The 72089-nt window shown below is 35.1% G+C and overlaps 5 protein-coding genes and 1 long non-coding RNA gene across 7 annotated transcripts in view; 3 read left to right on the plus strand and 3 right to left on the minus strand.

Moving 5' to 3' along the window:
- The first annotated feature begins 429 nt into the window (after window positions 1-429).
- On the plus strand, window positions 430-2270 carry LOC129870439 (uncharacterized). The gene is made up of 2 exons (XM_055945234.1): window positions 430-981; window positions 1423-2270. The coding sequence occupies exons 1-2, from the start codon at window positions 832-834 to the stop codon at window positions 1945-1947; spliced, it is 675 nt and encodes a 224-aa protein (XP_055801209.1). The 5' UTR covers window positions 430-831; the 3' UTR covers window positions 1948-2270.
- Window positions 2271-13207: 10937 nt separating this feature from the next.
- On the minus strand, window positions 13208-14584 carry LOC129870695 (uncharacterized). Its single transcript, XM_055945540.1, has one exon. The coding sequence runs from the start codon at window positions 14354-14356 to the stop codon at window positions 13553-13555; it is 804 nt and encodes a 267-aa protein (XP_055801515.1). The 5' UTR covers window positions 14357-14584; the 3' UTR covers window positions 13208-13552.
- Window positions 14585-16177: 1593 nt separating this feature from the next.
- On the minus strand, window positions 16178-23597 carry LOC129870726 (acyl-acyl carrier protein thioesterase TE3, chloroplastic-like). Its single transcript, XM_055945574.1, has 5 exons — window positions 23256-23597; window positions 22268-22368; window positions 18198-18307; window positions 16781-16876; window positions 16178-16671 (listed from the first exon to the last, which is right to left on the minus strand). Exons 1-5 carry the CDS (start codon window positions 23453-23455, stop codon window positions 16552-16554), a joined length of 627 nt encoding a protein of 208 aa, XP_055801549.1. The 5' UTR covers window positions 23456-23597; the 3' UTR covers window positions 16178-16551.
- Window positions 23598-27022: 3425 nt separating this feature from the next.
- Window positions 27023-29203, minus strand: LOC129871299 (uncharacterized). Its single transcript, XR_008762233.1, has 3 exons — window positions 28998-29203; window positions 28092-28133; window positions 27023-27252 (listed from the first exon to the last, which is right to left on the minus strand). It is a non-coding gene; the product is annotated as an uncharacterized LOC129871299 (long non-coding RNA).
- Window positions 29204-41090: 11887 nt separating this feature from the next.
- On the plus strand, window positions 41091-46052 carry LOC129870157 (PHD finger protein At1g33420). Of its 2 annotated transcripts, none has more exons than XM_055944790.1 (7): window positions 41091-41754; window positions 42664-42790; window positions 43103-43318; window positions 43458-44075; window positions 44197-45049; window positions 45263-45341; window positions 45404-46052. In XM_055944790.1, the coding sequence occupies exons 1-5, from the start codon at window positions 41430-41432 to the stop codon at window positions 45014-45016; spliced, it is 2106 nt and encodes a 701-aa protein (XP_055800765.1). In that variant the 5' UTR covers window positions 41091-41429; the 3' UTR covers window positions 45017-45049; window positions 45263-45341; window positions 45404-46052. The 2 variants fall into 2 exon arrangements, with proteins under 2 accessions (XP_055800765.1, XP_055800764.1); XM_055944789.1 differs by having other exon boundaries at window positions 45419-46052.
- Window positions 46053-61525: 15473 nt separating this feature from the next.
- The window catches only part of LOC129871604 (nuclear pore complex protein NUP98A), a 15569-nt gene continuing 5005 nt past the window's right edge, over window positions 61526-72089 (plus strand). Inside the window, exons 1-11 of the mRNA XM_055946561.1 lie at window positions 61526-61726; window positions 62550-62620; window positions 63221-63514; window positions 65213-65734; window positions 66126-66350; window positions 66426-67063; window positions 67761-67845; window positions 67929-67974; window positions 68570-68708; window positions 68929-69045; window positions 69159-69336. Of these exons, the coding sequence (XP_055802536.1) occupies window positions 62602-62620; window positions 63221-63514; window positions 65213-65734; window positions 66126-66350; window positions 66426-67063; window positions 67761-67845; window positions 67929-67974; window positions 68570-68708; window positions 68929-69045; window positions 69159-69336 (2263 nt within the window). The 5' untranslated portion in view covers window positions 61526-61726; window positions 62550-62601. The remainder of the gene's footprint in view (window positions 61727-62549; window positions 62621-63220; window positions 63515-65212; window positions 65735-66125; window positions 66351-66425; window positions 67064-67760; window positions 67846-67928; window positions 67975-68569; window positions 68709-68928; window positions 69046-69158; window positions 69337-72089) is intronic.

Below are 72089 nucleotides of genomic sequence, written 5' to 3' on the forward strand. Positions count from 1 at the left end.
TATGACAAATAGTTTGATCGATTTTAATTTACAAATATTCATATAATCAAGAATTATGACTTTCAACATTTTAAGAAACGTCTTAATTATATCATACTCAATATTGAATACAGTACCTAAGTTTACAATTATATACAAAATTTATATTTATTATTATAATATTAGCAAATATATATATATATATATATATATATATATATATATATATATATATATATATATATATATATATATATATATAAAACTAATTATTCAGACGTTGGGATTTGACTATTATATCTTGATTGATATATCTTTTTTGTGTAACTGACTAATGAACAAAATTGCTAGTATTTTCGTTTGAATATTTCTACATGTATAAAGTGTTAGTATGATATAATTGAGACGTTTCTTAAATGATTGAAATCATAATTTTCGATTACATAAATATATGGAAATTGAAATCGATCAAACTATAACTATCAATTTACCATGCCACAAAATATCAAAATCAAATTTTAAAATATTGAATCATATCAAATTAATTTCTTACGATAATTGATAACGGTGTAATATCTTTAAAAAACAAAAAACAAAATTATTGAACCGAAATTTACGATATCTTATCATGTCCACATCCCTAGGTAATAGTAAAGTGCAAAAATTTTCAGAGAGCTCATCAAATTCCCTCCTCCCAAAAAAAAAACACCCAAAAAATCTTCAAATTTCTCAATAAAACCGCCTAAAAACTCCTCCAAACAGGGAATACTAGCAGTTATGGACAATTCTAACACATCAAAAGGCTTGCGAAAACCCTAAGTTGCAGCAGCAGCAGCAGAAGAAGAAGAAGTAATGGAAAAGTTGAGAGAAACAATCCTGAAAATGTCCAACAAAGAACCCAATGTGCCATTGTCAAAGACCCAAAACTCCATTCTTCAACAGCATCTTAACCGTTTTCTATCTGGTCTTCATACTACCCCTGTTCATCCTCCTTATACTTGTGTAACTCTTCTTTTCATCTCAATTTTCTATCTTTCATTACAATTTTAATCTCAATTTGTATCAAGTTTTACTTCACCCCATTTACTGATTTTGGAAAAAAAAATGAATTTTTGGGTTATAGTTTTCATTTTTGAGTGTTTGGAAATGGTCCATTCTTGATTACCCATTTACTCTCTTGTCTTCATCATCCTTTTTATGCTTTGAAAACTGTTCTGTTCATGTAAAGTTTGTATCTTTCATTATAATTAGTTATATTAAGTGATTTGTAGGAAGTTTTACTTCAATGTTAAATCTTTTTTCGAAAATAAAATAAAATTGGGAGTAACAGTGAATAGTTTTGAAATCTCTGTATTTGGATTTTACTTCTTCCCATTAACTGATTGTTGGGGAAAAAATGAATTATTGGGTTATAGTTTAATCCAATATTTTGTTTTGTTATAGATGATTGAAAAGGCCTTGCAGGAATTGGATGAAGAAGGTGGTTCCAATGAAGACTCAATATCTGAGTTTATCAAGAAAGAATATGACAGTTTACCAAGAGCTCATACGACCCTGCTCAAACATCATCTAAAGAAGATATCTGAAAAGGGAGAAATCCTTATGATTGATGGAGGACGGTTTTTGCTTCCTGGTGACAGCAAAAACTTGAATTCAAAGAGAAAAATGAATAGGAAGAGAAGGAGGAATTCATCAATTAAACAAAAGAAGCCGCAGCAAAAGAAAAAGAAAGAGGAGGATCCTCGACATGAGGTGCATTTTGAGCAATGTCATAGGAGGCCTGCTAAGTATAAGGAGGACGGGGCTAAAATAGATGATAATACAATTTCAGCAGCGGCAACAAACAAGGAGGTGTTATGTTTGGATGCTCCTCAGGATGAGGTACGTGTGAAGGAACCAAAAGATAAGCGTCGTGGAAGGGCTCTCAAGGGCAAGGAGGACGGGATGATCCAGATTCTACACTTTTGAAGGACTTGAGATTATCCAAGAAGCTAACGAAGAAACAAAATGATCAAGGACTAAGAAGGCGTAGGAAGGCACAGTAAAGTAAGCATTGCAGTTCCTTGAGATATCTCCCAGAAGTTCAAATGTTAGTGGATGCATTTTAGTTGCTTGTATTTCTCTTTATTCAATTTAGTAATTCGAACTAAGAGTTTCACTTATTTGAAAGAAGCTATAACATTAGTTACTAATCACCTGTAGTTCTCTTTTCTTTAAGTTTTGCTCTATACAATAGAATTTGTAAACTCTCTACAGGCTTAGCTTGTTTAGTGCTGTGAATATTTATAAAATGCTTTCTTTTATTTATCGAAAATCAATTTTGTATACCTCTCTGTCATCATGTAGTTAGTGTGAATATTCTGAGCTCCAATTTGAGGAGCACGGTATGACTTCAAGTTTGCTGAAGCCTTATCTCCCTCGCACCACCTACAAATCCACATGCCCCTTCTGGAGTACTTTTGTGGATCCCTCTTTGAATTTTGCTGGTGCTGTAGAAGTAGTGAATGGTCATGGAAGTAAGAGGAAGGTGGAGCTCATGCACAGGTTGGATAACTTGATAGAAGGAAAAATCAGTAATGACGTTTTCAAAAGGAAAAAATTAGAAATGATTTCTTGAAAACGGTTTCCACAAAAGGCAAAATAATATGTATCATGTGTTTATTGATTTTGATTCATAAGAAGATAGGAACTTCCTATCTATATGTAATACGCAAATGAAGCTACTGAAATGGAAAGCTGATTTTAAGCCAGAGGTAGAAACAATTTTAGCCCTGTATTGGGTTAATCTACAAGATTTAAGGCAGCACTTTTTCGAATGGGATGCATTATGCATGATCGTAGCTCCAATTAGCATTCCAATCATTTCGGATAATGAGAATGAAGAAGAAGAGAGATCTTCTTTTTAACAATAATGAGAATGAAGAAGAAGAGAGATCTTCTTTTTAACAGGAAAGTTTGGTCACGTAGATCTTCAATTTCGCCGCCGCTGCATGGTGGAATTTAGCAAGTTGCTGAAAACCGGCACCACCTACCCGAGCAAGAGTTGTGCTCGATTTCGAGTCAAGAAAAAAATGGATCAAATGGTACGATCCCTCCATCACCCCAGAATGAAAGGGGTCGCCGACTCCAACTACCGTCCATGTACGATCCATTCTAGATCTGACCAACTGCCCATCCTACCTCCTCTGCGTTCTTGACAGCCCATCTTTTGGAATCTATCACTCAAAAGGGTTGAATATGAGAGTGTCACGCCCCGGGAGGGTACCCTAGACGTAACCGGCACTCAGAAACCATTTCTGGCTCCCAAGCGAACCACATAGCCTGATCACACATCCGTTCCTTCATTCAATCAGCGGAAGATAAAAAAAAATATAAAGAGGATATTCGGCGGGCAACTCAAAACATCACTCTAACTCAAAGAATAAAGGCCGTGGGCCAACATTCAACTAAAATATTTGTCATTTAAAAATAGTTTGACAAGAATAACTCGAGGATAGAAATACTCAATCGACCCGTCACTATCTAGTCTATGAAGCCTCTATCACTACTATCTAATTGGTGACAATGACATGTTCATGGCTACCTCAACTCAAAATGTAAAGGGCTAACTCGATGCAAGAATACACAAACGGTGTCCTCCGAATGTAGGGGAGGACTCACCAATACGCTGAGAGTGGGTGTGGATCTTCAACGGAGCACCGGTTGATGATCTCTAGTACCTGTCTCTGCATCATGAAACGATGCAGGCCAAATGGCGTCAGTACGTGGAATGTACTGGTATGTAAAATGGCCGAATGAAACATACCTCAAGGAAGAATAACATCGATCCAAATATTTCAAATTAGAAAGATAAGAGAAACTCAAATAAGGCGTATAAGTCTAAAGTAAGAATACATTTTTAGACAAAGACCAATCACATATCATACAATCCATTCCAATCATACACAATACAGTTCAATCAAATCATATATCATTCGATTCAATCCAATCATATACCCTTCCATCCAACCCAATCATACACTATCCCATCACATATCATGTAATCCAATCCATCACACATCACCTAATCTGATCATATAAAATCAACTCAACAATCAACTCAACAGTCAACTCAAAGGACTCAACTCAATACATATGTAACAACTCACTCAAGTGTCCTAAGTCTAACAAGAAATAGTTTAGACAGGACTAACTCATAAGCATATAGCAACTCACTCAAATTCCCTAAGTCTAACAAGAAATAGTATAGATAGGACCAACTCATAACCCACTCAACTCAACTGACTCGGAGCACTATCAAGACCTAAATGGGAGTTTCTCTTATCCGACAACCATCACTTATGAGCCAGTGACAGTACAACAAAAAGACGTTGTTGCCGCGCCCGTTCATACTTTGCCAGGGTATGAACGAATCAAACACTCATGGATCCAATCCAACCAAGTCCTATAATGTCAGGACAAAACTCTCGGGGAAGCATCCGACTTTAACGGTTCAATCCTCCCTACGTTTGGCAACACAGGTATTGGGTTCGAGTATGGACTGTACTCTTGCCCAATTCGGTGCTCGATACTCCTCCCATGACTCCATGCTCATAAAACTCCTCCAATCATCTCAAACAAGCCCTCACGGCTAGTTTCATGTGGAACATTGCCACCTCATCAACTATGTTCTCATTTCAACTCAATTAACTCATAATGACAAGTCTCATTGGACCTTCTTTCAAATCGACTCATCTCAAATCATCAAACTCTTCTCTTTAAAAATTTATACAATCTCAACTCAATGAATGTAGAAAATATTATGTACATAAAAATATAATTTCAACTCCTCAACTCAAACTCAAAATAGATACTTTAATGTAAAAATACTCAACTCATTTAAAGGCTCCTCATACTCAACTCATACTTAAACTCCTTTCTAAATCAAAGATGAAACTAATAATTCTTTAGACTCAAAGTAGTGTATAAATAGTTTATGCAAAAAGGTTCATAAATAATTTATTTAAAGCTCCTCCTCAAAAGATCATTTATTTTCAAAATATTCCTAAGACTCCAATCAACTCAAATTATTCACATCATATACCACAAAATCACATTAGACTCCAATCCACTTCATCATACAACATCCTCATCAACATAACCTCTTCATTTACATCATCGTCAAATAGCATCATTCACATCGTCATCAAACATCATCATCATATATCATCATTCACATCGTCATCAAACATCATCATCATATATCATCATTCACATCATCATCAAACATTATCATCAGATCATCATCAAATATCATCATCACATCAATCGTCAAACATCCACTTCGAAATCCTTATTTTAGTCATATGTTCATTTTATAGAAGCAAAGGGACATTCTTAACTAACCAATTCATTCTTTTTCATTCCAATCAATACATATATACACACAACTATCCATCTCAACCTCAAGACATTTATGACAAGAAATTTCATCTTGGGTTCATGTGAATGAAATATGAATCCATACTCTCAACAAGACTCAACTCAAGAATATCGTCAACATCTATAAATCTATATACAAAGGTACATTTGAAATCAATAATATAAAAGATAACTATTTAGTAACTCAAGTCATTAAAAACATCAATCAACTAATAGTACTTAAAACATTCTATAGTTTAGGAAAACTTTCAAGAAAACCTTTTTAGAAGGTTCAACTCTTTCACAACTCCTATCCAACACATCTATGGGCATATGGAAGAACTAAATTCATATTTTAGGTTAGCCTTATATACCTTGTTTGAAGACTTTGAAGGAACTTGATGTTAGGTCTTCAATGGAAGGCTTGAATTCTTGAAGCTCTTGAAGGCACCCTTTGTTGGATATGGATTTGGGGAAGAAGAAGAGAGGGAAAATTTCTAGGGCTTTTTAGAGAGAGAGAGAAGAAGAAAATAATGGTCCAAAATGCTCAAGGATGGTGTAAATATAATTTGGAAAAAGTCCAAGTTGCCCCTCTTCCAAAAATCTGGAAATTTGGGCAAACGTCTTGCTGGCGCTATAGTGGCGCGTCGCGCCACTGCAGCGCCAATCCAAAATAGGCTTAAAACCCTGCATATCTAATAGTGGCGCGTCACGCCAAGCCCCAAACTACTGAGGCTGTTTTCTGGCGCTATAGTGGTGTGGGGCGCCACTGGAGCGCCAAGCCTGAATTTCGCCCAGGTCTGAAATTCCTGCAGTACTAGTCTGTAGTAAAATGGCCATAACTTTTGACTCCGAACTCCAAAAATTGCAATCTTGGTGGAGTTGGAAAGAAGACTCAAAGACCTTTAATTTGGTAGGTCGTGGGCCACCCAGTTCTTTATATCTTAGGAGATATGGTCGTTTGAAGTTGACTCTTATACTAACTCGTCCGAAAACTTAATCGATTGGAGTTCTTTGGACTCGACTTGGTGTTAGAGATCTCTTATGACCCCTAAACACATCTAACACACTTCAAATACTTAGTAATTAATCCTAACTCATGTGTAGAATTACAAGTCCTCCGGTCCGAGTCTACCCACACGTGAAGAAATGTTCGAGTCTTTGCGAAAAAATTTCTGGGGTGTCACAAAGAGTGTCCCAGAATATTGCTTTCACTGTAAAGCTCAGGGACACAGTGATGATAAGTGTAGAATCTTGTAAAGGAATTCTTTAATCACAATGATACAGGGAACAACTTGGATCCTCAGCAAGCAATAACGGAGAATGAAAATACATGGGACCAAACTAGAGTACTGAGTTAGCTTTAGCTTTCAGGTAAATGATCAATATATCATGCTCGATAAATTTCATGCATTTATGCAGTTGGCTGGCTGTTTCTATTTATGTTTCCTTACCCCTCCTCTTCTCTAAGAGAGACTTGCATATGGTATTCATCGACTTAGAAAAGGCTTACGATAAAGTCCCACGAGAGATACTATGAAGATGTTTGGAGGCTAAAGGTGTACCGGTAGCGTACATAAGGGTGATCAAGGACATGTACGAAAGTGCCAAAACCAGGGTAAGGACAGTAGGAGGGGACTCAGAACACTTCCCAGTTGTGATGGGGTTGCATCAAGGATCAGCTCTTAGTCCGTTTCTATTTGCCTTGGTGATGGATGTATTGACGCGACAAATTCAAGGTGAGGTGCCATGGTGTATGCTTTTTGCGGACGATATAGTCCTCATCGATGAGACTCGTAGCGGAGTTAACGCTAAGCTAGAGGATTGGAGACGCACCTTAGAGTCTAAAGGGTTTAAGCTGAGTAGGACCAAGACAGAGTACCTAGAGTGTCAGTTCAGTAAGACACCTCAAGAGGTTGGCGCGGAAGTTAGGCTCGGGGACCAAGCCATCCAAAAGAAAAGTAGTTTTAAGTACTTTGGTTCTATAATGCAAGGCAGTGGGGAGATCGACGAAGATGTCACCCATCGTATTAGGGCAGGATGGATGAAATGGAGGCTCTCCTCTGGTGTGTTGTGTGACAAGAAGGTGCCACCACAACTTAAGGGCAAGTTCTACAAAGTGGTGGTTAGACCAGCTATGTTATACGGGGCAGAGTGTTGGCCAGTTAAGGTCTCCCACGTGCAAAAGATAAAAGTTGCCGAGATGAGAATTTTGAGATGGATGTGTGGGTATACCAGGAGCGACAGGATTAGAAATGAGGCTATTCGAGACAAGGTAGGAGTGACCTCGGTGGAAGACAAGTTGCGGGAGACGCGACTGAGATGGTTTGGGCATGTGAAGAGGAGAGTCCCAGATGCACCAGTGCGGAGATGTGAGAGGTTAGCCATGGATGGTTTCAGAAGAGGTAGGAGTAGGCCGAAGAAATATTGGGGAGAGGTGATCAGACAGGACATGGCGCATTTACGACTTACCGAAGACATGACCTTAGATAGGAGGGTGTGGAGGACACACATTAGGGTAGAAGGCTAGTACATTAGTGGCATTATTCTCCCTTATCCGTAGACATATTAATGCACTATGATTTCTTGTACTCTGATTTATGGTATTTATGTTATTATCTAATAATACCTACTGTTTTTTGTGCTTTGATTATTTCGTTATCTACTTATCTACTTTTAATATTCTTGTCTGACCTTTTTCTATGCTTCTATTGAGCCGAGAGTCTTTCGGAAACAGTCGTCCTACATTGGTAGGAGTCAGGTCTGCGTACACTTTACCCTCCCCAGACCCCACGATGTGGGATTTCACTGGGTTGTTGTTGTTGTACCCCTCCTCTTCTCTCAGGCATTCAAATTGCACAAACATGAGAAAACAGGGTGGAGGTTAATTTTAATTTTTTAAAATTAAAAAGAAGTATAGGGTGGAGGAGGGAAGTGCAACTTACCACACTGGTGAATATTTGGATCCAGTAGCTGTTGCTGAAGCAAAGAAGTTAGCTGGGATTTCAAGTCCTCCATTACAAAAAGATGGTGTAAATGGCGATTGGTGTGACTGTTGGAAATTCATCTCTTGAGGGAATTTCAAGTGTGGTTGATGTGATTATGGTAATTGATAGCGTTGATCGATTAATTAAACATGAGAAAAACAGAAGGAATCATTTAGTATGCATTTCTGCATCATTTGCTAATCACTTGTAGTTCTCTTTTCTTTAAGTTTTGCTCTAGAGGTTATGATAGAGTAATCCAACAATGAAGTTGGTGCTTGATTCTTAATCAGTTAAGAAGCTATTGTGTACGTTTCTTTAAAGATAGTCGATTTATCTCTTTCACTTTGTTTGGGATTGACGTGTAGTCACAATTATTCATCTTTTTTAGAAAAAAGAAAACTTTAAAGCAATCATGAAGTAGTTTTAAATTGGTGGTACTGGACAATGATCCATTACTTATATTATTGCAATATTATGAGAAAGCCAACTCTCGACTCTTTCATTGAAATATTCCTTCAATTATAATACAAATTAGATTAACAAAATTACTACTTAATTCGAAATAAAATCTTGAAAGAATTCTTAGAATCTAATCAATAAAATAGTAGGTACAATCACCCCATTAACTGATTTTTGGAAAACAAAATGAATATTTGGGTTATAATTTTCATTTTTAGTGTGTGGAAATGGTCCATTCTTGATTACCCATTTACTCTCTTGTCTTTATCATCCTTTTTATGCTTTGAAAACTGTTCTGTTCATGTAAACTTTGTAAGTGATTTGTAGGACGTTTTACTTCAATGTTAAATTTTAAAATAAAATTGGGAGTAACAGTGAATAGTCTTGTTATAGATGATTGAAAAGGCCTTGCAGGAATTGGATGAAGAAGGGGGTTCCAATGAATCCTCAATATTCGAGTTTATCAAGAAAGAATATGATAGTTTGCCAAGGGCTCATACGACCCTGCTGAAACATCATCTAAAGAAGATGTTTGAAAAGGGAGAAATCCTTATGAGTGATGGAGGACGGTTTTTGCTTCTTGGTGACAGCAAAAACTTGAATTCAAAGAGAAAAATAAATAGGAAGAGAAGGAGGAATTCATCAATTAAACAAAAGAAGCCGCAGCAAAAGGAAAAGAAAGAGGAGGATCCTCGACATGAGGTGCATTTTGAGTCGTAGGAGGCCTGCTAAGTACAAGGAGGATGGGGCGAAAATAGATGATAGTACAATTTCAGCAGTGGCAACAAACAAGGAGGTGTTTGTTTGGATGATCCTCAGGATGAGGTACGTGTGAAGGAACCAAAAGATAAGCATCGTGGGAGGGATCTCAAGGGCAAGGAGGACGGGGCTGATCCAGATTCTATACTTTTGAAGGACTTGAGATTATCTAAGAAGCTAACGAAGAAACAAAACAATCAAGGACTAGGAAGGCGTAGGAAGGCACAGTAAAGTAAGCATTGCAGTTCCTTGAGGTATATATCTCCCAGAAGTTCAAATGTTAGTGGATACATTTTAGTTGCTTGTATTTCTCTATATACAATATAATAATTCGAACTAATAGTTTCACTGATTTGAAAGAAGCTATAACATTAGTTACTAATCGCCTGTAGTTCTCTTTTCTTTAAGTTTTGCTCTATACAATAGAATTTGTAAACTCTCTACAGGCTTAGCTTTTTAAGTGTTGTGAATATTGATAAAATGCTTTCTTTTATTGATCGGAAATCAATTCTGCATACCTCTCTGTCATCATGTAGTTAGTGTGAATATTCAGAGCTCCAATTGGAGGAGCACGGTATGGCTTCAAGTTTGCTGAAGCCGTATCTCCCTCGCACCACCTACAAATCCACAAACCCCCCTTTGAGTAATCTCAAGACAAATGCCCCTTCTGGAGTACTTTTGTGGATCCCTCAGGAACTTCCTGTCAATATTATGTAATATGCAAATGAAGCTACTGAAATGGAAAGCTGATTTTAAGCAAGAGGTAGAAACAACTTTAGCCCTTAATCTACAAGATTCAAGGCAGCACTTGTTCGAATGGGACGCATTATGCATAATATTAACTCCAATTCCAATCATTTCGGGTAAAGCAACTCTGTCTAAAATGAGACCTACTATGACAAAGATTAAAGATGAAACTGATATCATGAAAGAGCCCTAGAGTCAGAAATTCAGATTGTTGTTAGAAATGAAGATGCAGATTCTTGGAATCTATCACTCAAAGGGTTGAATATGAGTGTGTCCCAGAATATTGCTTTCACTGTAAAGCTCAGTGACACAGTGATGATACGTGTAGAATCTTGTAAGGGAAGTCTTTAATCACAATGATACAGGGAACAACTTGGATCCTCAGCAAGCAATAACGGAGAATGAAAATACATGGGACCAAACTAGAGTATTGAGTTAGCTTTAGCTTTCAGGTAAATGATCAATATATCATGCTCGATAAATTTCATGCATTTATGCAGTTGGCTGGCTGTTTCTATTTATGTTTCCTTACCCCTCCTCTTCTCTCAGGCATTCAAATTGCACAAACATGAGAAAACAAGGTGGAGGTTAATTTTAATTTTTTAAAATAAAAAAGAAGTATAGGGTGGAGGAGGGAAATGTGATCCATTTGAAATTCCTCTACTTTGGGCTTCAACTTACCACACTGGTAAATATTTGGATACAGTAGCTGTTGCTGAATCAAAGAAGTTAGCTGGGATTTCAAGTCCTCCACTACAAAAAGAAGATGGTGTAAATGGCGATTGGCGTGACTGTTGGAAATTCATCTCTTGAGGGAATTTCAAGTGTGATTGATCATTGATTTGATTAGTTCCAAACAGATAGCGTTGATCGATTAATTACAACATGGGAAAAGCAGAAAGAATCATTTAGTATGTATTTCTGCATCATTTACTAATCGCTTGTAGTTCTCTTTTTCTTTAAGTTTTGCTGTATACATGTAGAGGTTATGATAGAGTAATCCAACAATGAAGTTGGTGCTTGATTCTGAAGCAGTTAAGAAGCTATTGTGTACATTTCTTTAAAGATGGTCGATTTATCTCTATTCACTTTGTTTGAGATTGACGTATAGTTGATTGATTGATATATTTACTTGTCTAGTTCCATGTCTATTCAAGGAATATAACTAATTTCTCCATGAACTTCATTGAATTCTACCTCCACAACCATTTTCATGTATCATTTAAACATAAAAAACATTATTCAGTGTAAACTATTCAGTGCGTGTTGATAAACACTTTTTCAAAAGTACAAAAGTTCCAATTAAATTACTCCACGTGTATTATTATTTTTATGTTATTCGGGTCAGCTGGGTTTAACTCAAATACCCACTTCCTAATTTTTAACTCAGCTCCAATATAGTTAAAAATAATTCATCTTCACTACGAATTAAAATAAATGACAATGGTTCATTGCTAATAACACTATAAAAAAATGTTAAAACCTGACAAACTCCATTGGATTATCAATAATTTCTTTTAAAAAGAGAATCATCTGATTTTAAGAAAATTAACGTATATTTATCGGTTATTTTTTACGCATGATATATAGAGACTATAGATAAAGTAAAACATAATTAAATAGTTTTCAACCATAAGATTTTTCTATTTTATGACACACTTATTCATCATTTTTTAGAAAAAAAGAAAACTTTAAAGCAAGCATGAAGTAGTTTTAAATTGGTGGAATTGGACAATGATCCATTACTTATATTATTGCAATATTTTGAGAAAGCTAACTCTCGACTCTTTCGTCAAAATGGAGGGGAAGTGTGGAAACACTATAAATCCTCCAAAATGGGGGTAAAAAATAATTAAAAAAAAATATTCCTTCAATTATAGTACAAATTAGATTAAAAAATTACTAATTAATTCGAAATAAAATCTTAAAAGAATCTAATTAATAAAATGGTAGGTTCAATCACCAGCTAAGCAAACCAATACACACTCCTTAAGTAAACCTTATATTATACTAAAATTTATGTAGAAAAAAGATTAAAATACTTATGTATAGACAACCAGTTAATTTTAAAAATTGGAAAGTCAGCTCAATCAAATTAACATAGGATGTGGTGCATCAGATGGTGTTGCTTTTCCATTTTTGTTAAAGGTCTCGAGATCGAATTTTGAATATGAAAAAAAAATTAGTAGGATCCATTTTCCCCTAAATGAAAAAAAGGGCAGCCCGGTGCACTAAAGCTCCCGCTATGTGCGGGGTCCGGGGAAGGGCCTGACCACAAGGGTCTATTGTACGCAGCCTTGCCTTGCATTTCTGCCAGAGGCTGTTTCCAAGGCTTGAACCCGTGACCTCCTGGTCACATGGCAGCAACTTTACCAGTTACTCCAAGGCTCCCCTTCTTTCCCCTAAATGAATGAGACGAAATTTAAATTAGTCAAATTTTAATACGAATATCGAACACCGAATGAAAAAAATAAAAGTAACATCAATGGAAATTTCATCTAATTTTCATACTACTAAATAATTATGTACAGACCATAGAGAGGAAGGGTATTCTTCCATCAATTATCAATACAATTTTTTCAATAATACTCCCTCTATTTCATATTAAGTGAATTTTTGAGAGATATTTATTGTTCAAAATAATTAAATTGTTCAAAGTTCAAGATAGATTTTTGAAACTTTTTCCATATTTTCTCTTTCATTTATTGAAGTTCTATATTATTTAGAAGATAAATCACACTACTTGCAAAATTATATTTATGATTTTACAAAAGGCAATAGTGGAGCTGGAGAGGGAGGGTGGGTTAATAAAAGTTGTTAATTTTTCTTTTTAAAAAAAAATTATTATTTAAATTTTAAAAATGACACATGTCAATAAGTTATTGGCCATTTTTCTCTACTCAAAGATGATTATTTGAGAATTATTTTTGATATGCATATGACATGTGTTTTCGTTTAATTCGTCACTTTATCGGCGAGTGCATTACACACACTTTAAATATTTGGGTGATTGTAAAAAAAGTGTGAAAATGATACATCGGGACCTTAGTCTTAGTGAAAATTGATACCAATTTTAGGAACCCCGATGAATTCCGCTAATTAAGAAATTTTTGGCAAGTAAAAAAGAACAAAGAATTAAAAAAATATATTAAATTAATTACAAATTTCGTCAATTGTTAAATTAAACGCCAAATAAATTAGTATAATGGCATCAATTCCCTTTAGCAAATAAGTTTATGTCCAACGAAGTAATCGTCAATGATAACGGCGCCGGCGTCCCACCGCATGTCACCGTCAAGCTCCGTCACCATCTCCACCGGCGTTTTCGCTTTTCTCATATCACCGATCTTTACAACTCCGGCGACTTCATCTCTCACGTAGACTTTCTCAACGCCGCCGATACCCACCACTTTTCCTGTACTCCAATCGGCGCATATCGCCGGCCACTGACGCCTCATTCTCGCGTCATAAGCAGCTGAAACGACGCCGTCTTTCTCATCCTTCAAATCGGACCAAAAAACCATCGCCGGCGACGGCGACGGCATCGTCCGAAATTTGCTCATCTTCTCTTCATTGTTCAAATCCCAGAGCTTTACAACACTTTTTCCGGCGACAAATTCGGTTAGCGGAAGCAGTTCGTAGCTGCTCCGTCGCCGTCTAAGTTTTAAATTACTTTTTTTACCCGCTACAGAAAAATCTCGATCACCTGTGGGTGTAATTAGCTCTTCATCATTCGAAGAAACCGACGAACATTCATCGTCATCATCATCGGAAAAGTCATAATCTTCGCTGAGATACTGAAGAATAGGCTCAGCAGAAGGCTCTATTCTACGTAAGTAAATGAATGTAAACTTAATTCTTCTGAATAAGCTGCTAAAAGTAGCAAATATGGCAAAAAACAGAGCACCCCATTTCCAGAAACTGTAAACTTCAGGAACCTTTTCGATGTTCGAAAGAGAAAAGAATTGAGAAATCAAAGATGGGTTCTGTAGATATTTAACATCAGCTTCAAAATTGCTGATCATACTTTTGAATCTTCAGCCAATGAAGAGTAAGAAGATGGAGAATAAAGGTGTAGAGAAACTGTTTGATAAAATGCTTCAAAGAAAACTAGAATAGAAAAAAAGGGTGATTGGTTGTACAGAAACTGTTTGAAATTATGCTTGAAAGACCACTAGAATAGAAAAGATAGATTGGTTTGGTAAAGTGAAAGGAATGGGTTGTGTATATATAGAGGAGAAGTGGACAATCCCAATTTTTATGGATTTGGAATAATAATTCAGAGTTAAAGTAGCAATTCTAAATTGTTTAAGATTTGTTATTTGGTATAGATTAATAAATCGTCATTTTCGGCCAACCATGCAAAATCAGTGGTTTTTTTGTCACGATTAGCTAAAGCTAAAGTTTCATTAAAGAGCGTTTCCACATGGTAGAACCTCCTCTTGAGCCGTCATCCAAATGTGAATACCTTTTTCGAGCTAAATCGACTACTCCAAGAGTATTCATTTGTTCAATTCATGTCTAGTTGTAATTTGTTTGTTCTAATTCATATTGAAATAGGTTTTCTAAGTTAAAATTTAAGAACTTTTGGATCTATGAATAAAATATTTTTCTTTAAATATTAATAAATTAATGATAAAATTATTTTTGTGTAATTTATAAATTACAAATTTAAATCATGAAGACAGTCATTAATATTTGTATTAAAATAGATGGTATATATCATATTCCTTAAGATACCGTCTTTTCTAAAATCCTATTAACACGGAAATACTTGTTGCATCAAACTTTTCTTTCTTATCCTAAAAAGGACAAGGTGGTGGTTAAGAGATAAAATAAGAAGTTTGGTTTGATGTAATTGACGTGGAGGATCATATTTGGTGAAGAAGTAAAACATGGTAGGCCATATGTGAAGAATATGGATATTCAAGAGATTCCCAGATATAATGAGAAATCATAGAGTTAATTGTTAAGTCATTCGTGACTCAGCAGATGATTAGACTTATCGCCTGCGGGACAGTTGAATTTTCCTTGACAGGGTTCAATCTCTAAGTTTTATATATGGTAAGAGTGAAAAGGTTAAAAAAAATTAAAAAGATGTTTTTAAATGAGTTTCATAGAATTATTAAGTGTGTATATAATTTTTTAAAATTATTATGAATTTATATTAAAGTATCTTACGAAAGAATATGACAAGCTATGTGAACATCACGTACCAAAATTTCTTCTAAAGAATTTCAAGTGTTCGGCAATACACATGGAAAAGAATTCCAGAGGATAAGTTAAAACTCCACTTAGAGCCTGTTTGGATGGGCTTAAAAAAAATAACTTTTATGTATGAAGTGCTTTTAGAACTTTAAAGTGCTGAAAGTTATTTTTATAAATAAACAGTTGAGTGTTTGGATAAAAGTGCTTAAATGAGAAAAATTATGTGAATTTTAGGGTTAAAAGAATAAAAAGGGTAGTTTGAAAATTTAGTTAAAATATAAGGGATATAAAAGTAATTTCCATGGTCAAAGAAATTCCACCACATCTGATTATTTATGTCAAATGAATAGATACATATATCTATTTGTACATACCCTTATATCATTTAATCGTATTAATTAATACATATTTTACTTTGAACTTTTGTTGAAAAAGAACAAATAGACTAGAATAATTTGTAAGCCAAGAAAGTATAATTCTTGACTTTAACATTAAAATCTGGAAGAGTTGATTTGGAAATATAGAGGGGAACTTCATTATCGATCTTTTCCCTTATCTATAAGTCAAAACAAATAAATAAGTAAATGACTAAATGGTGAGCAATTGATAATCATGGTAAATTAGTAAATACTGACAAGTAAGGGGATTAAAAGTGCACATTTCAATCAATCGAAGATCAAATGTACTTAGGTATTACAAGGACTAAATTTAGGAGAAAAAACAAAATCTCACTATAATTTCACAAGTGGAGTATGGAGAGGGTATTGTGTATGCAAACTTACCTCTGCCTTGTGAAGGTAGAAAAACAAGGACTAATTCAGAATTTATTAAAAATTGAGGGACAAGAAGTGATATTGACTGAGGAAAGTATATACATTGCTAGATCTTTTGGGCCAGTATATAAATAGAGTAAACTTTCACCTCAAAGAAAAATGTTTGATCAAAAGAACTCTTATGGATTTTTTGATAAGCAGTAACTTAAGAACTCTTCTGGATTTAGTTGAGAAGCACATTAGTTAGATGCCTTGTGGCGAAGGAACTGAACAAATTTTGATCTGAACTCTGACGGGATTCGGACAGGACGGTAACTTTTATTAAGCCACACTGCTGTTCCTTTTGCCTCCAAGATGGGCTGGAAAAAAGTAGTAGAAGAATACATTAAGATATGCAAGTGGTTATGCTCCCTCCTCCCAAAAACAATTTGTAGGGTAGGTAACAGGACGGTAATAGGCGCAACTGACCTCTTTATCTGGAAGCTTGAAGATCAAGTGTTCGAAAAACAAACGAACAGATGAAGAGTCAGATATTCGCACCTTCACAATGAATCTATCTCCACTCTGAACCAGTGATGAAAACAATGACAACATGCAGGATAACATAACGCAAATTTTAAGCAGCTTTGTTCACAGTTGAAGTCACAAGAGATTAAACAGTTTTGTTTTCCCAGATTAAGTCACACTAGATGTACTAAGGTAGTATTTTTTATCTGAAGAACTGTATTCAGTTGACAACACTAACAAATACATGAACCATTAACAGGATAAAATTCCTAATCGGATAGAATTCCAGTCCGCGACGAGGTAAATACTGAGATGTAGTACCACTATGCCAAATGTCAAAAGTACTCCCCTCCGATCCTCTGTTTTTTCTTGTTCTTATGGTAACATTTGGAGTTAAGTGTTTGAATTCGGCAAAAAGAATATCGTACCAGGTCAAGATAACCAAGGGACCAGTAGAAAGGCAAGTCAAATAAATTGGAGTAGCATCACCAAGTAGGCAGCTGCAAATGTTCCATGGTGTGTTTCACAAGAAATACTAGAGGCAGTTGTTCGCTGCAGAAGTCTTTTCAACACACATGTCGTATTTTAAAACAGCCCAGGGATGCTTTTTGAGCTATTCTATAACCAAGGCTGCCACAGGCAAGTTAAAAGCATAAGGCTCTTGGGAATTAATGCAATATGACAAAGAGGAGTTCACAGATATTTGACCAAGTAATGATGGTTGGGCTGGTAGCACAATTTCCTAGGCTAATGAATAATATTTGAGCATCACTTAAAGACCGAAATAGATCAGAAATTCTCCCTCAGGCAACCAAAAATGGTTCAGGAAAAAAAAGTTCTCATCCCCAAGTAAATGACTGAGTCATAGTACAGAACACAAGGTTTGTTTGAATAAATTGTTAACTTAGAGCCAGATGATAAATCTCTAACTTAATCGTTTAATTTAAATTGTAGAATAATCAATTGAAAGCATGTCAAATAAAGATCAACAGAATGCAAACTAATGCTTATTTGTTTGTACCGACTCCAATTCATGGTAAGGTAGAAGTTTCTTACTGAAGAAAAAAGTCAAGTAATTTGGAAAGAAGGCAGTGTCACATTATAATCAGCTGTAAAAAGCTTCATTTAGTCTGAGACCCATCATCCTTTTGACATTAACCTTAACCTTCTTAACTATGCTTATCCAAACTTCTCACACTTGAAATTGAACATCTTAAACCTTTCTTCATTTCAATATGTATCCAAAGATCTATACTTCATATTCAAAAGCAAAGTTATGTGCCAGAAAATTTAAATTAAATAGGACATTTAAATCAAGGTCTAAAGTTTCTGGTTGCATATTTATTGGTTCTTAATGATGTTTAGATGAGGGTCATACCCTTAGAGGTGCTAGATACTTAAGTGACAGCTCTGTTAGTGCTAATGCATCACCATTGCGTGCCACTTCATCAGCACTTACGCCAATCCTTTCTAGAAGCTCATGACGGCCTGTTTCATTTATTGAAAATAAGTCATAACTACAACAACAACAACCCAGTGAAATCCCACAACGTGGGGTCTGGGGAGGGTAAAGTGTACGCAAATCTTACTCCTACCAAGGTAGGACAGCTGTTTCCGAGAGACCCTCGGCTCAATAGAAGCACAAAACGGGGACAGATAAGGCTAAAAAGTTCAAAGCGATATGGAAAAGCAAATAGCGAAAACAACACAGATAAAATAGAGTAATAATAGAAATCAGAGCACAATAAATTATAATACGCTAATGCGCCTACTAATACAGAAGAATAACGAGACTATGTACTAGCCCTCTACCCTAATATGGGTCCTCCACACCCTCCTATCTAAGGTCATCTCCTCGGTAAGCTATAACTGTGTCATGTCTTGTTTAATTACCTCTCTCCAATATTTTTTCGGCCTACCCCTACCTCTTCTGAAATCATTCATGGCTAACCTCTCACACCTCCGCACTGGGCATCTGTGTCTCTCCTCTTCAGATGCTCAAACCATCTCAGTCGCATTTCCCGCATCTTGTCTTCCACCGAGGTCACTCCTACCTTGTCCCGAATAGCCTCATTTCTAATCATGTCGCTCCTAGTATGCCCACACATCCACCTCAACATTCTCATTTCGGCAACTTTCATCTTTTGAACGTGAAAGACCTTAACTAGCCAACACTCCGCCCCATATAATATAGCCGGTCTAACCACCACTTCGTAGAACAAGTCATAACTACAAGACAAGTTAAAATATTGTCATTTGAAAGTCTTTGATGTGGACTATTTCATATCCAGTATTATGTAATATACAACGAGGTAAGGTCCTTGTACAGAAGGAGACTAGAGCAACAATCCCAGAACAATAAAAAATTTAAGATAAAGACTTCTCCTCAGGGAAAGGGAAAAATATGGAGGCAAAGACTAACTTCATAATTGATAACTACTGCTACCTTTTTTTTCTTGATCAGTTGTAACTGATGACTGTTTTCCCTCTTATAGATGAGGAGCTGGAAAGAATGGCTCAATAGTTACAAGAACTGGGACAACTAAAACAATTGTCAAATGAACCAGATTCTCTAACTTGGACACCACGCAACACAGTGAACTTCACATCACAATCCTTTTGGACATGGAGGAGATTATGGAAAAGCAAAGCACAAGAAATTGTTGTGTGGTTCATCTGGATATTGCACATGCTGCTGGCCTAACTTAACACAAATTGCAGAAAGAGGAATGATGTTTTCTGGGAGATGTTACCTCTGCAAGGAGGAGGCAGAAGATGCAAATTATAAGTTTCTAGTTTGTACACTTCTCAATGGCCTCACAGCTATGGAAGTTCCTCCTGAGCATTTAAAATATGCAATAGACTATACCAAAATTCTATAGCAATACCAAAAGAAGGGGAGCCTGGCGTAACTAGCAAGGTTGCTGCCATGTGACCTCGAGGTCAAGCCGTGGACTTAGTCTCTTGCAGAAATGTAGGGTAAGGCTGCGTACAATAGACCCTTATGGTCTGGCACTTCCCCGGACTCCACACATAACAAGAGCTTTAGTGCACCAAACTGCCTTTTAATAGACTATACCAAAATAGTGAAGAACCTACTACAGTATTGGAAAGCAAAGGAGATTGCATAGGACAAGAAGATGTGACACAGTGCCAGTTTGCATCTGGAAGGTGTTTTGGACAGAAAGGAACAAAGAATTTTTAGAGCAAATCACAAAGCTTTTACAAGCTTAAATTTAAGATTTCTTTCTCTTCTTTCTGGTGTAGAAATGATGTATATGATATAGAAAATAATCAAATATGATAGAATTGCTCAGTCTCTCAGTACATAGTACTGAGGAAGCAGAGGTTTAGTAACGCACCATGTACATATGCAAAATGCAATACAAGCTCAGTGCTATTTTTTGAAGCAGTAAAACTAGCTACTTTTTGAAAGGACGACTTTCCTTTAGGTGACAACCACCTTCTAGATTATCCAAAAAATGTCAACTTGTTTAAAAAATATCCATTTTCTCTATACTAATCAAATTAATTTTACTATATCATGAAAAAGGCAGACCTTTCTGCGTATATAAAGTTCAATTTAAAAGATTACACCTAGCTCCACTTTTGTCCCACTTCCACAAAATACTATAAAACTGCAATAGTTGCCATAACACTCATGTGCCATCAAATTATTCACTTAATTTGAGTTGGAAAGAGTACTTATTGAAAATTGTGAAAATAATCAGTAAAGAAAAGAACTACACAGAAGTAAAACTTTCTCGAACTCGATCCGCTCATAGTAATCAACTAAAGCAACTACCACCTTTTGTAGTTCCGCAATCTGCTCTTAAGTTATCCAAATATTATTGTTTGCCTCTAGCAATGTGACACTGGGTTATCTTTTATTATTTTCTATTTAACTGGATGGCTAAACTGTGATTATTATTTTTTTTACTGTTCTTTCTTGTCAAAAGTCCTGGTCATATTCTAATTTAATTTTTTTTGATAAAATAAAGTTTATAAGCGTACCAAACATCGAGTGTATACTGTTATAGAGAACAGAACACATCAAAGGCAGTCATCACTAACTGAGTTGTGAGCTAAATAAAGTCAACCATGGCCTCCACATCATGAGTATGATGTTATATTAGTCATGTTGCTCCAAAAAGAAAACAAAGAAATACAATTATCAAGACTAGCTTCATTCTCCTTTTTGCCTTCAAATATCTCTAGTTTCTCTCTTTCCAAAAAATCCACCAGATTGTCTGATCATACACTAACATTACGAACAAGTAACTGTTCAATTACTTTAAGCTTTTTAGCAGGAGGATCTTTCTTTTTTTCACCTACAGATTTCAGTGAACTTTGTCTATTCTAGCTAGAATTCATTCGCCACAATTTGTTATGACAGTAGTATACTAGCTCCGTTTTTGGAATTTAGCATAAGAAACTCTGCAGCTGTTAGTTTAATACCATTTTTATTAGGCAAGTTCAAAATCCCTTAATGTATTGATCTTGACAAAGATAAAGAGTGAATTTAAATCCTTTAAAGTAATGATCATGTCAGTACACTTCAATTAAAATTTAAGTTTCTGCTTTCCCTTTTTCCTTTTTCTTTTTTTCCATGAGAAGGAAAAGGGTTAGTGGAGCAAAGCAAGGATGTAATCAGTAATAGTGGAGGAACTAGAAAGATCTGATATAAATTTATAGAATTTAAACAGAAAATTTATATTGGTTAATTAAGAAACTCAACCTGTATACATAGGTCACGCACAACGTAACAGGTCTTATTACATTGGAAAGACTTGAATTTGTGATATCATTGATTCAGCATCACGGGCATTTGGGTAACGATTCGTGACAATTAATTAACAACATTTTGAATAGACATGGTATTAACTTCTTTTTCATAAGGATAGAAATATTATTAACTTAAAATTATCTCTTTTTTGGAAAGAGAGATACTAATTTATAATGGAGCAAAGTTCTGGCAAACAACTATTTGTCAATCAATTATGTTCACATACAAAGTGGATACGGGCTTTATATTTAGTATGTGTAAACACAAGATTCAAACAATCTTTGACCACATAAGTTCCATTCAAATTTGGGATTCAATATGTTATAGTAATAAGCAGAGCCAAGGAAACCATATTCATTATCCAAATTTTGGATGACATCATCTCAAGTTATTGAGAGAGAAAACGCATTCCAACAAACAAGGGTAACAGAAGATCTAACTATAGGGTCACAAAGAAGTAACATAGAACAGATATAGAAGATCCTTTTCCAGTAATTTCTAGTTTTCTACTCATCAGTTACCAAAAAAATTTCTCCCTTGAGTAAATCCTTTTTCATTTAAAGGGAAAAGCACAGTATATATCTTTTATTGATGAAGGAAAGCACATGTAATATATGGTAGCTGTAAATCACTTTAGTGCAGATCAAAACCGTAAACCTTACAATGTTGGCAATAACTTGCATAAGTAGCATTGTTTACAACACCATACTGATCCAATTCATAGTCTCGTACTTTGAGTTCAACTTCATAGAACTCAACCATTCTGCAAAGTAAGCTCATTTCAATAGAAAACAATCGACTATGTCAATGAGTAAATTGGAAACATCAATTCTTGCTGAAACATAAAATGAAATTATAAGAGATCCTATGTAACACTCGAGTGAAAAAGAGTCAAAGATCTTCCATTATTCTTCCCAAAACATAACTCTTTCCGTAATTTGAAGGGAAAATATATTAAATTAAATCAATCAGTGCCAGTTGAAAATGCACAAACTCTTCATAAAGATAGAGAAAAACATAGTTCTAATCAAGTTCGAACCTAACAGAAGCTCCAGTAAAACCAAACAATCAGCTATATCTAACATTCAAACTAGTTAAAACCCACTACATAAGTCCTCTGTCCATTCAGTCACAGTCAACTGGACACATGCCAATGAATTCAATATTCAGAGAATTTGATCATAATTAGACTTATTTTACCCTCATCGTCAACCTAGACAACCCTCATCCTTTATCTGAAGCATGATCGGGACTATCTTTTATCACATAGGATGAATTTGAATGGAATTGTAAGTTACTACATGAGACACCTTTCTATATTCGATAACAATTTGACTTCAAACTTTCCAGTTTATGAGATCACCCTGAGACACCTTTCGGTAAAAATTTGACTTCAAACTTCTCATGTTACGAGATCACCCTGCGACACCTTTCTATATTCGGTAAAAATTTGACTTCAGACTTCTCATGTTACGAGATCACCCTGAGAAACCTTTCTATATTCAGTAACAATTTGACTTCAGACTTCTCATGTTCCGAGATCACGTTTCTATATTTAATAACAATTTGACTTTAAATTTTCCATTTTACTAGATGATTTATAACCATACAATATGTGCACACACATATATATACTGTATACACACATACCCTTGGTTGCCTTTGAGATCAAATGCGTGAGCTTGAAAACTCCTCAATTTACTGGCCGATAACTTTAAATTTCGAAGCGGGAGTTTCCGGTGAGGAATGACCGGAAATGTAGACGGTGGCCGATTCTTCGGCAACAGTGGGTTACCGACTGAGGAGGTTCCAATGCTGCGAATCAAAGGGGAAACTAGGGATTGAGACATTTGTGTCTCCAAAAATTAGCGAAGAATTTGCAGAGCAGCGGTAGAACTGGAACAGGAGGAGATTGGAAATATTGGGAAATTTGCTTCAAGTGTATACATGTGAGAAAAGGCCCAAAATAATCCCACTTAACACGCAAATTCTTGAGTTTTTATGTGCAACACTACTACTCCTTCAACTTTGAAATATTGGTGCACTTTTCATCCTCTCTCAAATTTTTACCTATTTTTTAATATTGATTTTATCCACAATTTCATATATAAAATGTTCAATTGTCTTTTTATATATTTAGTAGAAATAATAATTTTATGTGGGAGAAAGTGAGAAGAAAAATACCTTATTGTATTTAGTAGAAATATTATTGCACCTATAATTCGAAAAGCTCATCGAGTCGATTTCACATGCATAGTACAAATTTTATTTTCTTGCAACGTCATATGTCAAGGTTTTCTTATTTTAGCTACAATAATATTCCTTCTAAACAAAATACTTCTCACATTTTCTCACATGGAGTTATTATTACAGATGATTGAACATTCCATACATAAAATTGTGGGCAAAAAATAATTTTAAAAAACAGTCAAAAATTTGAGAGAGGATCAAAATTGCACCAATATTACAAACATGAGGGACTATTAGTACTTTATATAAAAATTCAAAGATGACATTGAATCTTAACCCAAAATAAGGGACTATTTTGGGCATTTTCTCTGTATATGTAGGCGTAAAGGTTTATGCTTCTGTTATTGCAACGGCCTAAGGACATTTTTTGTCAAAAACAAGGTGAGCTCAAAAGTCTTTTTTAGGTGATGCTTTGCTACTTGCTGTTATACTACGGGTGTATAGGGGTGGCAAATCAATTGTTTGACATGAAGTTGGACAGAATTTGAATTTGAATACATATTTAAATATTAAGACATTGAATTAAAATTTGAATACCAAATAGTTAAAAATATTTGTTTTCTCGACTATATATATATATATATATATATATATATATATGATTTAAAAAATAAAAAATATGAAATTCAAATAAAACACTAAATTATTATAATATTATATCAATAAAAAAATTAAAATTTATATGGCAATTGGTGGTGGTGATGACTAGCAATGGTAATTGTGTGTGTCAATTTGCAATGGTGTTGACTAATGATGGTGGTTATGGTAGTATAGTATGGTATAGTGGTTGATAGTAGTGATTAATTATGATTGTTGGTATGTGATGGTGACTGATAATTAGAAGTGGAATGATATTGATAATCAGTGACGGTGGTGAATAATGATGGCGGTTAGTGATATATAATGTTGACTAATGGTAGTAATTATTGATATTGACTAATGGATGTAATAATGATCGGTAATGATGATTGCAAATGATGGTTAATGGTGATGATAATGATTTTGGTGATTAGCAGTAATGGTAGTTATGATTGGGATGAGGATAGTGATTGTGGATGGTAATTGGTGGTGACTGACGATAATGATAGTTGTGATTGAAATGATGATTGTGGGTAGTGGACGAAAGTCAGGGGAGGACCCACATAGGTCCTTTCGGTGTAGTGTATATATCAAGGCAACGAGCACCCACATAACAAATGGTTTAATTGGTTCAGTGGTTGTTTGTGGATGCTTAAGGTTGTTTACAGCACTTGTTTTTGGGTTTGATTCCCAATTAGCCAATTTTTTTAATTTTAAAAACCATCTCTTCTCTTCTTAGCTTTTGCATTTGGGTTCGATTCCTAGTCAACACATTCTTTTAATTTGAAAAATCAACTTTTCTCTCCTTATTTGTTATTCAATCTATTCCTTTTTGAGAGTCAAACAATATGAATTTTAATTAACATTTTAAGATATATTTTTTCATCATATTGATTTGGAAAAAATTATAATTTGTAGCACTTTTCATATATTTTTTGAATATTTTATTTTATTTTAAAATATGAAATTAATGTAATTTAATTTAGCTTTGAAAGTTAGTCAAATTGACTCTCAAAAATGCAACACGACAAGTAAAGAGCAACGGAAGGAGTATTGTATTCACTTAGACTTTTTTTATTATTATTATTTTCTCCCTTACTGTCTATATGGATTTTTTTTCTTTCACTTACTGTCGCTTTGCTACTTTTCCTAAAATAGAGTTTATACAAAATAAAACATTTTCTTTTACCTTTATTTATTATATTTATTGTAGTTTTTTTATTGACTGTTTTTGCCATCATATTCAAATATGATTGTTTTTCTTTATGATGAAGTGTTAAATTTATGCCCTTACATTTTTTGATGGGAAGCTAAGCGGGGTCGGTGCTGGGTAGATGGCAAAAAAATTACGTTTTATATATATATTAAAAATTGATGTTGAACACTCTTTGGCTTTTTCATGTGTTTACATTTTATATTTTGAAGTTCCATGATGAAAATTTTGTCGTTGCCTAAAATCCTAGATCCGCCATTGGTGAAAGTAGATGAAATAGTTGTGAACTGTCATTGTTTAGAATTTTTTAAATAAACATCTTAATGATACTAAGACTTTGTTATTGATCTTAATCATCCAGACTTATTAAAACTCATTAATTGATTGTAAAATAAGAAAAACAAACACACTTACTGATTAAGATATGAATTATTAAAATTTAGACCTTGAAAACAAACAGACATAATGATTGAGATCTGAATTATTAAGATTAAGATTTTCATTGAGTGCAAACAAATGAGGCCCAATATTTTTCATCTTAGAATCTTTAGTTGTGCGGTATATTTTTCAATTGCTCCACCACAATGCATAAAGATGGGTCCCTAAAGAAAGTTAGGGATAATGATGGGTAAGAATTCTGCTATATTATAAACTATTTGGAATCTAGAACTGACTATTTATTTATGACAAGGTTTGTTGATTGTCATTTTGATAAATCAATATACCCAACTATGAAAGACTTGATATGAGAGGATAAGAATTTTATATATCACTTATTATTATATATATATATATATATATATATATATATATATATATGTGTGTGTGTGTGTGTATACATCTACATACACAACTACAATCTGATAAAAAAAATTAAATCAAGTGATCAGATATATTAGAATCAATTACTATCCCTAATCTGATTTGATTTCTTTTTTCATGAAATTTTAATTGAGTGCAGATTTGTTGATTGATTTGTTTTATCTTGTGAATATTCAATATCATTAACACGCCCCCGTAAGATGGAGGATTCATCGAAAACACTAATATTGAATCGAAGAAACTCAAGCCTTTATCTGGACAGTGGTTTAGTCAGTGCAGTGGATACATGGACAACACATAAATGCTGTCACGACCTAGCCCCGTGACTAGTGTCCAAATTGGACCCTCGTATACACACATATTATCTATAGTCAATCGGCAATTAAGCATGATAAAGAATTTATATGGGTAGCACGTTGTCTCAAACTGTTACATATATATATATACTAAAATCACCAATTTCTTGGGGAGTCTTAATTGTCAAAAATAAGATAACATAATATGTAAGCCGACAAGGCTTCCATTCTGAATGTAAACGTCCAAAAACATAAGTCATACTAGTACACCGGACAACATCTATATACAACCCACTCATATGTCTACAGACCTCTAAGAGAATTAACAATAGCATAGGACGGGACAGGGCCCCGTCGTACCCCTAAATACACAAATATATACATTATAAGGATTAGTACCCAAAGTTTGGGCTCCGAGACAATGGAGCACTTCAAACCCGTTGAGTAGAATCCTAAGTTGGCGGCTCTCCAAAATGAGTATTTGTACCTGCAGGCATGAAATGCAGCCCCCCGAACAAAAGGGGGTCAGTACGAACTATGTACTGAGTATATAAAGCATAAAATACCGTAAAGGAGATCACATCTGAAATAAAGATTCAGGAGTCAAGTATCATAATCAATAAATCACTGTACCTATGTCTTATAAAATGAAGACATGCATATCATCATCATATATCGTACCTGGCCCGTTATGGGACTCGGTGTCACAATTATATCAATATATCGTCATATGTATATATATACCATACCCGGCCCTCTAGCAAGGGACTCGGTGAATAGAGTAGTGTACACTGATACCATACCCGGCCCATTATGGGACTCGGTGCCATAATCATATCGTCATATCATCATAATATCATATTATCATATCACGTACCCGGCCCTCTAGTAAGGAACTCGGTGAATTATGTAGTGGAATCCATACATGATAACATACCCGGCCTATCGTAGGACTCGGTGAATAATACCATAACAATAAGCACGAATAAGGTATCATTAGCAACCTTGCGAAATTTGATCATTATCGGAGACTTAATAGAATAAGCAAAATAGTCCATCATTTAAAAACCAAGACAATAGTCATTATGAATCACACCAATTATGGATTATACTAAAATATGAATTATACCACAACATGAGTTATACCAACTAGGATGGATGGAATCATACACATGAGTCAAGACATAACAATATAAATTTTGAAAATCAAGAACGGTAGCCATCCGAGTATATCTACGAATACGAGTTTCTTTGGAATTTAAGCATACGTCATTCGTTCGTTTCATATGGATCATGCCAAAAGAAGAAAATGTTAACTTTACATACCTTTAGCGTTTATACGTATATGTTGTCCAATATTGTCTCAACCTATATTAAAACGTTAAGCACTATGATTAAGCTATGGACAAGAATAAAACGTAGTCTATCGTTAGTAGGTTATTTCTAAAAAAAATTGGACAGCACCTCCCCTATACCGCTCACTTTTCCCACTTTCAAACCAGCCATATAATCATCAACCAACATCAACAATCCAAAATATTGACACAAAATAAGATTTATTATTCATGTTACCAAAGCAGTAAATTCGGAAAGTCAAGTACCTCACGTTGTATCTAAATTTTGAAAATGAAAACGGCAAAACTGGACTTTATAACCTTCATGAAACATTTATATCTCTGTCTTAAGTTTCCAATGCAAAAGAAATCAACTCAAAATTCATTTTCTACAAAGAGATATCATCAAAATACGAACAGCTATACATGAAGGAATTTTCAATCCAGAATCTGGACAGAATTTGTCTTATGATTCATGCTCAGTTTTCGACATAATAACAGCAGATATAGACTAAGACATAAACATAAGAGTTGTAGGTACGTGTATTAGCTTTCCAAAACATTTTTAATATCTAAAATTGAAGGTCTACATAATGAGATATTCCAGAATTACTACCAGCTACTCAATTCCAAAAACGGGTTTGAACATTCACAATCTTCATACACCTTTTTCCTCCAAATTCAAGAACAACAACTCATCAACAACATCAAAACAATATCAACCATTATTATACATCATCACTAAGATAATTCCATCTATTTAATCTACCTAAAACAACCCTTTAACCCATAACTCTCAACAAATCACCAAACTAGTTTATAACACTATTTTCTCCGTTCTAATCCGTTAAAACTCTAACTAAACTTGTTAACAATGAAAAGGAGACTTTAATATTACCTTAAATTTGCAGCACCACATAAAATCTTCTCCTTATTGGCTGATTTCTAGCTCAAATTGAAGCCAACGCGACGTACAATAATTTTCTCTTCATGAGCTTCGGGTTTCGGGACTTGAATTTTGGTCGGATTTGAGATTTCTCTCAAGAACTCCCTTTCTCTCTCTCTCTGGAAATTTCCAGAATTATGTTGGTCTAAAGTATGAAGGAATAGTTACAAAAAATCAGATCTAATTTCGTGGGTATTGGGCCTGACCCGAATTAGAATTGGGTTGGGCCGAATTCACTATTTAGTTTGGCCTATCAGACTTAAAACGTCTATATCTTATTACTCCGATATCACATTTCGTCCCACGACCTATGGTTGGAAAGATATTTCAATTATCTACAACTTTCATGTTGAGAGTTTTCCCAAATTCTCAAATTATAAAGAGGTTATGTCCTCCCAAAGTCAGCTTACCCGAAACGTGACTTTAAGAAAAACATATTTGATGGCTTCTATTTTGATTTGGCTTAAGGGTCCTTCTTTAGATGTATTTTACTACACATAAATTATTCATATAACTTGGCATCTACAACGAATCATGTCATTTTAAAATTCAAAATTAAAAGTCCTTGAATTTATAATCGTTAGCTTACGAATAATCCAAAATGCAAAAATACGGAATGTAACAAATGCATCTTGGCAATTCTGTCACGGACAAAATGAAATTCAATAAAAACATGTTTTATTCGACTATGAAAGACAGGATTGACATAAATTGTGACAATATTATCACATAGGATGGTGGGAGTTGAGGATGGGCACTAATGTAGTTCATGAAGTAAGGCTTGAACCCAAACAAGTTCAGAAACAGTAAAGGAAATAGCTTTGTACTCCATTTCTGTGAATGAACGAGCTATAGTTATTTGTTTCTTGGAGCTCCAAGAAATAGAATTGTATCCAAGGTAGACAATATAGGCAGATGTAGAGCTACAATCATCCAAATTTCCTGCCCAATCTATATCAGAATAGGCTTGAAGCATCCAGAAGAGTAATGTTTGAAATGAAGATCATGATAGATGGTAGCTTTAAGATAGCGTAATACTCACTTAAGAGCCTTCCAGTGAGTTGTAGTGAGATTCTGCATGAACTGAGACAACTTGTTAACACGGTAAAAAATATCAGGACGGATGAGATTGAGGTTTTGTAAGGAGAAAACTAATTGTCGATAAGATTTTTCATCAATCAAAGCAGTCTCATCTTTCAATTTTAATTCAACAAAAGTGGACATAGGGGATGCAATAGGTTTGGCACCACTCAAATCGAATCTGTCAAGAATTTTCCTGATATACTTGTGTTGTGACAAAAAAGGCCTTGTTGTTGGGATGAGTTCAATCCCTAAAAAGTAATGTAAGGTGCCCAAATCTTTTAAGGAGAACCATGTAGAGAGAGTGGAAACAAGTTGTTCCTGAAATTGATAGAAATTTTCTGTAATTAGCAAGTCATCAACATACACTAGAAAATAGCAAAGGATAGAATCATGTGCATAGACGAACAATGATGCATCATTGTGAGACTGGACAAAACTAAGAGAGAAAATAAATTTACACAACTCATGATACCAAGCTTTAGGTGCCTGTTTTAAGTCATAAATTGGTTGTTTCATCTTGCAAATGTGAGATGGTCTGATAGAGTTTAAACAATTAGATGATTGACTTATATATACTCCTTCCTGTAATGATATTTGAAGGAAAATATTATTGACATCAAATTGTCCGATCTTCTACCCAAACTGCAAAGCAACGCATAGGACTACTCTAATGGCGGTTATCTTAATAACACGACTTAATGTGTTATGGTAGTCAAGCTCGGGCCTTTGATGAAAGCCTTTACCTACTAGACGTGCCTTGTAGAGGCTAATGATTCCATTGGCATTTCGTTTTATCCTGAAAATTCACTTACAACCAATGACATTAAAATGAGGTTGATAAGGGACAAGCTCCCATATAACATTTTTAACTAGAGCATCAAATTCTTCCGATATTACTGCTCTCCATTCAGGATCTTTAATGGCTTGTGTTACACATAATAGCTCAATAGATAAACTAATGGGATGTTTTGTTGTGATGCAGGCTTGTTTAGGTTTATAAATGTTGTTTTGAGATCGTGTGGTCATGGGATGGTTACACGTGGGACCTTATTGTATATGAGTGTCTGTCTGACATAGTGGAGAAGACAATGAAGGATTTGAAGTTCCTTCAGGAGATTCTATATGCGAAGGAGAAGAAATAATAGTGTCCATATTTGGAGAAAGTGAAGGTACGGGCGAAGGTGAAGACCTTCTTCTAGGTGATGGAACTAATAGTGTGAAATGAGTGGCAGTATTTGATGCAACACTCCATGGAGCATGGACAGAGAAAGATGGTAGCGGATGCGAGGAACATGGAAAGGTAGACTTCACAAATTGAACATGACAAGAGAATAAGATCTTTTTCAACTCATGTCCATAACATTTGTAGGCACTTTGATGGGAGGAGTAACCAATGAAGATGCATGGCTTAGAGCAAGGTTCAAGTTTATGATTTGCATAAGGTCGCAATCAAGAAAAACAAAGACATCCGAAGATACGTAGTTTGGTTCTATTACGAGCAGTACCAAACAACTTTTGAAATGGAGATTAATAGTGAAGTGTTGGAGTAGGTAGATGATTAGTCAGATAAGTTGCAGCTTGAAAAGCATGCGACAAGAAAGATAGAGGTAGAGAAGCTTGGTGAAGAAGAGTTAGCTCAGTTTCAACTATTTGACGGTGTATCCTTTTGATAGAGCTATTGTGTTGTGGCATATATGGCGGTGATGTTAGGTGACTTATTTCATGAGTGGTAAAAAGTTCTTTTAGTTTAAAATATTCAGTGCCACCGCTAATGAAGAGAGCTTTTTATTATTTTTTCAAAGTGTTATTCAACCAATGATTTGAATTTGGGAAATAAGTTGGTGACATCTGATTTTTTTTCTTTAACGGGTAAAGCCATATACGCTTAGAGTAGTGATTAATAAAAATTAGATAATACTTGAAACTATCAATAGACTCAACTAGAATAGGGCCTCATACATCACTGAAAAGCACCCCTAAGGGAGATGAACTACGAAGAGTAAACTGACTAAATGGAAGCCGATGGATTTTATTACAAGCACACGAGCAGTGGGGGAGCCACCTTGTGGTCAAGGGGTTCATCCGAACCTCCTTCGATAGAAAATTATATTATTTATACATGGTTAAAATAATTTTTTATATATCTATAGTAAATGTCGAATTCCTTTCGACTAGTTCGTGTGTCTAGTTCTTTAGATTTTGACCGCCCTTAGTTAAAATTCTGGCTCCGTCACTACACACGAGATATATGAATTTGACTCAAGAGATGATGACGACAGTGGTAGAGAGTCGGTGTGGATGATGTAATTAAGAATCCTATCCAGCGGATGTCCAAGACGACGATGCTAATCGATAATAGGTGATTTAATGGTGTTGTGAACTGTAGGTGGGGATGACTTTGGAAGAACATAAACACCAGTTTTATACTCGCATTGTAGCACGACCTCCCTCGTGTTGAGATCCTTCACAGAAAAATATTGCAAAAAAAAATCAAAAGACACTTTGTTAGTTTTATAGAATTTGTCAACAAAAATCAGATAAGATTTAAGTGTTAGGACACAAAGGACATTGCAAAGGTGTAATGTGTTTGAAGAGGATTTTATGTTGGATGAACCAGCATGTGTAATATGCAAACCTAAATCGTCACCTATTTGCACTTCATCGGCGCCATCGTATTCTGAAAACGGGGATAAGTATTGAATGTCATTAATGACATGGTGTGAAGCAGCCGAATCCATTAACTACCCTTAAGTTGTTGGAGTAAAGATAATAGTATTGTTTGCTTTCGGATTTCCAAGTAGGATAGCTTTGGCTCTGTAATATTTGTTTGCAATATGCCCAACCTTTTCACCAAATTGACAAATGGGACAAGGCTTGTGAGATCTTTAATTTCCTCCATGCTGTCTCAAATTTATTTGAGAAATGCCCAGCTGATTGTGATTGGAATAAGAACTTCTATTCTGGTGTTGTGGTTTATGTAACTTCGTTATTACTTTTACTATGGCCATGGAGAATCATAATTCATAGATTTGTACTTGGCCAAATAGGATTCAAAGTCTGTGATTATGTTATGAAGATCTTCAAATAAGATGTAGGTATCACGGGCCTTAATAGAAGCAACTATTTCCTTGTAATCAGGGCCAACTCCATTCAGGTTATAGAGAATAAGATCATCTTGTACAATAGGGTGCAAGGTTGTTTACTATAGCGTGGATCTGCTGAAGATACTCAGATATAGTTTATTCACCTTGTTGAATCACAGAGAGGCGTTCTTTAAGCGACATGATTCGTGATCTACATTTGTTTGAATATGTTTTTTGGATTATTATCCATGCTTGATGAAAAGTCTGGGAAGAGGCTATCAATGGTACAATAGCCTCTGAAACTGAGGCTAAGATGACATGAAGGATCAATTTGTCTTGTCTTATCTGAAAATTAGTCTCATCATTGGGAATTTGCATAGAGTCATTAATATACCCTATGAGATTGTATCCGATGAGAAGAGAGTTTAACTGGGCTTTTCACGAAATAAAATTTGTGAAAGTCAATTTTAATGATAATTGTGTGGCAGCATTGATGCATACAAGCACTTCACTCGAGTTTGATGTTATGTTGGGAATGTTGATGACTGTAGCACGATATGAGTTGTCTGGTGTCATTGGATCAGTAGCCACAGCGAAAGAAAGAAAAGAGGGAAAAAAAGGTTGGATCAAGATTGCAGTTAAGCAGAGGTTATATCTAATACCATATGAAAGACTTAATATGAGAGGATAAGAATTTTATACATTATTTATTATAGATTGCACGTATATATATACACAATTACAATCTCATACGATTCCTAAAATCAAGTGATCTGATATATCAGAATCAATTACTGCCACTAATTTGATTGATTGCTTCTTTCATGAAATTTAGATTGAGTGTAGATTTGCTACTTAATTTATTTTGATCTTGTGAATATTCAGTATCATTAACACCAACACTAGGGGGAGAACATAAGCAGTTAAAAAATGACATAGATTGAAATTCATGGTGGCGACGATGACTAACAATGGTGTCTGTGTGTGTCGATTTAGAATGATTTTGACTTATGATGGTGTCTATGAGTAGTATATTATGGTATAATGATTGACAGTAGTGATTAATCATAGTTGTTGGTAGGGAGTGATAATTAGTAATGTAATGATATTGATAATTAATGGCGATCGATTAGCAATATATAATATTGACTGGTGATAATAATTATTGATAATGATTAATGAATATAATAATGATTTGTGATGATGATATCAAATGATGGTTAATGATGATGATAATTGATTTTGGTGATTGACGGTAATGATAGTTGACTGATGATGATGGTTATGGATGGTAGGTAATGATGATTGGCTATGATGGTAGTTGTGGGTGTTGGGTGAAAGTAGATGGATTAGCACATAATTGTCATTTTTGTAGAAATTCTTAAATAGATATCTTAATGATATTAAAACTTTGCTATAAATCTTAATCATCCAAACTCATTAAGTGATTGTAAAATAGGGGTGGCAATTGGGCGGGTTGGGTCAAGTTTGGGGGGGGGGGTCATAATGGGTTAAGACAACAATTGGATCAGGACCCAACTCAAAATTTATTTGGGTCAAAATGGATTAGGTAATGAGTTATATAATGGGTCAAGACCCGATCCAATCCAATTTTTACTAAACCTAATAATTTGTTTGTTCTTTTAAACTATTTTAGTACCGAATAAAATTATTTTTTTTATTATGGTTATATATAACATATCAAATTGAAAAAAAAATTAATTAGATTTCTCATGAGCCAATTCGGGTTACATATCAACTCAATTTTTAATCGGTTGAGCTAATGAATAGGTGGGTTGGACTTGATTTTGCCAGTAAAATAACAAAAATAAAAGCACTTAAAATGTGTTTGATATGGTGAAAAATATTTTCTTATTTTCTCAAGTTTGCATTGACAAAATTTTTGGAAACATTTTTTTAGAAAAATAAATTCCTTAAAAATGAAGAAAATAACTTCCTTAAAGAAAGTAATGACAAAAAGTTCTAAAAGTGATATTATATGTTTATTGTATCATTTCCACCACTCAACGCCCCTAACCCCTACTCATTTATCATCCCACCCACATGCCACGCCCGAGGCCCCACTTTCCATCCCATCTCATTCCTATAGTGTTTTTGTTAGATTATATATAAATATTTTTTAGATAATATTTTTTTATTTACTTATCAAGCACTATAAAATAAGTAAAAAAATAACTTGTTTTCCAAATAATATTTTATCTTGGATTGTACCCCAACTTAGTCTATTTGATAAATGGGTTAATATGGATTGTACCCAAACTTAGTCTATTTGTAATGTATCCCATGCCCAATACATTATAATCTGAACAGATTGAACGGGTCAATTGGGCTTGAGCTGAATTTGTCAATCCTAGGCGTTAACATGATTTGATTAAAGATCGTTTCAAACTAAAAATTGGAGCGAATATAAATAAGTTGATACCTTTTTAAAACCTTTTAATTTGATTTGGTTTAAAAATTTTAAGAATCGTCAAAAATTTGTTTTTTATTCTAGTAAAAATAATCGAAGAAATTAAATTGAACCAAATATATATATATATATATATATTACTACTTATTAGAAGAGGCTACAAGCAGGTATGACTTTGTCGCTTGTATGACAGAGGTAATTATGCATTTTTTTATGTTTTCTTCTTTAGAATTTTGCATTTTATTGTTTCATATAGCTAGTATGTCAAGGGTAATTATGTAATTTTATGTTTTCTTCTTTAAAATTTTGTATTTTATTGCTTTATATAGGTAGAAAATTATGTAAAAAGTATTAAATCATAATAATTTATAACTTAAAATATTTAAAAACATATAAAAAAAAATTAGTTAACACTCAAAATTTCATCTATACTACATAAATTGAGATGAAAGGAGCAATATATATTATGTAAAATACGTAAAATATATTATAAATCACAATAATTAACAACTTAACTACAAAAAAATTATTAAAAATTTGGTTCACTTTTGAGATTTCATTTGAATCACATAAATCGGGACAAAAGGAGACAAAAGGAGTAATATATATTATGTGAAAATTACATAAAAAGTATTATAAATCACAATAATTAACAGTTTAAATATCTAAAAAGACATAAATTTTTTTGCTTGACTCTCAAATTCATCCGTGTGACATAAATTAGGACACAAAGAGTAACATATATAATGCAAAAATTACGTTAAACGTATTGTGAATTATAATAATTAACAACTTAAAATATTTTAAAACCATATAAAAATTGATTGACTTCAAATTTCATATGTGTTACATAAATTGAAACAAAAAAAAAGTAACATATATTAGGCCACGGACTTTATATCTAGTATATATATTTAAAGCTACATGACCAAGAGAAAGACAATAATGTAGATTTGTTAGCCGATAATGAAGGATTAGTAAAAAAATGTTGAAGGATGAGTACCCTATAAGGAAACATGAGACTCAACTAGCAGACAAAGGTGAACACAAAATGGTTAACAAGGCAATATAAGTTGATTATTCACAATCACAAATTGAAAAGAAGACCATAAAGTCAATGGAGATAGTAACAGAAGATACAAAGTCCATAATTATTTACCCTATAAAGCCAAATTACATTATAGTTGGTAATAATATTGGAGCCATAATTCTGAGCTAAATGAATAAGCATCAAATAGTCCTCTATTCAGTATAAACTCTCCTAATAGAGTTATACATGATTTAATGTCTCGCATATTAAAGAAGAGATGATCAGAGAGGAGTGTTGGAGCAAAATACATTTTAATATTAAAATAATAATATTAATTTTGTATGAGTTAGTGATCGAATATGGCAATAAGTTCCTATGTAACTTTTATAATCTCTTAACTCTTTATTTGCCCATTATTCTATATCATTATGCCTTGTAACTTATGTAACGCATGATTCCTCCATTTTTTTAATTACATTATTATCCACTTTATTTCTATTCAATACAAGGAAGAATTTCTCACATGTAAATAGTGGTGTTTCTTCCTCTGTGAAGAATATGTCAAATATGATGAGATGAAATATGTTAAGGGTGGAAAACTATTATAGTGTGTAGTAGTGAAAGAGAGAGTTGAGACAAAGAAAAAATTCTAAATTTTCAACTATATTCACTATAAAAGAAAGTAACTGATGGTTGAGCTTTGGACTCTTCAACTAATCCGGAGTTGTTTGAATCACACGGCATTGTTGGGTAGTTGTATCCTGGAGGGAGCAAGTCAAGAAATATACTGTTGGATCGGTGTAGATTATGCCGCAGTGGGCTTGAATCTCCTTAAATAGAGCAATATATCTTCGCCCCAGCCTGAATATAATTTTTATTCATATTTGTTATTTTATTTTCAACTGTAATTTATTGTAATTATGATATATTACACCAACTAGGAGAAAATAGCAGAGTTGAAGGAAAGGGAATAAAGAAAAAAAATTGCAACATATACTAAACGAAGTTATCATAAAGACAAATCTTCACCAAAGTCTCCCTCCTAGGGCGACAACATAAAAGGAAAGAAAAGTATGAACATAGAAAAATTACAATCTATCTGGATTATAACAAAGAGTATAACTACCAAATTCTAATCTAATTGATAATTTTCAGTAGGCTAGCATATTGAAAAGTATAAAAAAAAAAGATTGGGGATAAACCATGTTGACAAATATGGTATTTGGTATATCATATACAGTATCAAATGTCATGATATCAAAATTACGACATCAATAGTTTTAATTCGATATCTGGACCATTTATGTTCTTATATAAGACAGTTCCTTCTAGATTGGATCACGTTTGTATCCACAAACCATGTCTCTCAATTTTACTAAAAGTTAGATTGTTGAATCAAATAAAATATCTAATTTCTCACTTTACAGTGAAATGAATCTTATTGCCCGAAATGTTATAGAAACTAATAAGATATTAAAATGTAGAAACACGAGAAATTTAAGAAGTTTTGCATTAACAATAGAGAAACTTTCAGAAATAGCTAATATTAGATCTTTTTTTTTTTTCATTGTTCCCAGGAATTTTTTGGGGAATCTGCTCCCATGAAACAAGGCACATAGGCCCTTGAGCTGAGCTCCTTTTGTTTCGACCCAAGGTTCTCAGTCCTCTTTCGCCGAGATGTCTTTTAAAAATATTTTTTCCTCGCATCGGAACAAGACCCCCTTCTATTTGGCCTCTGTACCAATAGTAGAGTGGCTTGCTACTTTCAAGCAGAAAAGGAAGATTGAGCACGGAAGGGGAAAAGCTTGATTCTCATAGATTAGACAATACACATATGCAAATAGAGTTCCTTCGGGGAGTAAGGATCAGAAAGTGACTCATTCATCTTAGGGAGTTAGCTTTGACTTTATTGTTCACAATAGCAGCTTGCCAAATGGGAGAATGAGGACCGATCGACCAAACCTGACTCTTTAAGCCCTCGTCTTTACAGGAATTGTTGCAGCTGAGCGTAGATGACTTTCCGCAGATTGAAAAGAAAGAAAGAGAAACGACGGAATGAAGAATCGAACTGGCGTGATAGCAAAACAAAAGTTCATTCAAGGACCTACTAAGTCATCCACCCTTGCATCTATTTGATGCATCATTAGATGGTCGTCGTGTAACTCCTCGAGAGTCATGTTATTCGCCGAGGAGATCGAGATTGGGTTAGTGTACTGAGTACAAGATCGAAAAGAATGAATTATATGGATGCAGTGTCCGATTTGAATTGAATATTCCATTAAATAGAAGTAATTCATCATCATTCGGTTAGGATCATATTCGAATTCTGCTATGCCGGTGCGCAAAGCAAGCACACAAATCTCCAGATCAAGAGGTTGAGGTCCGAACTCCGGCGGAGAATACGTGTCAAGGGTGCTAGTTCTTTAGAACTTTCAAGAATAAAATGAAATAGGAACAATCGTACCCTCGAGACTACCAGTAGCTTCGGTTGTTGAATCTCATGAAAGTTAGGTTCAGTAAAGATTTTAAGTGGGTTCGCTTGAACTATGCTATGTATGAATGATCTTTTATATTTCATAGGGGATTTTCTCCAGTCCCAGTGACCCATTGGATTGGATTTCTCCCTTGGGCAGACTCCATATGGAGATAACTTGTTATTTTTGATAATTACAATTCATAGTTACATTATTATTTGTTACTAAATATTCAATATGTTTTTTCTTTTAAAGTTACTTTAAATACAAATTCAATATATAATGCAATGTATTAATTGTGTAGCAATTTCCTTTTTAAAAGAAAATTTAGCATATATCTCAATCTTTCATAGTCAATGGAACTATGAAATCTCACAATATCTTTTTCATGATAAAAAAAAGGATTGCACTATATTTTTTTTTCTTCTTCATTAATTTTGTTGTATCACTGACTATTATTTGTACGACATTGATACATAATTTTTTTTGTTGTTATAAACTTTTTTCACTTGAATACATTGGTACGACATTGATATAATTGCATTCTGGTGATGAATATACTACAGAAATACTTAAATGCATTAATACAAATGTATAATAGTGAACAAAAATACACTCAAATACATGATACAAATGTATAACAAGGAACTAGATACAAATTTATAACAAGGAACAACTACACAATAGTGATTACAAAAAATGAATAACAAGGAATAGATACACTTCAATACATTAATACAAATGTGTAATCAATAGCAGATACAACAAATACATTTGATATAAATGTATAATCATGAACAAATACATTCAAAAATAGATGAATACAATACATATACATGTGCATTGATACATGGATAAAATGCATATACGCGTGCGTTTAATTCTTTGAAAAGTCCCTCAAATTTGCCTCAAATTTACACCAAAATTCCTCAAATTTGAGATATGAACTCCTCATGATATATCTAATCTCTTCAAACGTCACTTGTTAAATTTAATAACAATATTTAGTAATAATTTCATAAAATCATAATTTGAGCTTAAGCTTCAAAGCTTTCTCTCATAATGACAACGAAGTTTCGTTAATCATCACGAGCCAATAACGACGATGCTTTATCGAAATAAGGGAGAGGAAGCATAACATCGTAAAGTTTGAAAAGAATCGTCCATGAAAGTAAAAAATCATCGAGGGAAGAATGTCGCTAATTTGGAGAGAGAAAAGAGGAAGTAGAGATAATTTATAAATACAATGCCTAGAATTAAATCTATAAATACGCTAATTAGAAGGTACATTTTCAAATTGAAAAATAGCTATTAAATGAATAGTATAGCTACAAATTATAATTTTTTTTAAACTATAATTGTATATAATAAATATATAGCATATATTTGTCTTACTACATGCTTTTCCATAATAATGATAAAGTTATTTAAATTGCTATTATGTTTACCTAATGTAAACATTAAAACAAATTAAACCAAATTAGCTCAAGGACAAAAACTTAACTAAAACCACCCATAAGAATTATGGTGAAGGTCTAGGGTTCGAGTCCTCTTAGATGTTAAAAAAAATAAAATTTAACTAAAGCCAAAAGGAGCTTATATCGTCCCTCCAAATTTCACGCACATTCACTTACTATTCAAAAATTCAAGGGCACATCTGTCATTTAACCTCAACTCCCTATCTTCCTCAACAAGAAAAAACACGTAGTATTAAATATCACCATCAAAAGACGATTTAATTACGATTTTCCCAACCCCTCAAAAATCTTGAACCTTCCTCGAATGTCCCTCCAATTACCCCCATCAAGGGTATTTCAGACATTTCATAATACTTAATTTCTTCACCCTGAATAATCAGCTTATTTATTATTTCACTCTTATCCGTATCCCTTTACTTTCCTACACCGACTGTAGAATTAAATCTTCTTTTATGACTAAACATAAAGGGATTTGGAGAAAACAAAATAATATAAAAGTACAGAAAAGCCCCAGAAAATTTACCAAACCCTAATTTCTCACTCCGAAACAAACGTTCCTCAAGACTTTTTCCCTCCTCTCTTCTTCTTCTTTTCCTCTATTTTCTCTCTCTCTCGCTCTCTACAATACAACTCCTCTTTCCCTCGTCGTCTCTGTATCTCTCTCTGTGGAAATTAGTTTTTTCTTCCTCTCATGTCGAGTTTGGGTAGCTAGGAGCCGTCCGATCTGGTGGTTTTGGGTCAGATCTGCGACGAGGATCTAAAATCCGACGTCACGCGCCGAGATCTGGGTGACACGCGCCGAGGTATGGTAGTTAATGGGAGGCCGATGAAGAGGTTGAAGAGGAGAGTAACGGCAGACCTCAACGACTTCCTTACCTTCCCCGACGACGGCAGTGTCGCCGGTAGTGGTCCGTTTAGGACGACGGTGAAGGAGTTTCTATCGAAACATGCGTTATTGCCCCCGCCTTCTTCGTTGTTTCCTCACCTTCTGACGTGGCAGATCCTCTTCCGCGTCGGAAACCTCACCGACGGAGACGGCGACTCTTCTCCGTCCGTTGTCTGCCTCGATGTTATCGAAGAAGACGTTGCTAGATGTAGATCCGTTTATTGCGACCAGTGCCGAGTCGTTGGTGAGTTTTCCCATCGATAAATTAAATCTGTTCATACTAATTTTGGATGATGAGTTCACCGGACTTCCGTTAACTTTGATGGACTCGCTAGAACTGAACCGTCGATTTCATGAAATCAGAACCGTCCAGTTGTCACTCAAGACTTTCTATTAGAAAAATATTGGTCTACTAAAAAGCTGAACTAATACAGCGCCAGCTCACATTGAACCTTTTCTTAATTAACAAGTAAAAAATATTACTCTAATTAATCAAAAATAATTAAGAACGTGGGGTCCAAATAAGTGTAGGTCCTTTTGAGTTGATGACAATTGATACAGGCAGCCACGGAGCTCCCAAAGTCTTTCTGTTGTAATTTACATATATAACCTTCCCTGATAGGAGGGAGAATGAAAACGACTAGCAAGTGTCACAGGTACATCAGTGGACAATCACGTAATTTTGGTATCGTGTCAGCCTTGACTTGACTATTTGTATGATGATGTGGCATGAGGTTGATGTTTGTGGAGATTAGAGTGTAATCGTTGTAATAGGAAATTCTACTTAAGCAAAAAAATATTATTCTAAATGTATTTGTATATAATCTGGATAACTTTAAAATGGGAGGGGTGGGGTGGTTGGGATGGGGGTGCCAGGTTGAGATGAAGTTGATGTATGTTGGAGGCTGGAGAGAAACTTGTTTTTTCCTTAAATGTTCTCCAAAATTTGACTAAACTGAACATGAGGAAATCACCAAAATATTAAGTACGTTTCAATTTTTAGGGATAAAGTTGATGTATGTTAGATATTCAGTAATATCTTTTGTAGTTTGAAAGCAAATTGAAAAATTTGAATATTGGGTTGAATTGTGTGTTTCTCTTCAGAAACTTTTGGATGTGTGAATATATTGATTGTATTCTTGTTGGTTTATAGGTTGGAGCAGTAATCCAGTTTGTGCAAAACGTTTTCATTTTATTATTAAGGCAGATGGAAACTCAATTGGGGGTTATAACAAGTCCTGTGCTGGGTGTGGTGAAGCCCTTCAGTTATCCGAGTCTAGGTAAGAATTTATACACTTCCCTTTGGATTTCTTTGTTAAGTTGAAATCGTTCTTTCTCCCTTTTGGTGTGGCTCCATATGTTATGACATTCATATCCCGTATGTTCCCTTTTTACCGTCTTTCCGTTGAATTTTGTAATATGTTTTAGTCATTTTGGAAACATGTTGAGTAATTGAGTTGAATGTGTGGATCTGTCTGCAGCTTCAAGGTTGCGTTAAATCCTCTTGCCAATGGCTGTGAACTCCTTTTGTTTATTTTGATCTCTGTTTTATTGAAAAATGTGGGGCTAAATACATTAATTTGTCTTGTCAGGTGCAAGTCATGCAATCATGTCATGACCACAGAAGATGTTGAAGATTGGATGTATCATCAGTTAGAGGATACCAGCCATCTTCTGCATGGTGTGATTCATGCCAATGGCTATGGGCATCTTCTCAGGGTAAACGGTAGAGAAGGTGGATCCAGGGTGCTTTCTGGAAGTCATATAATGAATTTCTGGGATAGGCTTTGTAAAGTTCTTGGAGCAAGGTAAGCATAATTTGTATTAGACGTTATGTTGTCGGAATAGTAAAATTTGACATGTTATTCTAAGTGCTGAAGGCAATCTTAGTTTGGTTCTCCAATGAGCTATATTTGATGATTTAGTCTTGTATTTCTGTATGGTCAGAAAAATCAGCGTGATGGATGTTTCAAAGAAATATGGTTTGGAGCTACGTCTACTACATGCCATCACAAAAGGTCATCCATGGTATGGTAAATGGGGTTATCAGTTTGGCGCTGGTAGTTTTGCTCTGACTCAAGATTCTTACAGACAAGCTGTAGAGAACCTTTCTTCTCTTCCCTTGACCATCTTTCTATCTCAAGGACGGAAGCCTCGCACTCGTCTGCAGGACTTGATTTCATTTTATCAGTCCTTGTCAGAGAGTGAACTTGTAAATATTAGAGACCTTTTTCTTTTCTTAACTAGTTCAATCCATGATGCCCGCAAACTTGGCTTGGGAGCTAATGATGCTTCTTGTAAGAAGCGTAAAACTTGCGACTCCAAGGTCTTATGTGCATGGACCAGTAATGACATTTTACGTGTTGAAGAAGCAATGTTTAGAGTACTACGGGCTGTCTCTGGGTCCAATTGGGTGAGCTGGCGTGCTCTTAGAGGTGCTGTGTGTAAAGCTGGTCCTCCTGAACTCCTTGATTATTGCCTAAAGGTACTCAATGGAAAGCAGGCAGCTGATGGAATGGTTGTCAATGCCCGCAGTGCTTCTGGTTCTGGCGCTATGGAATATAAGTCAGTAAATCCATTCTTCTTGGGAACTCGTTATTTACAATATTGTATAGATCACATTTAGTGTGCGTTGTAGATTATTATTTTTTTTGCTTTCTCACTGATTTTCTCTTACCTGATGCAGACTTGAGCGTGGCAATCCAATGGTTAATGTGAATACAAATGAGAATAGATTGCCCTGTACACCGAACTTCCCATCTGAGGAACATCTACTTCGAGATCTGAAGTACTTGTACGAGTGCATGCTAAACCCACTGACAATGTCTAATCATGTTCCCTTAATCAGAAGGGAAGTTGCAGTTGACTCTGCTACTACTGTTCTTGATTGCAAGCAGTTTATGAAGGTATATCAACCTGAAAGATTCTTGCCTATCCCAAAATCAGATGCAATCCAGGTGCTATGTGAGGTGGACATCATGGAACATTCTGATGTACATTCCAGAAACCCTCCTCCAGAATTATTGATTCTCCCCTCGGATGCTACCATTTCTGACTTGAAGGCAGAGGCATCAAGGACATTTCAAGATGTATACTTGATGTTCAGAAGATTCCAAGCTGATGAGCTAGTTGGATATGGTGGCGTGAATGAATCTACTCAGGTCAAACTCCTTCTTGGATCTGCTGAATTTGTGACGGTCAGAGGAAAATTTCTGGGGAAAAATGGGCTGAGTAGGTATAGAATGGAAAGGGGAATGGAGAGATGGACTGTAGATTGCTTCTGTGGAGCAAAGGATGATGATGGGGAGAGGATGTTAGCTTGTGATGTGTGTGGTGTTTGGCAGCACACCAGGTGTGCCGGGATCCCTGACTTGGATGCTGTTCCTGCCAGGTTCATTTGTCTTAGGTGCAGATGTGTCAGTAAGTCTACAGATACAAGCGGTAATTGCAAGGATGAATCAGTTGGTGGTGTGGGATTAGGGAAGAGCCTGGCTCATGCTGCCTAAAGTGCGCTGGGATCTTTAATAATGCTGTAATATGTAAGTAACCCGTAAACTTATATAGGCAGAGTTTATCGGGTAGAGAACAAGCTCAGATTCAAAGATTAACAGTTTTTCTGAACTTGTCTGGCAGTTTTTGTCAACTAAATAAATTTCACTGCTATTATAATCCTGTGAATGTAGTAGTAAAATGGTCATTGTCATTCAGATGTCGAACTAAAATATTACTTTTTCCTGCTTTCTGCTTTGCAGGTGGGTTCAGTTAATACCAAGTCTAAGTGTGGCTTTTAAGTGTTATGGTGTGTGAGATTTGAGGATGGCTCTATTCGAGGTATATCTACTGTGTCATACATCGTGCATGGTCTGTACTATATGACTTCTCTCATACATTAGTTGGTGTTTGTGCAGTAAATGGGTCTCAGTTCTTGCTTGCATCATTGGTGCTGAGAATATTTTGCAGAATCTAGGATGTTCTTGGGTGAAATCTTAACTACCAGTCAACTTTTATAACTTGGAAGATCAAAGATGTTGCGATCAGCCAACTCCTCCCAATCAAAGATGAATTTATGATGTCTACGCTTCTACATGTGATTTTTGAAATTTTGCTGATGACACGATTCGCCTTCTTCCTGAATTGTGTTTCCCCAGGATACAGGATGACTAGCATTTGCTGCAAATAACTGAATTTAGACAAAGACAAGCATGACAGAGGGAGGGCTTATCAAGTTGGTCACAAAGCATCATTTGGCTTCTTACATTCCAATGTTGACACAAACTGAAGTTGCTGTCTGAGCGTTAATAGAGTTCACAAGATACATGCAGAACAAGCGATGCTCACAATGTATATATAGTTCCTTTTTTTGAAATACTCTCGATGGCCAAAATATGGCTTGAAGCAAGTCTTTTCTTGTCTTGGCAAGCAAAAGAATGTAAGTCTGCTTTAATATTTGAGGGTTATTTTTGCCATCTTTTAGTGTTGTTTGAGACGTGTGTATCAAGTGTGAATTTCTAACAATATTTATGCGATGAGGACTAGCCACTACTCAAATGTTCCTTGCGTCCCTCTCTGTTTAATGGTGTTAGAAACAAGTGTAACAATGCATTTTCCTTCAGAAATTTACATTCTTCCCCAAATTCGTTCAAACAAAAGAAAGGAATTGAACTATTTCCCTTAACCTTGCCAAAACGATGCGGTAGTCTTGTTTCTCCCAGGTCTGAAACAACTCAGTTAACTCCCTTATCTCAGTGATATCCATTTCTGTTTAAGTTTAAAGTGAATTACGTTGAAGTGCTTATATTAGGGTTTACGAGTATAATTTTTGTTTAGGCTTTAACCTTATATTATTACTCTTAACTGTGAATTGACTGAATCAGCTAATATATTTACGTACATCATTGAACAAAGTGTCATATACTCCCCTTTCCCCCACCCTTCATTTATGTAATAATTCTTTTCAGATAAACTAAAGTTTCGGATTAAATTTTGTAATTAGGTGTAGTTGGTTATAATTTTTTTGAAGGAGAGGAAAGAACACTTTCTTTGCATGAAGATGGGAGTTACATTTTAGTTTGTTTTGTCCTATTTTAATTTGACACGAAGTATAAAAAGGTAATCAAGATTTTGAATTTTATGGTTTTAAATTAAAGATATATTAAATATATTAAAATGTTATTCATTTTTGTGGTTTTTAAATGTGTTGTATGAAAAATCAGAATTAACGAATTGCTAAAAAGGAAAAAAAAATTCTTTTCTTAAATAAATTAAAAAGGAAAGTAGAACAAAAAGTGAGTTGATAACAAATTTGGAGTACCTTTTAAATTTTGATTGAATAAAGTATTTCAACTGTTTAGGATAAAGAAAATATAATTTTTCTGTTAAAAAGATTAGATAATGGTCAGTTGATGAATCAAATGGTTAGTCACACTCAAATCTTATATTTTCAACGAGTTCTAACAACATGCATGCGGTATTTCCATCCACTAATTGAAGCGTTAGAATTTGTATGTTTCACTATATATAAGAATCTTGACAACTTTTTATTCGAATTTCTAGCTTTACTTTTTAATATTTCTAGAGATTTTTCTTTTGCTCTCCACGTCTTTATGTAATGTAACTCAATTTTATAATAGCTTTTAATGTCATGTAATATATCGATTGGAGTATATAATGACTTAGAATCATCAATCTTGCCCATTATCAAACCTCCAACAAGCTTCAAATTAGCATGACTGTGCAAAAAAAATAATCATTTTTACATGTGAAAACAATATACGATTTTCTCATCGTGAATGTATTTGACTCATTAAGACAGATGACTTAAAATATCATAATCATTGATCATCCACATATACAAAATAATACATGCAATATCATAACATATAAATATAATAGTGATGTCCACATTTGCAACTACACTTGTGTGGTAAGTTATAATAGGAACACTTAATTATATTGTAAGTACACTAGTAGAAAAATAGTAAATGATAATTTTATCTATTATAGAGTCTTTCAATTAACGCATTGTTCAATCAATAATTTAATGAGATACAACGTTCTGTCATTAATCTTTTTTCCTAAATTCAAGATGATTCAAGACCCAACTCCTGGATCCCGGATCAGATCGGTGTTGGATCTCAATTTGAGTGTCGAATCCCGAATTAGAAATCGAGGTAAAATTTTGGAGTGCCAAATTTGAGTTCCGAGTTAGGTGTCAGGGTGGGGTTTCATGTAGGGTGTCGGAGCCGGGTTTCAGATTGAGAGTCGAGGTAGGGTTCCTGTTCAAGTTTCGGAGTGGGTCCTTAATCGATCATCGAGGTCGAGTGTCCGGATCAGATCCCGGTTCGAAAGTCGGATCTCCTGATCTGGTCTTGATTCTAAATTCGGGTCCCAAATAAAAAGTTGGAGTCGGGTCCTATGTTAGAAGTCGGGATCGAGTCCTAGGTCATATTCGGGTCATATCCCGGTTCACAAGTCAAATTCAGGGGTCTGATGTCAAGGTCGAATCACGAGTCAGAAGTTGGGTCGGGTCAAAAGTCGGAAATTGGGGTCAGTCTCATGTCTGATGTTAGGTCCAGGTGGGGTCAGATCCCAGTTCAAAACTCGGGTGCAAGGTTAAATCTTAGGTCGAAAGTCAGGTCCCGATCCGAGATTCGAATAGGGTCCTAGGTCGAGAGTTGGTGTCGGAAGTGCGGTCCGAAGTAGTTTATATGTCGGATGTCGGGATCGAGTTTCGAGTTGAGTCCCGAGTAAAATATCGAGATCGGATCTCGAGTCAGAAGTCGGATCTCAAGTCGAGTCCTGGAACAAGTGTTGGATCGAGAAATGGGTCGGAGAGTCAGGGTCAAGTCTTGGTTCGGAAGTAGATTCTCGATTCAGGTGTCGGATGTCGAGGTCGAGTTCCGAGTCGGATGTCGGGATGGAACTCCAAATTAATCATCGAAATTCTTTTTTGTATGATAATTTATGAGAGTAATATGCAAAGCACGTTCATAGACACTAGTTATATTATAAGTACACTAGTATTGTTCAATGTACTAATTGATTCATCTTTATAGAATAATATCTTAAATTTTCTAACACCTCGTAAATCATATCCAAAAAAATGCGGCATGAATCCCGTATTTCCTCACATTCAAATTATCAAGATTTAATTATTATACTAAGTAATAAATCAAATATAAGAAGTCTCACAAACTGTAATCAAAGACATATAAGTACAAGTAAAACATCGATGGACACTTTTTGTTCAATATATATTATGCTAGGATAAAAAATTACTTACAGTATATATGGTTATACGTTTAACTGTGGAGAATTTCCTATAGTTTATTTTGTCGTACTTAAACGTTTCAATCTTCAACTAAAAAATTTCCCTAACCGTAAAGTAGTTTCAAATATCTGAAAATACATTTTTTTTAAACATTCATTGTTGATTATACCATTTTATTAATTTTCATTTCATTACAATAGTCTTCATTAATTGGCATAAATTCAGTGTATTCAACACTTTCTATCAATTATATCTTTTAGATAACACTGAAACTTTGAATTAATAAGATTGGGATTTGACAAAATACCACACAAGTTTTCTCCTTCAATATTATATAAAAAGGATAATCTATGAATGAACTTTTGCTTTTCGAATTCAAGTATCATCTCAAACTTCGATAGTTGTATATCTTCATTGGAGGATATTTATGCTTCACAAAATATTTAATTTCAATTGTATTCATGAAACCATAAACCCTAATGTATCTTCGTTATTTCATCAAGAATTATATTAAAATCACGATTCATTTTTAGTAAGCGTTTGGCCCCAAATATTCTTGGCAAGTTATTCTTGAGTGAAGTTTCACTATGCGTTTGACCACAAATTTTTCTAAGTTTTGGTGAAGTTTCAAAAAATATTATTTTGTACTCGTAACTTCTAAAAATTATTAAAAATATCCATAAGTTTGTGTTGTCATTTTATAATGAACATGTTCCATTAAAAAAAACTTATAACATAATTGATATCAATCATCAACAACAAAATAACAATATAGGCAAGAACAATACATTAATCGAATTAAAAATAAATTATTCTTTTTTTCCAATATTGTCACTCAAACTATTCTTTTTCAGAAGATATAATAACAAATTATTCTTTTATAAAATCTTCCACATTCTACGAACAATCTTTTCCAACAAGTTTTCATTTCTATATTAGATGACCGAGAAGACGAAACAGTATTGTTACTATGAGTTGATTGTTCATCATTTTCATCAACGATCATATCATCACTTTCATATTCAGTGAATATTCTATCAATGCTTTGATTTTCACGTAAAAAAATATGTAATACGGCACAAACAACTACTATTTTTACTTGCTTGTCTAAGTCATAGTTGTTTATGTCTTGTCGTAGTATTCTGAATATACTTTTCCACGCACCAAATATTTTTATAATAAAAAACAAGTTTATAGTTAAATAGCTGTTTATCATTCTTAGGCTCTCTTTCACTTCCCTTGTAGTCTTGCAAATAATATCACACTCCTTTATATGGAGCTAGAAATTATTTTGTGTTTCGAAGACCAACGTCAACAACATAATATTTTTCTACAAAAAATTAAAAAAAGTAATTCAGATCATACTAATGCTTCTTCTTGATTTCTTCCTTTCTAAAATACTATCAAAAATAAAAAAATTACTAATTTACATACCATGTGGTGGAAAAGGAAAGTTATTCAAAAATAAATAGTCCGGTTATTTATTAATAGATAGAGATTTTATTTAATGGTGTTGGTTGACCACATTAATAAAGTAAGTTGGTAGATAAATACTAGTTGAAATTAATAAATAATGAGTGTTTTTATAAAATATAAAAATTTGGGGTAATTTTTAAATTTTTAAAACTTCCCAAGTTCTCAAGTTCTAATTTTTTCTAGAACTTGGAATGTTTGCTAAATATATTTGTCAAGTAATAGCAAATTATATGGACAAACACTAGTTCTCAAGTTTATTTTCAATTTTTTTCCAAAAACTATTAGGTGGTAAACTGTCACCCCGTCAATAACACAATTGTTGAAGCCGCGTTCGATATTCTATCACCATAATACTGAATTAATATTTTTAATTCTAACATTATACATTAATTATATACAATATATAAACATTGTATTAAAAGTGTATAACAGGTACTTATACACTCGTTTATGCGGTAATATGCATACAGACTTTTATATAAAAAATTATGCTTGGTCTCCTATTAACTTCAACTACAAATTCCATTTGAAATGGTCAATTTTTTTCTTCCAAGTAGCTTCAAAATTTAGCTGTAACCTCGAAATGACACCTTCGACAAACCACAATCATTAATTTTGTTAAAATTTTCAGCAAATAAAGAAATACTAGAGATTCACAATACCATAATTGGCAAAACAAGAATTATGATTTTGAAAAATTTATCACCTTCACAAATGTCTAGCCTAAAATAAAGTATTAAAATTCACTACTTTAGCTTAAAGATAATATAATCGATTTTTTGTTTTTACTTAATCTGCAATTTACTCAATTTCATGAATTACAAAAGAAAAAAAACAATAGGCCAACTATTATGGCAAATCATAGTGAACAAGGAGTCTTTGTGGGTTAAATATAATGTGTCCATGGACTATATATATAGAAGAAGATTCCTCTATATGGACTCATAGAGGACCTATAAAAACTCAATGCAATTAAGAAACATATGCAGGGCTGGTATAGCCAAAGCAGATACATGCTGACAAAAAATGAAATCTATTCTATCACTAGAAGCTACTTGGCAATTACATGCCAAAGACCACATATGAGAACAATTGACTTAGTGTGGACTGTCGTGGCCCTCCCAAAGCATAGATTTGTGATGTGGTTGGCTATACAAGGAAGAATACTTACACATGAGAGGAAGCTTAGACTGCACATTCAGGTTGATGACACTGAATGTTGTCTATGTGATGAGAATGTCTTGGAGACAAATGTGCACCTATTTGAGAAATGCAAATAGACAACAACTGTGTAGCAAGAGATGAATCAGTGGACATGAATTACAATGCAAAATAATGGGATCAAGTAGGTTCTACACAGAAGCAACAGGATGACACCACAAGCTCTGATAATACTATTTGCAAAAGTAGCATCAAAACAAGGTCCAAATCCCATAAGTCTTGATGATTAGTACTATATGCTGGATAGACTCCAAAAACTCAAGGATTATCACAATATCTCTATGTTGGCAATTCTTGAACCATTTTCAAACCAATCTCATCTCAATTCCCACAGAATTCAACTTAAAATGGACAGTGCCATTCATAATCCTAATAACAAAATTTGGCATTTTTGGAATAAAGAAGCTCCTTCCCATGCTAAGAGCCTTTCTAAACTCTTGAACTTAAGAGAGGCTTCTTTTCAAGCTGATGAGTAGAAATTGAGTATAAAGAAAATGACAAAAGAAATCTCACATCTATGTTGGCAATTCTTGAACCATTTTCAAACCAATCTCATCTCAATTCCCACAGAATTCAACTTAAAATGGACAGTGCCATTCATAATCCTAATAACAAAATTTGGCATTTTTGGAATAAAGATGTGGCCTGCTCCATTATAGATCAAGATGAGTAGCAGATTACATGTGAGATCAAGCATGTTGCATGTCCTATTACTTACTTCACAACCTTTGTTTATGCTAAATGTAAGGATCACTTGAGAAGAGATCTTTGGGAGAAACTACTGCAGTACTCCAGTGTAGACAAACCATGGTGTACCATAGGGGATTTTAATGTGATCACTGACATTGATGAGAAGCTGGGGGCCAAACCTATAACATGAACAAAAGTTTTGAATTCATAAGTATTATTGAAGTTTGTGGAATCATAGACTTAGATTCTCATGGTGTAAAGTATACATCGTGTAACAACAAGGATAATGATGCCAGGATTTGGAAGAGACTTGATAGAGCTATAGTCAATGATAAGTGGTTAGAAATGATGCCTATGACAACTATAACTCATCTAGCTTCCACTGGATCAGACCACTACCCTTTACTCATGGAGTGTGCAGAGAGACAGAACAATGCCATTAAGCATTTTAAGTTCCTACACTGCTGGGTTGACAATGATAACTTCCTTGATGTTGTGAAAACATGCTGGGGAAAACCTGTTGTAGAAAATCCTATGAGAAGATTTCACGAAAAAATGAAAAAAAGTGAGCAACACTCTGAGTAGTTGGTCAAGACAAGAATATGGAGATATCTTTTCTTCCATCACTGATTTTGAGGCAAAAGTTAGAGATACTGAGGATGCAATAATCAAAGATAACTTACAAGATAATAGAACCAAGCTGAATCAGATCAATGCTCAATACATTAGGTTTCTGAAGATAGAGCAGTCCATCCTTAAACAAAAACTCAGCTCCATTGGTTTAAGGAAGGGGATGCCAACTCCATCTACTTCTATGTTATCATTAGAGGGAGAAGGAGAAGATGGTATAGTCACAAAATTGAAGATGATTAGGGTATTATTATTCATGGAGATGCAGAAATTGTCAAGGCTGCCTGTCATTATTTTGAAAAAATATTTACTAAAGACAACAAGAAGATCAATGAAGATGTTAATTACATCCCTAGAATGGTCAGTGACAATCAAAATCACTTGCTTCAAGGGTTACCTACTAAGAAGGAGTTACAAAAAGTGATCTTCTTTATGAGTGCTACTTCTGCTGCAGGTTCTGATGGGATGACTGGCAAGTTTTTTCAGGTATGCAGGGACATTATCAGTGAGGATTTGTTGGAGCTAATTCAGTACTTCTTTAATGGTCATGACATTCCCAAATACATCTCCCATGCATGTTTGGTTCTACTCCCAAAAGTAGAACATCCTAACAGATTATTTGATTTCATACCTATCTCTCTCAGCAACTTTACTAGCAAAATAATCTCCAAACTCCTTAGTAGAAGACTAGCTCCCATCCTCCCTCAACTTATTTCTAATAATCAATCTGGATTTGTCAAAGGAAGGAGCATATTTGAGAATATTATGTTGGCCTAAGAAATTATGCATAACATAAAAAATTGGTGATAATGTGATTATTAAACTTGATATGGCTAAGGCTTATGATAGGGTTTCATGGTCCTTTATTTGTCTTTTCATGAGAAAGATGAGATTTGGAGAAATCTTAATTGACATGGTATGGAGAATAATGTCCAACAATTGGTACTCTGTCATTATCAATGGTAGTAGGCATGACTTTTTCCACTCAGCAAGAGGCCTCAAATAGGAAGACCCCCTCTCCCCTGCTCTCTTTATTCTTGGTGCTGAGGTGTTGTCCAGAATGTTAAACAACCTTCATCATCACTACCTGTACACATGTTTTCAAATGGAGAAAAGGGGTCCTCAAATTAACCACTTGAGTTTTGCAGATGACATTATTATCTTCACCTCAACCTCCAAGTATTCCCTCCAGCTGATCATAAAAACTCTTCAAATGTATAAGGGCACTTCTGGTCAGCTTATTAATAAGGACAAGAGCCAAATCTTGATCCCTACTTACACACCTGCTGATATTATTGATAGAGTGGTGTCCATCACTGGATACAAATGCACTCATGGTCCTATGACCTACTTGGGATGTCCATTGTATATAGAAAGGCAAAGGGTCATTTATTTCACTAGTATGGTTGCAAAAGTGATTGCTAAAATCCAAGGGTGGTAGACAAGGATGCTAAGCTATAGGGGTAGAGCCACTTTGGTCAAATCTGTGCTTCAATCCCTCCCTATACATCTGTTATTTGCTATAACCACTACCAGAACTACTTTGAAGCAAATTAAATGTCTTATTGCTGACTTCTTCTGGGTTGGGATAAGGACAAAAAAAAAGTACCATTGGGCCTCTTGGGAAACTCTTAGCTTACCATATGAGGAGGGAGGTATTGTTGTAAAAAATCTGGAAGATGTATGCTTAGCACTGCAATACAAACACTGGTGGTTATTCAGGTGTAAGAGATCTCTATAGGGGGATTTCCTGAAAGCTAAATATTGCCAAAGAGCCCATCCTGTCACAAAAAAGTGGCACACAGGCCAATCTCTCATATGGAAGAACATGATGAAGAATAAGGGTGATATAGAGCTTCATATTAAGTGGACTTTGTATTCAGAGAGCTGCAGTTTCTGGTGGAATAATTGGTTGGGTATTGGCCCTTTGGCCAACCACTATGAATATAATCCAAGATTCAACAACTCTACTATCTCTATGTTTCTGAGAAATGGGAGATGGAATGATTGAAAGTCAGACAACAAGCTCCTCAACACATGATACAAATAATTCTCAGCACAGAAATCAGTTACCAACAGGACATTCTTGATCAGGCTCAATGGAAGCTGCAGTCACATGGAAACTTCACTTGTAAATCAGCTTGGGAACATGTAAGGAAGAAAAAGAGCAAGACATTGACTGATACTTTGACATGGCACACTAACATCCCATTCAAGGCTTCATTCTTGCTATGGAGAGCCTTGAGACACAAACTTCCAACCAATGAAAAACTGATTTCTTTTGGGAGAGAACCTGTAGTGTGCTCTTATTGTTACAGGCCTGGTTTAGACAACATAGATCACATTTTTGTCTCTGGAAGCTTTGTTAAGCACATCTAGAAATACTTCTCCAGCTGGTGGGGAGTTCTGTAGGATCACAGCTCTATTAGAAGCAACTTGATGAAATGATGGACTTACAAACCAAACAATGCAGTACATAAACTCATATTGCAAGCCATCCCTATATTTATTTACTAGAATGTCTGGAATAACAGGTGTGCAAGTAAATATGGAGGAAAGAAGTCTAGTACTACTAGAGTGAAGTTCACTATAGTCAAGGACATATACATGCTGATTACTATTGCTTTTCCATATATTTCCTGGCTAACTGTTTGGAAGGATCTAGTTATTTGGATAGAAAGCTGCAAGCATGACATGAAGGTAACTCAAGTTAGATGGTTCAAACCTCCCCCTAACATTGTTAAACTCAACACAGATGGGAGTGTCATAGGTAATCCAGGGAAAGTAGGAGCAAGGGGCATAGTAAGGGACCACAAAGGTAATCTAATATATGCTTTTGCCACTCCTTTGGGAATTAGATCCAATAATCAAGCTGAAGTGTAGTAACCAGTCTTGGCATCACTTGGTGCCTCCAACATGGTTATATATAGTAGAGTCATTTTGGAAGTTAATTCTGAACTTGTGATCAAGTGGCTGAAGTTGGACATCAAACCACCTTGGAGCATTCATAAGTTCACTGCAGAGCAGCAACATTTGGTCCAACTGCTGGATTTCTTCCAATGCAAATATGTCTTCCGAGAAGCAAACTTTCCTACAGATACTTTGGCTAAGAACAACCATATGCTTGATCACACACTACACTTCTACAATCTCCAGCAACTACCACAAGAAACCAAAGGCTACATCAAGTTGGACAAGCTAGAGATGGCAAGTTTTAGAAGAAGATAACTAAAAATGATCAAACAACCTTCTTGACTTGAACTTTGATATATATCCCAACTGTTTGTGCTTCACATTTGCTGTATCTATAGTTAGATATAGTTTTCATGAATAACTTATAGTTAGGATTATATTGTAAAGGGGAGAGTCTCCCTTATTTATGTTTTCATAGTTGTTTTGTATCAAGAGGAGTCCTCTCACTTAGTTGTTTAGTTTAGGAACCATTGTATCCTATTTTCTACACTTGTGCAGGTAAACTACAGCTGCAGCAGCCACCAGGAGCAGCACTCAACTACAACATGCAACATCATTGTCACGACCTAGCCCCGTAGGCCGTGACTAGTGTCCGAATTGGATACTCGTATACACACCTATTACCTATAGTCAATCGGCAGTTAAATATGATATAAGATTTATATGGGCAACACGTCGTCTCAAACTGTCACTTATATATATACCAAAATCACCTGTTTCTTGGAGAATCTTAATTGTCAAAAATAAGATAACATAATACGTAAGCCGACAAGGCTTTCACTCCGAATGTAAACGTCCAAAAACATAAGCCATACTAGTACACCAGACAACATCTACATACAACCCACTCATGTGTCTACAGACCTCTAAGAGGATTAACAAAAGCATATGATGGGATAGGGCCCCGCTGTACCCCTAAATACACAAATATATACATTATAAGGATTAGTACCAAAAGTTTAGGCTCCGAGATAATGGAGCACTTCAAACCCGTTGAGTAGAATCCTAAGCTGGCGGCTCTCCAAAATGAGTATCTATACCTACGGGCATGAAACGCAGCCCTCTGAAGAAGGGGGTCAGTACGAAATATGTACCGAGTATATAAAGCATAAAATATCGTAAAGGAGATCACATCTGAAATAAAGATTCAGGAGTCAAGTATCATAATCAATAAATCACTGTACCTGTGTCTTATAAAATGAAGACATGCATATCATCATCATATATCGTACCTGGCCCGTTATGGGACTCGGTGTCACAATTATATCAATATATCGTCATATGTATATATATACCATACCTGGCCCTCTAGCAAGGGACTCGGTGAATAGAGTAGTGTTCACTGATACCGTACCCGGCCCATTATGGGACTTGGTGCCATAATGATATCGTCATATCATCATAATATCATATTATCATATCACGTACCCGGCCCTCTAGTAAGGGATTCGGTGAATAATGTAGTGGAATCCATACATGATAACATACCCGGCCTATCGTAGGACTCGGTGAATAATACCATAATAATATGCATGAATAAGGTATCATTAGCAACCTTGTGAAATTTGATCATTATCGGAGACTTAATAGAATAAGCAAAACAGTCCATCATTTGAAAACCAAGACAATAGTCATTATGAATCACACCAATTATGGATTATACTAAAATATGAATTATACCACAACATGAGTTATACCAACTAGGATGGCTGGAATCATACACATGAGTCAAGACATAACAATATAAATTTTGAAAATCAAGAATGGTAGCCATCCGAGTATATCTACGAATAAGAGTTTCTTTGGAATTTAAGCATACGTCATTCGTTCGTTTCATATGGATCATGCCAAAAGAAGAAAATGTTAACTTTACATATCTTTAGCGTTTATATGTATATGCTGTCCAATATTGTCTCAACCTATATTAAAACGTTAAGCACTATGGTTAAGCTATGGACAAGAATAAAACGTAGTCTATCGTTAGTAGGTTATTTCTAAAAAAAAATGGACAGCACCTCCCCTATATCGCTCACTTTTCCCACTTTCAAACCAGCCATATAATCATCAAGAAACATCAACAATCCAAAATATTGACACAAAATAAGATTTATTATTGACAATAAGCCTAGAATGTTTCCACCCGACTCATGTTACTAAAGCAGTAAATTCGGAAAGCCGAGTACCTCAAGTTGTATCTAAATTTTGAAACTGAAAACGGCAAAACTGGACTTTATGACCTTTATGAAACATTTAGATCTCTGTCTTAAGTTTCCAATGCAAAAGAAATCCACTCAAAACTCATTTTCTACAAAGACATATCATCAAAACACTAACAGGTATACATGAGGGATTTTTGCAATCCAGAATCTGGACAGAATTTGTCTTATGATTAATCCTCATTTTTCAATATAATAACAGTAGATATAGACTACAACATAAACATAAGAGTTGTAGGTACGTGTATTATCTTTCTAAAACATATTTAATATTTAAAATTGAAGGTCTACACAATGAGATATTCCAGAATTACTACCAGCTACTCAATTCCAAAAACGGGTTTGAACATTCACAATCTTCATACACCTTTTTCCTCCAAATTCAAGAACAACAACTCATCAACAACATCAAAACAATATCAACCATTATTATACATCATCACTAAGCTAATTTCATCCATTTAAGCTACCTAAAACAACCCTTTAACCCATAAATCTCAATAAATCACCAAACTAGTTTATAACACTATTTTCTCCGTTCTAATCCGTTAAAACTCTAACTAAACTTGTTAACAATGAAAAGGAGACTTTAATATTACCTTAAATTTTCAGCACCACATAAAATCTTCTCCTTATTGGATGATACCTAGCTCAAATTGAAGCCAATGCGACGTACAATAATTTTCTCTTCAAGAGCTTTGAGATTCGAGGCTTTAATTGTGGTAGATGTTGGTGTTTCTCTCTAGCTTTCCCTTCTCTTACTCTCTCTGGAAATTTCCAGATATTTCTTGGTCTAAAGTATGAAGGAAGAGATAAAAATTAGATTAATTTCGTGGGTATTGGGCCTGACCCGAATTAGAATTGGGTTGGGCCGAATTCACTATTTAGTTTGGCCCGTCAGACTTAAAACGTCTATATCTTATTACTCCGATATCACATTTCGTCCCACGACCTATGGTTGGAAAGATATTTTAATTACCTACAACTTTCATTTTGAGAATTTTCTCAAATTCCCAAATTCTAAAGAGGTTATGGCCTCCCAAAGTTGGCTTACCCGAAACGTGACTTTAAGAAAAAAAACATTTGATGGCTTCTACTTTGATTTGGCTCAAGGGTCCTTCTTCAGATGTATTTTACTTCACATAAATTATTCAAATAACTTGGCATCTATAACAAATCATGTCCTTTTAAAATTCAAAATTAAAAGTCCTTGAATTTATAACCGTTAGCTTACGAATAATCCAGATGCAAAAATACAGAATGTAACATATCCTAATGTGGAGTCTTTGCATTGGAGTCTCTCTTGAAGTTGGCATATATTTGCTTGTTTGTGCAGAAGTGCAACATCCAACAACATGTACCTCAACTACATAACCACCTACACAGCTCCAACACAACCATACTTGGAACCTGCAACATCCAACAACTAGCAACAACCTGCAGACCTGCAACACAGGATCAACAACTCCCAACAATTGCAGTGAAGTAGAGTATATCCATTAGAGCGCTTATTCTATAACATTGTGAGTACACATGTTTATCTTTTATGTTTACTTCTTAATAGTTTGGGACATTAGTCGAACGACCTTGATAAGTTTGTCGACTTATGTTCCGCCTAAGATGTATACTTGTTCTTTTTCATCTTAGCTATGCCTTGGTCAGATTATAGCTTACTTGAATAGGAATAGGTAGTCTCTTTACTATTTTCACTTATGTAAAGGGAGAGTCTCCCTCATTTACGCATTCTTAGAATTTTGTAACGAGAGGAGTCCTCTCTTAAGTACATAGTCTAAGATTTCTCCTTTGTTGTAATTGGGGATAAGTCGGTGACCTTAGTAGGCTACTCGACTTATGAACCACCTTAATTTCGGAGGTAAGATTTATATCCCCCTCCTTGTACTTTTTTGTTTTTATCTATAATAAGGCTTGGGGGTATGCGGCTCAACCCCTGACTGTTACGAGGGATGGGAGCCTCGGGGCAAGGTCCGTTTCTCATAAAAAAAGAAGAAGAAAAAAAGTAGGTTCTGCACAAAATAAAGGGGAAGCACTAGAAGCAATTTCAAAAGGAGCACAGATAAAAAGTTTGAAATATTATCAAATCGAAAATCAGTAAATTAATGAAAGTCGACATCAATCAATGACAGAGTCATAGAGAAACAACAATGATGACTAAAAAAACAATTAAAATTTGTCGATGGCTAAAAGCAATAACAACTGAAATATGATCTAGTTGGGTAATAATCATGTCTTAACAATCATATAGTGTAATTATTTCTATTTTATGGCATTAATGATATTCCATTATATATATACTTCTTTGTCCCCCTTAATTTTGAGCATGTTGGGATAACTTATTTTAAGTATTTTAAGTTAAAATAATTTATAAATATTTAATAATGTTTAAATAAAATAAAAAATATTTTAAGCATTTATTTTTAAACTAAAAGAAAAAAATAACCAAAAAAACTTAGCAGCTGTCATATATTATTCACTTTATTATGACAAGAAAGTGTGGAGGATCCACATTAGGTTAGAAGGCTAATACATAGTCACGTTATTCTACCTTATTAGTAGGCGCATTAGCGTACTATAATTTCTTGTGCTCTGATTTCTGCTATTATCTTTCTATTACTTTCTGTACTTTGATTACTATATTTTATTTGTATCACTCTCGTTATTTTCTTTACCTTATCGCTTGGAACTTCGTAACTTCTTAACCTTATCTAATCTTTTTTAATGCTTTTATTGAGCCGAGGGTCTCCCAGAAACAGCCGTCCTACCTTGATAGGAGTAAGGTCTGTGTACACTTTACCCTCCTCAGATCCTACGTTGTGGAATTTCACTGGGTTGTTGTTGTTGTTATTTATTATGACATTTTTGTTTGACTATAAAATACCAATTATGAATTAAAGTTGTATACGAAATTTTGAGAACACCTCAAGAGGTGTTTTCACCTTTGTCCTTTCACTTTATTTTAAATATTATTCCTTTTTTTTATTTTATAAAAATGTCAACTACAACCATCAACAATTGATCTATATTAATTTATTAATAATTAATTTTTGCTTCTTAGACCTTGCAGCTTGATGAAAATTTTATTTCGAGCTTGTTTTGATAGTGACACTTGTAATTTATTGACATATGCTATTGCAGACGGAAAATGCGTCTGCATATGGTTGCTTTCACTGCTCAATAATAATGCTATTTCCTTTTTATATTATAATAAAATTGTAAAAGTTAAGTTGAGTTATTTTACTAATTTTAAAAATTAAAGATATAAATTATATTTATAAACAAATATATTCACATTTTTTAAATACTATTGCTAAACACAACTTCAACTTAATTTTTTTTAAAATAAAATAAAAATAATTTTTTATTTTCATGATCAAACACAAACTTAGAATTCTGATAACTTTATTAGTCCTTCCAAACAGGATCCTTATTTGTACAGAATTGGTTTTATGCTAAACGGGCGGGCGGGTCTGAGCCCATTAACCGAACCGTCAATAATTAGCGTTGTTTAAAAGCTACGTTGCCCATATGTATGTTACGGAGACCTTTTTCATAGGGCTTTTTCCGACCAAAACACGTACACACACACTCTACTTCCGCCGAAGTTGCAAAGAGGGATAAACTTCCGGCGATCTTTTCAGTTGATATTTTTGCTGCTTATAGATCGAAACCGAGCAAATAGTCGTTGTTCGGCCGGCCGGCAACACCTCCCCTGTAAATCTCAGGTAGAGCCTTTAACCCTAGCTGTTATGATTCCGATTTCGATTCGGTTTCTCCATTACCTTATCAATTGTTGTGATATTTTTGTGGCTGATGTTTATAGATATGTGTGGAAATCAATTTCTGAATGTGAATTTCTGTACATTCATTATCAAACACAAAGACTATGTGCTGTGTTTTCTTCTGAATAAGGTGACTTAATACGACTAGGGACTCTTTTAATATGATGGAGGTCAAACGGAAGATCGACTTTACAAATATACAGTAACCTAAGTAAGAATTTCACGTTCGTTTGCAACCTTTTCAATTGATATTTTTGGGCTTATAGATTGAAATCGAGCATTTTGTAGTCGGTCACCCCTGTACATCTCAGTTAGAGCCTTAAACCTAGCTACGTAGTTTTTTTAATTCTGATTTCGATTCTGTTACTCGATCACGTTATCCACCATAACGTACACAATGTGCTTGTATAGATCATTTGCGACATATTCAGGTTCTTTTTTGCTTTAATTGATAGGAAAAAAGTTCAGTCCAGAATTGTATTTCTGCCCATAGATGCAATGTTGTCATTTAGGCTCTGTTTCTTACATTGATTCGCATGTTGTTTTCTGATTTATTATTTTAATAATGGACCTTCTTATCGTTTCCTTGTATTCATTTCACGGTATAATGCATATATGTAATGTATTGATTTTTTTCTTTCGTTGAGGTATTACATCTAAATGGAATTGATATCCTTTACTTTAATTTCGTTGAATTTGCTATAGACGTATACTTGTACTTCAACAAGCAATTGAGAATGATTTGCGTGCTCTGCCCTTTTTGTAGCTTCACTTTCGACCTCCAACAACTACCGGGAAAGATTTGACTATCAAAAACCATGTTTGGGTCCACGAATGGTAAGTACTGCACCCCCCACCCACTACATACTTCTATTGAAGATAGTCATGACTCATAGCTTTACTCGTATTTTCCTTTAAAACTGATGCTCCTAACAAGAAATAAATGATTAAGAAAAGGACTTGTAGCCTGTTTGGATTGACTTATTTTTAAGCAGCTTATAAGTTAAAAAAAAAAGTAGGTGCATGTCAATTTTTTTCTTTTGACTTATAAGCTGTTTTTAACTTATAAACTGCTTAAAATAAGTTCATCCAAATAAACCCAACTATTTATTGAGGCTTATTTTAAGCACAAAATGACTTTAAGTTGGCTAGCCAAACACTCAAAAAAAGCTGAAAACAGCTTATAAGCCAATCCAAACGGCCTCTTGGTCATTCTTATTTTCAATAGCTGTTGTTTTCCTCGATGCCTCTGTAGTCGGTGCACCCTCTTGTTTATCTATTTATTTGCTTCATTTCATAGAAACAATGTTATTTCTTTTCGACTTGTGTTGTGTTTTCTGAAATTTTCTCATATAAGATGCAATTGTTAGTCTTCATTTTCCTTTTTATCTTAAACAGTGAGGATGTTCACTGCTGACTGTTTTCTGTTTGTTTCAGCTTTCGGGCAGTCATCTACTAGCCCATTTGGGTCACAATCAGGTTTCGGGCAGACAAGTAATAACCCATTTGCTCCCAAACCTTTTGGCAGTACAAATCCTTTTGGTTCTCAATCAGGTGGTTCCTTTTTTGGTAGCACTTCCACTGGAGTGTTTGGAACCCCCCAATCTTCCTCACCTCTGGGGTCCACACCAGTCTTTGGTGCATCGTCCTCATCTGCATTTGGAAGCACTACACCTGCATTTGGAGCTTCTACTACTCCTACTTTTGGCAGTTCTTCATCAGCATTTGGGAGTGAGTATTTTTTTTCTGCAAGCTTTCTTACAAAATTGTATTTGATATATCTTTTTTCAGAATGCAATGCTCTATTGTATTTTCTAGTATTGCTAACACCAATAGTCTTAATACCATTCATCATGAATCTGGGTTCACATCTCAGTGGCCCATGAGGTGGATAGTTTATGATTATTTATTATGTATGTTTCAAATGACATTAAGGCTGGCCCACTATTATCAACTACCTCCACTCACCCCCACAATCACCATCCTCAATGGTCACAACCACCACCGCTACACACTGCCAATTACTACAATCAACTATCATCACTGTTAGACACCATTTACAATCATCACCTCAACCTCCATTAACACAACAACCAATCACTACCGACAATCACCACTATCTACCACCATTATATATAAGCCAGCCACCATCATCATTCACAACAACCATTGACTATCACTATCATCCACCGCCACCAACTATCACCACCACTTCCAGCCACCACCAGCTCCTACCCTCAACACCTCCATTAGCCAACACCATCCCCAATTGACACCCACAACCACCACTGCTAGCCAGCACTACCACCAATCGGGATATGATTTTAAAAAATATTTGTTGATTTAGTGTTAGATTGATTTGGTATTTTATTAAATTTTACATCAATTAATTTTTAAATGTTTTTGCATTCAGATGTTAATAAAACAACGATCTTTATTATTTAGTGTTCAAATCTTAATACAACAATAGAAAATATAACAAACCCAGTATAATCCATTCCCACAAGTGGGGTCTAGGGAGGGTAAGATGTACGTAGCCTTACACCCTTACCCCTACCTTTATTGTGTAGAGAGGTTGTTTTTGATTGATCCTCGGAAACTCTCCTCCTTTATCAGGGCTTGGGACCGTCAATGTAAGCGAGCTCACACAAGCTTATATTCAGATCTTAATACAACATCTTTATGTTCAGTGTATGTCGTCTTAATAAAACAAAGGCTAAGTACCAGTGCCTGCATAAAGCTCAACTGTGTAATTTGTGTGTTCAAATGAATGTGTTGTAATTCTCTTCCATAATTACTGTAATGATATTTCCTATTTAGGCTTCTACGGTTCTACCTGGAAAATATTTTTTGATGACGTAGAAATATGCTGTTTCGAGCTTCAAAACACGATAAATAATGGGCGTGTCCCTCTACCCTCCTTCAATTGTAGACTTTGAATCTGAGGAGTATACAATGTGAATTTTAGTGCTATCTGATTTTCTTGTTGGGGAGGTTATTAGTGTTAATGCAATTTTTATGTAGGACACTTCTTTTCTTTTTTGATAGGAAGAGTGATCTCTATTTATTATCTCTTTTTGCTTCATCCTTGTAGTTCTTTCTTAGCATTTTTTCTGTTCTGGTATAACAGTGTGCATGTTCATTTAATTTTCTGAGGTCAATGAAACCCCCTTTATTAATATTTTTGTGGCGTATACCGTATGTTGTTTGCAATGTGCATTTTCCAGCATTTCCCTTTTACTTATATTTTAGTGGTGTAAACTGTATGTTGTTTACAGTGTGCATTTTTCAACATTTTTCCTTACAGCGGGAATCAATTGACATTTTTTATGTAATTGGTGTAATTTTGTTTTAAGTGTTTTATAGACTCAATGTGAATGGAATAGTATTTGTTTGTTCTTCAGTTCTTAAAGTGTCTTGATTGTGAAGGTTCATCTGTATTCGGGCAAAAACCATCTTTTGGCGGCTTTGGTTCAAGCAGTGCCCAAACAAGTCCATTCGGTAGCTCGTTTCAACAATCACAGCCGGCATTTGGGAGTGGTCTATTTGGCTCATCTACACCTTTTGGTACCTCAAGTCAACCTGCATTTGGTACTCCGAGTACCCCGACATTTGGTTCATCAACCACCCCTGCTTTTGGTGCCACGACGAGTACACCAGCATTTGGTACATCAAGTACTCCAGCCTTTGGTTCTACACCTAACCCAACCTTCGGCACTACAAGTAGCCCATTTGGTGTGACAAATCCTCCTATTTTTGCATCTAGCACCCCGTCCTTTGGTACTACCACTGCTTCTGCCTTTGGTTCCACATCTCCTGCTTTTGGTACTCCAAGTGCTCCTTCATTTAGTTTTGGATCCTCTCCTGCATTTGGCCAATCAACATCTGCTTTTGGCAGTAGCCCGTTTGGCACATCAAGTTCAGCTTTTGGTGTTCAAAGTTCTGCATTTGGTAAGTTGTTTTTATATTCATGCAAGACAGACAGATAGTTTGGTTGCTCCCTCCGTCTCAATTTATGTGATGCTTTCCGTTTTGGTCTGTCCAAAAGGATTACTATTTTTTTTATTTTTTAGGAACAATTTAACTTTAAACTATCCGTTTTAGTCTTAATGAGATGATCTTGTAGCCACACAAATATCTATGACTTGTTTAAACCACAAGTTTCAAAAGGCTCTCTTTTTTTCTTGAACTCTGTGCCTATTTAAACATCAGCACATAAATTTGGCTGGAGGGAGTATGTTTTTTGATATTACTTGTTTTTTCTTTAACTAGAAGGTTTGAAAATCAGAGTTAGTTTATCATATTATTCGTCTCTGATGCTTGGTCTCTTCATATGATTTAGGAGCCCAAACTTCTGCAGCATCTTTTGGAAACCCTAGTTTTGGACAATCTGCTGTTGGTGGTCAACGGGGTGGAACACGAGTTGCTGCTTACCAGGCAACACCTGATGCAGAAAATACCAGTGGTTCCCAGCCTGCGAAACTAGAGTCTATTTCAGCCATGCCAGTCTACAAAGACAAGAGCCACGAAGAACTTAGGTGGGAGGATTACCAGTTGGGAGACAAGGGTAAGTTTTAATGTAATTATACTCTCGACATTAGTTGATCTTTATGTTGTTGATAATCTGAACCTCACATTACAGGAGGTCCTGCTCCTGCGGGTCAGTCAACTAGTGGAATCAATTTTGGAAGCTCAGCCTTCGCATCATCATCAACTTCCCCATTTGGCCAGTCATCTGCAAATCCATTTTCGTCTGCTACATCTTCCAACCCTTTTGCCCCCAAACCATCCACATTCAGTGCTCCAGGTTTTGGAGTCTCAACTACACCGGCTTTTAATTCCTCTGCCTTCGCAAGCTCAAATGCATCTAATCCTTTTGGCTCTACATCCTCCACTTCCCCTTCCTTATTTGGATCAACTCCAGCTTTTGGACAAAGTACATCTCCCACCCTCTTTGGATCATCTAGTGCTTCAGGTTTTGGATCATCAACATCAATTTTTGGCTCCTCATCAGCTCAGGCTCCTGCTCCTGCTCCAGCGTTTGGTCCTAGCTTAAGCTTTGGTAACACTCAATCGTCTCCGTTATTCCAATCAACTACCCCTTCATTTGGACAGACGAGCTCGGCCTTTGGACAGACCACATCATCTTTTGCCCAGAGTACACCAGCTTTTGGTCAATCCAATTTCTTCAGTACACCTTCTACTGGCTTTGGTGGTAACTTGTTTTCAAGTGCACCACTGCTAAATACAAGCAATACAATGGGATTTGGCCAAACAACAGTAAGTTAATCAGAAATTGAATTCTATGTAATGTTCTTATGTAGCTTCTTTAGATCGCTCTTATCTTTTGGTCCCGTTGCATTCATGGTTATCAGATGATTTTCACAAATATTTGCTGTATGGATTTGTATGATGAACATGACTATCAGATAAAATAGCAAAAGCTTCCGAAGTTTATCTGTTAACTTTACAAGGATAGCACCCCTTGGTGCAATTTTTTTTTTTTTTTGTAGAGGCGTGAGTCGTGACCTGATGGCAGGGAGATGTGGGTAGTCACTTTCATGGTTAATGCAACACTGTGGTCACTTGTGAAAAATAATGGTTTCTGTTAGCAAATAGAATTTGGAAGTAAGCATGCACTCATGCTTGATTTGTGCTATTTAAGTAGGAAGTGGTAGAGTACATCACCTCATATAAAGGAGTAGTACATAGGCCATTCTTTATATGGTTGCAAGGGTGTTCAACATCGGAAGTTATTAAGACATTTGCAATCACGTCTGAGAAAGCAAATCACCTAAACGTTTATGCATTTACTTCAATGCTCTATCATTTGGGTTGTTATTTCTCTCGAGGTTGACTTGCTTAATGCATCTGTTTGATCAATTTTTTGTTCCTTTTTCTTGCTGTAAAATATAGAGCTGTTTTTTCCCACTCTTTTCTGTTATCTGCCTAATACTTTTTTTTTTTGGATTTGAAGCCCTCTCTTTCGACTCCTTTTCCACTCACACAGCCTCCTCAGAGTTCTGGTTTTGGGTTCAGTAACTTTGGTCAGACACAAGGAGGTAATTGAAATGTGATAGTTCCTTTTATAGTTGGTGAGATTGGTGATGCGAATACTAAATCTGTCTCTTGCTCTAATTTACAGCTGGTGCAAGTAGTTTTGGTGGCACACCCAGCCTTTTCAGTCAGCCGTATGTAACAGCTCTTTAAATGATCCTTAAAATTTCTTTTTACCATGTAAGCACATGCATATGCAGCATTAGAGGAAGTTGTCATTTAGATTTGGTCTAACTTGTGAATATAGTCTTGATGTCACTAACAGCCCCTTTTATCAGTTTACCTGTAGTGTTACTTCCATTTAGCCTGTACTTATCATATTTGCCTCCAATTCTGGAATTATGCAGTAATTTCCTTTAATATTTGTCAATTTCTTTCAATTGATCACCCCCAAAAGAAGAATGCTGAAAAAGGATTAAGGGCGACCTGTTTCTTCAGATGACCTAGGATGACCTTAATAAGAGTTTATGTTATCAAGATGGCGGCACACATGAGCTGTGTGATTTCACGAATGATAAGACTTTCATGAGTACTGCCAGAGGACATGTTCATTTCTTGTTGTACATCTTGATCCTTTTATTTCAGTTTTCTGCCCATTTTCATGATTATTTGTATGGAACTGATGAACACCTGTAGCACTGTCAGATCCTTTTATTCCGGTTTTCCGCCCATGTACTCCTCTTCTTTCATGATTATTTGTATGGAACTGATGAACACCTGTTGCTACAGACCAGCTATCCAAAGCTCAGTTGTCGCACAACCTGCAATTGTTACTAATCCATTTGGAACTTTACCAGCGATGCCTCAGATGTCAATTGGTCGTACTGGCACTTCTTCTTCTATACAGTATGGGATTTCTAGTTTGCCGGTAAGTGTGTATGACATGCATTCTTTACTCTAAAGGGGTTGTGTGGATGGGAAAGAGGCTACCTTCCCTGCATGGCTTCTCTATGGGTTTCTTATTTTGGTTTGTGGATGGGGTCTGCCTTTTTTGTTTCTACTCCACTTTCTCTTTTTAATATTAACATAAACAACAACAGACACATAATTTGGTGCTCTTACATGTTTTTCACTTTATTGTTTAACAGGTGGTTGACAAACCTGTTCCTGTCAGGATATCATCATTACTGACTTCTCGACACCTTTCTCAAAGACGGCTTAGGTTGCCAGCAAGGAAATATCATCCTAAAACTGAGGGGACTAAGGTGAAATGATGTTTTATTTATTTTGGACCTCTAATTAATCCTAAACGAATCTCTGGATCTACTTTTAAGTGCAACACATTGACTGACTTCATGTGACTTATGTTTCTTTGTAGGTACCGTTCTTTAGTGACGATGATGAAACACCAAGCACGCCTAAGGCTGATGCATTGTTTGTTCCCAGAGAGAATCCAAGAGCTTTAGTAATTCGTCCATTGGACCAGTGGCCTTCGAGAGGTGGTTTGGAGAAAGCATCCCCATCAAGGCATACGTCTTCCCCAGTGCATGAGAATGGTAGGTTATGAATTGTGTTTTACTTACTACATAGTTCTAAAGCCAACAATAATCCTCTCGCCGAAGAGAAATTCTTCCTTAGACGTTAATGATAGACATCGGAAGATGCCAGCGCCTATCCACATAGCCCATGCCAGCATCGGTAGATGCTAACACCCATGCCATCTAGCCCAGCGCTTGGCGCCCAGCCCCTGGCGCCCTTGCCACCTAGCCCAGCGCCCGACGCCTAGCCCCAGCGCCATGCCACCAGAGCAGTTACCCAGCTTTTCTGCAAAATTATAGGGCAGTTATCAACCTGATCTTGAATCATATCCCTAAGATTGCAATAGCTCTAGGGTTGAGGTTATGCTTGTGGTTGTCATTTGTGTTGATTTTGACCATCAACTGTCGGTTTTGATCAGTCCTGACATTCTTAAGTAGGCATCTTCATTTTATAAGGAGTGCTAGTATCTGTAGCAAGAAAGATAGCTTTAGCGTGTGGGAAGTTGCCACACTCAACCCAAATTACACCTACTACGCAGTAAATACATGGTAGAGTCTCGATGTTTCTGCTCATTTTGACTCATCCAACATGTGAGATACCACTCAACCCAAGTTGCACCCCAACATACAATTGACACATTATTGTGATTTTGACTCATCCAGCATATAAGAAATATTGTGCTTTATTTATATATTGCAATTTTCTGATTTTCTGCACTGGGTTAAATTGTATGTTGCTTTTGAACTGATATCCGAGGGTCTTTCGGAAATAACCTCTCTATCTCCATGAGGTAGTGGTAAGGTCTGCGTATATCTTACCCTCCCCATACCCCACTTGTGGGATTTCACTGGGTATGTTGTTCTTGTTGTTGTTTTGAACTGATAGGAACCCCAGTAACTTCTGCCCTTGGTGGTTTAAATAACCTTTCTACATGAAAGAGCTTGGAATTTGAATCATGGATTTGCACGACTCCTCTTTTTGTGAATATAGTTTTTAGTGTATTGCTAAATATTGCACTTCAAAACTTTTGGTGGTGCCTTCAATTATTAATGAGTATCAAAATACCTTTAAAAAGATACTCCCTCTGTCCCAATTTAAGTGTTACTTTCCTTTTTGATTTGTCCCAAAAAGAATGCCTCTTTCTATATATAGCAAGTTTTCCAATTCAAACATTCTACATGGCACGTTTAAGGGGGTGTGTGGATTGACTTATTTTAAGTAACTTTTGGCTTTTAAGTTCTTTTTTATTTTTGGAGGGTTTGGGAAAGACAAAAAATGCTTTTAATCACACACTTCTAGGCCAAAACAGTATAAAAATAAGCTAAAAGCCAAACTTTGGGTACGGCCAACTTATGGCTTATAGCTTTTTGCTTATAAACTACTTTAAAAAGCCAATCCAAACACCCCCCAAGACCACAGGATTTGAAGGACTGCACATTTTTAATTTAAGACCACGATATTTAAAAGACTATAGACATCTTTAGTTTAAGACAATATTCTCAAGTCTCCTTTTATTTCATTAAGTCTGTGCCTAGTCAATGGGATGGAGGGAGTATTAGTTTTTTAGGTTCCAAAAATTATCTTTTTAATGGATTTGATTGTCATTAATAATTGAAGGCACTTTCAGAAGTTTTGAAGTGCAATGTTTAGTTATTTGATCATTTTATTTGGCTAAATATACCTAGGTAGCCCCTTAACTTGCCCCGATTTTCAGTTAGACACTATCTTTGCCACTTCCTTTTATTAGAAGTGCATTTCCCAAGTACCTCATCTTGACATGGCAAAAAAAAGTACATATTTTTACTTTATAGTTGAGCGTAACAATTTGTTTCTTTGTCAATCACCTCCTTTTCTTGGAAGAAGTAGTCGGAGGAAAAGAAAAGAAACCGACGACTGGCTAGGGAATAGGAATCTGAAATGAAAGAGGGGTCCGGAACCCCAATTTAAACACATAAAAATGTCTTCTTCACCCACAATTGATAGATCAATGGTGAAAAAGAAAAATCAGATCAATCCAGGCGAAGAAACCAGTGAATTGAACCATCAACTTTCAATTCTTTACTCCCTAGAAAACAAGATGCAACTTTAGGCGATTTATCCATAAATAACCCCGTAGCTAGCAAAATCAAGAATCCCTTTAACAAGCAATGCTAAAACAACTTAACTATTGTAAGAAATCACATAAATCTCATATCTTCGCATCCAAATTAACCAAAAAATATAACAATGCATCCAGAAACTTTTAGAATGCTAAATAGGGAAATCTAGTGAACAATTAAACAAGGCATAAATCAGAACAAATTTAAACCTTGCCATTGGCACAACCAAATATGAAAGTTAGTCAACCTTTTTTGTAATGTTGGGCATCGTTCTCAGCATCCTCGAGAGGGAGCTTAAACATGAACAAGCATGAGACAATTAGGCTAGTTTTCAGTTGGGAGTCTCTAAAATCAACTTTCGAATGGAATAATGTATACCCGATGATCCTATCCAGTCCGATAACCATTCGACGGTGAACTTGTGAAGGCCATTTAAGCACATGGATGATAACTAGATTGTAAAGAAAAAATATGTTTTCCAATTTCCAAATCATGTACTTCTTGCTTATCAACCTCTCAATTTTACTTCCCATCCTCGTCTTTCCCCATTGTAGATTTTGAACCTTGCCTTGGATTTCTCTCTCTCTCTCTCATAGTGTGTGTGGGTATTGTGGAGTTGGTGTTTCCCGATCTTTAGAAAATTAAGATCAATAGGGACAAAGAATAAAGGG

This window comes from Solanum dulcamara, chromosome 10, assembly GCF_947179165.1.
Source record: "Solanum dulcamara chromosome 10, daSolDulc1.2, whole genome shotgun sequence".
Lineage (NCBI taxonomy): Eukaryota > Viridiplantae > Streptophyta > Magnoliopsida > Solanales > Solanaceae > Solanum > Solanum dulcamara.

Bases quoted from the DNA above. Each gene is read 5' to 3' on its own strand.
- LOC129870726 (XM_055945574.1), bottom strand. From the start codon at position 23,455: ATGTCTCAATCCCTAGTTTCCCCTTTGATTCGCAGCATTGGAACCTCC. The intron at 18,308-22,267 runs GTAAGGTTTACG...TAAATGAAACAG, and splicing joins TGCAAGTTATTGCCAACATT to GCCGTCATGAGCTTCTAGAA. The intron at 16,672-16,780 runs GTCAGTTGCGCC...ACTTTTTTCCAG, and splicing joins TCAAGCTTCCAGATAAAGAG to CCCATCTTGGAGGCAAAAGG.
- LOC129870157 (XM_055944790.1), top strand. From the start codon at position 41,430: ATGGTAGTTAATGGGAGGCCGATGAAGAGGTTGAAGAGGAGAGTAACG. The intron at 41,755-42,663 runs GTGAGTTTTCCC...GTTGGTTTATAG, and splicing joins CGACCAGTGCCGAGTCGTTG to GTTGGAGCAGTAATCCAGTT. The intron at 44,076-44,196 runs GTCAGTAAATCC...TACCTGATGCAG, and splicing joins TCTGGCGCTATGGAATATAA to ACTTGAGCGTGGCAATCCAA.
- LOC129870695 (XM_055945540.1), bottom strand. From the start codon at position 14,356: ATGATCAGCAATTTTGAAGCTGATGTTAAATATCTACAGAACCCATCT.
- LOC129870439 (XM_055945234.1), top strand. From the start codon at position 832: ATGGAAAAGTTGAGAGAAACAATCCTGAAAATGTCCAACAAAGAACCC. The intron at 982-1,422 runs GTAACTCTTCTT...GTTTTGTTATAG, and splicing joins TTCATCCTCCTTATACTTGT to ATGATTGAAAAGGCCTTGCA.